At 36.0% G+C, this 66,496-nt stretch overlaps 1 long non-coding RNA gene across 6 annotated transcripts; it reads left to right on the top strand.

Annotated features, from left to right (window-relative positions):
* Positions 1–22,474: 22,474 nt before the first annotated feature.
* LOC132266888 (uncharacterized) lies at positions 22,475–54,588 on the top strand. 6 transcript variants are annotated; one of them, XR_009468758.1, is made up of 5 exons: positions 22,475–22,875; positions 23,016–23,148; positions 23,867–24,083; positions 24,717–24,906; positions 27,692–27,962. It is a non-coding gene; the product is annotated as an uncharacterized LOC132266888 (long non-coding RNA). The 6 variants fall into 6 exon arrangements; XR_009468756.1 differs by having other exon boundaries at positions 22,480–22,875; positions 23,870–24,083; positions 24,751–24,906; XR_009468757.1 differs by lacking the exon at positions 27,692–27,962 and adding an exon at positions 54,197–54,588 and having other exon boundaries at positions 22,481–22,875; positions 24,751–24,906.
* The last annotated feature ends 11,908 nt before the right edge of the window (positions 54,589–66,496 follow it).

The raw sequence follows: 66,496 nt of genomic DNA, 5'->3' as shown, positions 1-66,496 counted from the left end.
GGGGATGAGGATGCGAAAGATGAGGAGATTGAAGAGGATAGTGGAGATAATTGAAGCTGATAATTGTTTACTGACATAGTGATTGATAATGATGCTGACTTTTCTGTTTATTATACATCATAGCATCATACACGTTCTTATATAGTCATTTTGTTTTGGATATTCCTGGAATATGCTTTCAATGACTTGAATATGCTTTGTTTTGGAATTTGCTTTATATCTCTGTCCTACTATTTCTTGTATTTGTCTTTATGCTTTGTCAATTTGTTACAAAAGGGGGAGACCAAATGTGATGTTAATGGGGAGATAAAATAGTAAAAATCTTGGATATTTACTTAAGGGGGAGTTTATAAATTTTTATTTATCACACTTCACTGGTAATTGTTGCTTGATAGTGTGTAGGAAATAGGCCAAACTTTGCATTCAAGAAGAATAGTGTTCCTATTCCGTATTTTTGTCTTTTAACAATGAATGTAATTTACTTTTCTGCTTTGGGTAAATTGCGAAAAATTGTTTCTAGGATTTTGTCACAAAATTGCCAAAGGGGGAGATTGTGAGATATTAATTATTTTTGCCAATTGTCGTAGACATAACAAGTCCATGTCGAGTTGAAATTTAAGTTACTTGTAATGCAAGTTATCAAGATTGACGGAGACTATGGATTTGGAAGGTTGTCCAAAGATGCTATAATTGTGATCATCATAGAAAAGGAAGAACACCATGTTAGGAAGAAATCCAAAAAGGTTAGGACACATTCTATATTTGGTAATTTCAAGTCTGGTAGATTTGAACCTGTTCATGATTCTTGGAACAGGTTCAAGCCAGTAGAATTTCGTGTAGAAATCATTCTGCCATTCTTGAACCTGTTCCCAATTCTTTAAACAGGTTCAAGTTTTCAACATTGGCCTCGAAATATATTCTGCCATTTTTGAACCGGTTCCCAATTATTTGAACAAGTTCAAGAGTCCTGATAGCTTATGGAAAGTTTAGTTTCCTTTTTTAGATTTCTCTCCTAGTTGGTTTAGAATTGTACCAAATCCTATGCACGAATTTTATCTTATTTTCAGAGAGATTTGGTCATTCAAAACTCTATATAAACCATGTCATATACATTGGTTGAAAGAACGGCTTTTCCATTATTATTCAGATATTATTCAAAGCCTTAGGAAGATTATTTTTGCAAAAAATCAGAGTTGATTTTTCTGATATCTTTTTAGAACACATACACATAAACACTTAGTTTAGAGTTGTGGTATTCAAATCCTGATCATGATTATACAGTCGTATTTACATCGATCAGACGAAGGAGATCTTTTTTTACATTATTCAGACGATTGAAAAGCAGAAGTAAACGCAGTCACACTTTGAAAGGGTTGGAGCATTCGTGGAGTGTTGTCTGATCTACCTACTACTCTTCTACAAATATCAAGTGTAAGCTTGAGATCAAGTTGCTGTTGGACGGGGAGTCGCAAAGCCAGAGGATCGTCAACGGTTGGTGTGGTGTAGAACGATAGGGTGTGAGCCAGAGTTAAAGTTCGGTATACGTTGTTTCAAGCATAGTGGATTGGTTTACTTTGGACTGCACAAGTCCACGAGGTTTTTCCCATAACAGTTGACGTATTTTATCAACTAGGGTTTCCTCGCTAAAATCCTGGTGTCATCTCAACCTTTATACTTTGCTTTATTTTATCTGCATGTGATTAACTATTTAAATTGCTAAAATAAGTAAAGTTGGTAACGACACAGATCTGTTTTATAAAACAAATAAAAACTTTCCTTTGTACATTCCGCTATGTACGACTCACAAAACCCAACAAGAGGCTTCCACTTCAAATGGTCTTCTATAACTAGCTTCTGAGATTTATGAACTGCCTATCAACAATAGGAATTTGTAGGAATTCCATGCCTCTCTCACTGCAAATCCACTTGAACATTCATTGCAAGCTGAAAATACCAAAACTTCTCAATTGGACATAACCACCCAAAGGTTTTCTTCTGAATCACTGGAGTAGTTTGATAAACAACAGGTCTCAATGGTTAATGTGGAACCATTACTTCAGGCTGATTGCCCAATGGGTTTAAATTTGGTCGTAGACTTATCAAGCCATAAAATGACTGATTCACGTGGAGCTATGCAGGCACCATCCACTGTTCCAACCTCAAATTCCTTTGCAGCATTGGCTAAGGCTCTAAACTCTGAGGATAAAGCAGTGAACCAGAAGAAGATAATTTAACTAGTACCAATCAGGATCCATCATACTCACCTATTATGAACAAGGCCCTCAAGCCTAGAAAGCCATCACAGGGCAAACATTCCAAAATAAGTAGAAAGACAAAGGTGATCAAGCCATATTTGGCTAATGTTGCTACCATGAAGGGTTTAGAGGGTTGTATGTAATACCCCTAATTTTAAAAGGATAGTCTCGGCATTTTAATTATTGTCTTATTGCATTTTTATTGGATTATTTGCTTAATTGTTTTTATTTAATTTTCTTTACGTATTTGTTTAATTGTTGTTTTTATTTAATTGCGTTATTCCTTAATTGTTTTAAATTGCTTTTATTTAATTAAATTATTTGTTTTTTGCTGTTTAATAAGTTAATTGGTTTATTTGATTAATTAGTTTTATTAATTATTAAGATAGTATTAGGGTTAGGTTTTCATGGACTTGTGGGTTAGCCGACTTAGTTATAAGATTATTTTTATAATGGTTTTCCATCTCTTAATATAATTTGACTTAGGTTTAAGTGTAGCCTATAAATATAACATTATATGTCGGGCAAGGGAAAGGAAATGCTATTCACGTATAAAGAAGTCTGGGAGAAAACAGAGAGAGAAAACAGAAAGATCGCCGAAAACCTCAGGAAGACGACGCTGAGATTTTGAACCGAAATCTCACAGGCAAGTTTTATATCTATCTCCCTCCCTTTGACCTGTGTTCTTTACATGTATAACAGAATTCCAGGTGTAAATAAATATTAAATTAAATCTGGTGTGCATGTCATATTCGATTAAAATAGTATGTGTTTTCATGATGTGGTATTTTGCTTGATTTTAAAATTTTCTTGCATAATTCTTGTTTTGATTGAAGTTGATTAATGAACAATGAATTTAAATAATTCTGGAACACACTGGGGCTTAGTATTAACTAGTACGAACCTTGGATTGGAGTAACAGAGTAGCCGGACACCGTCGGAGTTGAAGTAGACGACGGAATAGAGGGAAAATCGGCTCCTTTTTGAAGAGAGCAGGCTCCCCTAAGCAAAGAGGCGGTTCCCCTTTGTGGGGAGCCGGCTGTGACATCCCTCTGATATGAGACATGGGTTGATCAGGCCCAAGCCCAAACTTGAGGGAAATATCAAACAATTAATATTTAAAACAAACAAGGATTACAAAATGAATTAAGAAATAAATATTAAAAGCTAAAAGATCTCTAAATATAAAATTCTCAAATATGAAAGATTAATAAACTCCAAATCCTTCCAAAACCTCCAACAGTTTAAACAACTCGGGAATCCATCTTTAGTGGACCCCTAATAAAAATCCAAACTGAAATGTAAATAACTGAAAGAACATCCAAAGCTAAACCACAGAGAGAAGTCATACGTCGTCAGAAGAGTGAGTAATAGTCTCTGCTCAGCACGATCAAGCCTAAGACTAGAACTGTCAAAAACCTAAAAAATAGAAGTGGGTCAAGCCTACGAACATGTTCTAACCTACTATAATCCAAACAGAGACTCGATACGCATGTACATCCTAAACAACTCAACAATAACTAGGTAGTCCTTACATATATATATATATATCCACATTACAGGACTCTCACTGAACTACGAAGAGGGTCTCAACCTAAATAGAAGGCAACATACAAAACGCACCTGAATGGGCATGAGTACCTAAGCCTAACAGGGTATACCTCAACCAACATAGCCAACTACGCATCTTACTGTATAAACGCTCCCTAACCGTCGACTCTGAGACTCAAGCTCATATCGCGGTACCATAAACATATATATAAAAGTCCTATCCTATCTATCCATAAGAAATCCGGTAAGTCATTCAGCTTGTGCAACTTCTTTGACTTAGCATAAATAACAAGTAATCTAGTTAGTCATTCAGCTTGTGCAGCTTTGTTGACTTAAATATAAGTAGGATTTATTTTATAATCCATTCCCTTATTCTATATAGGTAGGATTTAGTATTTTGAAACTAATCAGTCCCTAGTATGCCATCGTCCCATACCGGTGCATACAATCCATCCATTCAGTAGTTGATAATACAGATAACGAAAGTAAATATGAACTAATGCATATATCCAACAATTGATAATTAAAATATTAAATACAAACATCAATTGTTCCATACTAAGCGTGATCAAATTTTTGTAATTTAACAGGCTTATTTGATACTACTCCACAAAGTCCAATAATTGATAATACAGATCATACATGTAAACATCAATTAATTCTAAGTAAGCATAATAGAATATATAAATCCACATGCTTACCTTATAACACTGAAACATGATTTAACTATAAAAACCATACATGGAAAATTGTTAAAATAATATTGAACAATTTTAATCCCCCGCATCTAAAAACAGTATACCAATTTGTGTAAGAATTTTATACTGTTCAAGTTATAATACAAGGTGGTTTACTATGCATTAACAAGGCCCTTGGGAGTTTTAAATAAGCTTAGGACACCTCTAAGATCCTCCAGTATAGCTTCCAATTAAACTGGAACATCAAAATCCAAGTACAGAAGCAAAATCCATCGCTAAAATTAAAAACAAATTGAAAATCCATGAAGGTGCAGGCTCCAAAAAGATGTAGAGCAGGCTCCAATTTAAGGAGAGGAGGCTCCAATTTAAGGTAGAGGAGGCTCCAATTTAAGGTAGATGAGTCTCCACTCCCCTTGGAGCTGCCTCTACATCATGTCTATTTACTCCCGGAGTTGTGTTAGGCATGTAAAGAACACGAGTCAAAGAGAGAGAGTTAGGAATAGAATTTGCCTGCGAGATTTTAAATTAAAATCTCTACGCCATCTTCCTAAGTTTTTCAGCGATTCCTACTGTTCCCGACTCCTCTATTGCCCTTGGTTCCAACCACGAACAACACTCTTTCTGTTTCACCCTAATCCGACCTTTAATCCACAGCCAAAGCATTAGCCAGTTCTCTCTGTTTTTTCTCAAGTCCCTCTTTGTTTTCCTCACAATTCTCATTGCTATGTCTCTCTGCCTATACGTGAGTACGGTTTTTGATTTCTAAACCCTAAGCCAACATCTAATGATATATTTATATAGGCTTAAGGAAACCTAGTTCCAATCTTAAGAGGAGACTAAGTTGGCTAACGGTGAAGAAGAAAAATAAAACCCTAAAGTTATCCATTATACCGTTTAACCTAAATACACAATATATGAAAAATTACAATAAAATCATAAAATAAACTACTGAGACTATCCTTTTAAAATTACAATAAAACCCTAAAATAAACTATTGAAACTATCCTTTTAAAATTAGGGGTATTACATTCTTCCCCCCTAACAAATGGAATTTCGTCCTCGGAATTCGCTCTTACCTTATTCCAATATTTTAGGAAACTGCGAGCGAATGACATCCTTCCATTCCCAAGTATACTCAGCCACATTGTGATGACTCCACTGAACACGTACCAAAGGGATAACCTTATTATAAAGGATTTGATCTCGACGGTCGACAATACGACACGGTGGCTCCAAATACGTTACATCCGGCTGCAACTCAATTTCCCCAACATCGATATGCTGATATCGATCCTCATCTTGTAGAAATTTTCGCAACATGGAAACATGGAACACATTATGTACGCGATCCAAATTATCCGAAAATGCCAACTGATAAGCTATAGAGCCAATTAGATTCGTAGTCATGAATGGACTGACAAACCGCGGTGACAACTTCCCTTTCTTCCCAAAGTGCATTATTCCTTTCATATGAGATACCTTGAGTTAAAATAATCTAAAACTCCAAAGCACGAGTGCAACGATCCGCATAACTCTTCTGCCGACTCCGGGCAGTGCGTATGCAATCCCTAATAAGAGCAATCTTCTCAGAGGTATCCTTAATGAACTCAGGACCCAAAAATCTGTTCTCGCCAACCTTCATCCAACAAACAGGCGATCGACACGATTGGCTGTATAATGCCTCAAACGGTGCCATCCCAATAGTTTTCTGGAAATTATTATTATAGGCAAACTCCACAAGTGGCAAATAATCCTCCTAGTGACCCTTAAAATCAAGAACACAAGAACGACGCATGTCCTCCATTATCTGATTAACCCTCTTGGTTTGTCCATCTGTTTGAGGATGATAAGTAGTGCTAAGATGCAACTTTGTACCCAAAGCCTGCTGAAAACTCTTCCAAAATCCTGACACAAAGCTCGAATCCCTGTCCGATATAATTGACAATGCCATGCAACTTCACAATCTCTGTAATGTAAAGTCTCGCTAACTGCTCTGATGTGAAGTCAGTGCGAATGGGCAAGAAATGAGCTGATTTTGCTAATCTATCCACAATGACCTAAATAGAATTGTGATCCTTGAAAGAATTAGGCAATCCCTCCATAAAATCTATAGAAATGCTCTCCCATTTCCACTCCGGTATCGGTAGTGGCTGTAGAGCACTTGACGGCCTCTGATGATCAATCTTAACCATCTGACAAGTACTATATCAAGAGACAAAAATAGCAATGTCCCTTTTCATACCTGCCCACCAAAACTGCCACTCTATATCCTGATACAACTTATCTCCTCCTGGATGAACAGAAAACTCAGAATGATGAGTCTCAGTCATCACATCCTTCCTCAAATCGTCAGCAGAAGGTACCACTAACAGTCCCTTGTACCTCAAACCTCTATCCGCCCCAACATAGTAAAATGGGACTTCCCAAGAAGTTATCTCTACAATTTTGTCAATGCATTACTGATCCATGAGTTGTGCCTGTAAAATCTTGTGAATGATAGATGGTGTAACTACCATGTAAGCCATAAAAAATCTAACAACTCATCCACCGTCTTCAATGCATTCCATTCAGTGGTGAATAGAGTAGAAAGACTAGCAATAGGTCGGCGACTGAGTGCATCTGCCACCACATTCGCTTTCCCTGGATGATACTGGATAGAAACAAACTCTAACCATCGACGTTGTCTCATATTCAGCTCCCGCTGAGTGAACAAATACTACAAACTTTTGTGGTCACTAAATAATCTGAAGGACTCACCCAATAGATAATGCTTCCAAATACGTAAGGCAAAGGCCACTGCTGCTAACTCCAAATCATGTGTTGGATGATTAAGCTCATGAGGCTTAAGCTTACGAGATCCATATGAAATCGGTTATTCCTCCTACATCAAAACATATCCAAGACCTTACAAAGAAGCATCTGTGTAGACAAGATACTCTATCTCGTTCTATGGTGCGGATAAAACCGGTGTAGAAGTTAACTTAGTCTTTAGCTTATCAAAAACTCGCTGACAGTGTTCATCCCGCACGAACCGTACACCCTTTTTAGTCAGATGAGTGGGTGGTCCCACTATCTTAGAGAACCCCTAAATGAACCTACGATAATATCCTGCTAATCTGAGGAAACTCCGAATCTTAGTAGGCGAAGTAGGCTGTCCCCACTCAACCACTGCTGAAACCTTGGCTGGATCTACCGCTATTCCCCTTTCTGACACCATATGACCCAGAAACCTCACTTCCCGCTGCCAAAATTCACACTTCTCGAACTTGGCATATAATTGGTGCTCACGAAGCATCTGTAACATTATATGAAGATGTCTTGCATGATCGTCCTCTAACTTAGAATAAATCAGAATATCATCAATGAAGACAATGACAAACTGATCTAAATAAGCCCTGAAGACCCTGTTCATCAAATCCATGAAGACTGCTAGTGCATTCGTCAATCCAAACGGCATGACACGAAACTCATAAGAACCATATCTCGTGAGAAACGCTGTCCTAGGAACATCCTGCTCCCTAACCCAGAATTGATGATATCCAGAACGTAGATCAATCTTAGAGAAATATGTAGCTCCCTTCAACTGATCAAAAAGATCATCAATCCTAGGCAAATGGTATTTGTTACGAATAGTAACCTTGTTTAACTCCCTGTAATCTATACAAAGGCAAAGTGAACCATCCTTCTTCTTTACAAACAAGACTGGTGCTCCCCAACGTGAAGTACTCCTACGAATGAAACCCTGGCTGAGTAATTGCTGAATCTAATCCATCAGCTCTCTCATCTCCACTGGTGCCATTCTGTATGGTGCCCTAACAATAGGCGTAATGCCTGGAGCTAAGTCAATCACAAAGTCTATCTCCCGACTAGGTGGCAACCCTGGAATCTCCTGGAAAACATCCGAAAAGTGCTGTACAATTGGTATATGATCCAATGACATAGTAACATCCTCCTCCATATGAAACAAATAAGTGCTACTACCCCCATTAATACGTGGTATAGCGACGACGTACATATCCTGACCAGGTATGGTGAACACAATAGACCTATCAAAACAATTAACTTAGGCATGGTAGTGAGATAACCAATCCATCCCAAGTATCACATCATAAGTGTGCATATCCAGGACCAATAGATTGGCTAGAAATCTGAGTCTACCAATATCTAGTGTCACAGGCCCATCACTCTCATGTAAAATGGATGTATTGCCCAAAGGTGTAGAAATACCCTGAGGTTTATCACATACCCGCGTCATCATCCCAGATAAAGCAATAAAATATCTAGCCACAAATGAATGTGTAGCTCCCATAACAAATCAAACACGTCCCAATGAATAATGAATAGGAAACTTACCCTCAACAGCCTATGGTGCCTAAACATCCTGTGGCATGGGATTGTACATCCTACCATAATGTAGCTGCTGCGGTGCTTGTCCTTGAGGCTGTGGCGGTGATAGTAAAGCCAGATACACCTGTCCCTGAATCCGTGGAACCTGTGGAGCGGGTAAAGGTACTGGCGCCCTTTGTCCCTGCTGCACATGTTGTCCCTGTCCCTGTCCTACTTTAGGACACTGCCTGGAAGTATGACTATACTCTCTATAAGTATAACAACTACTCTTATAAGTGCTAAACTTCCCCTCTACAATCCATCTTACCAAATTGATTCCCATAAGTTGCTTTTATAACTCGTTGGTAATCGTCCCATCTCAACACAATGAACCTCTAAGCAAAGCTTTGTTTGCTTGCTCAAATACAAATAAGGTATACTTCAACCAACATAGCCAGCTACGCATCCTACTGCATATACGCTCCCTAACCGTCGACTCTGAGACTTAAGCTCATATCGCGGTTCCATAAACATATATATAAAACTCCTATCCTATTCATCCATAAGAAATCCAGTAAATCATTTAGCTTGTGCAGCTTCTTTAACTTAGCATAAATAACAAGTAATCCAGTTAGTCATTCAGCTTGTGCAGCTTTTTTAACTTAAATATAAGTAGGATTTATTTTATAATCCATTCCCTTATTCCGTATAGGTAGGATTTAGTATTTTGAAACTAATTCGTCCCTAATATGCCACTTTCCCATACCGGTGCATATAATCCATCCATCCAGTAGTTGATAATACAGATAACGAAAGTAAATATGAACTAATCCATACATCCAACAATTGATAATTAAAATATTAAATACAAACATCAATTGTTCCATACTAAGCATGATCAAAATTTTGTAATATAAAAGGCTTATTTGATACTATTCCGCAAAGTCCAATAATTGATAATACAAATCATACATGTAAACATCAATTAATTCCAAGTAAGCATAACAGAATATATAACTCCACATGCTTACCTTATAACACTGAAGCATGATTTAACTATAAAAACCATTGATGGAAAATTGTTAAAATAATATTGAACAATTTTAATCCTTCGCATCTAAAAACAGTATACCAATTTGTGTAAGAATTTTATACTGTTCAAGCTATAATATAAGGTGGTTTACTATACATTAACAAGGCCCTTAGGAGTTTTAAATAAGCTTAGGACACCTCTGAGATCCTCCAGTATAGCTTCTAATTAAACTGGAACATCAAAATCCAAGTACAGAAGCAAAATCCATCGCTGAAATTAAAAACAAATTGAAAATCCACAAAGGAGCAGGCTCCAAAAAGATGTAGAGCAGGCTCCAATTTAAGGTAGAGGAGGCTCCAATTTAAGGTAGAAGAGGCTCCAATTTAAGGTAGAGGAGTCTCCACTCCCTTTGGAGCCGCTTCTATATCATGTGGAGCCGGCTCCACTTCAATAGAGCCGCCTCCATTGAAGGGTGAAACCGTCTCCACTCTTCCCAACCTCCGTCTTCCCCAACTCCGGCTGTTTTCTGACTTTTTGATTGTCCTTGCTAAGGTTCCTAACCCTTTGGTCTAGGTTCCAGATAGTTCTAACAATTTATTAAATTCATTATGCATCAATTAACATCAATTAAAACATAAATTATGCAAGGAAATTTACGAACAAGCAAGCACCAATTCATGTAAAGGCATACTGTTATAATTGAAATTAACATGCGAATCAGATTAATCTTTAATGTCTATTTACTCCTGGAGTTGTGTTAGGCATGTAAAGAATACGAGTTAAAGAGAGAGAGAGAGTTAGGAATAGAAATTGCCTGTGCGATTTTGAATTAAAATCTCTACGCCATCTTCCTGAGTTTTCCGGCGATTCCTGCTGTTCCTGGCTCCTCTGTTGCCCTTGGTTCCAACCACGAACAACACTCCTTCCATCTCACCCTGGTCTGACCTTTAATCCACAGCTGAAGCACTAACCAGTTCTCTCTGTTTTCTCTCAAGTCCCTCTCTGTTTTCCTCATAATTCTTACTGTTTCGTCTCTCTGCCTATACATGAGTAAGGTTTTTGATTTCTAAACCCTAAGTCGACGTCTAATGATATATTTATATAGGCTTAAGGAAATCTAATTCCAATCTTAAGAGGAGACTAAGTCGGCTAACCGTGAAAAAGAAAAATAAAACCCTAAAGTTATCCATTATACCGTTTAACCTAAATACACAATATATGAAAAACAATAATTCCATGTAAGCATACACGCATTCAATTACAACAAATTAATCATTTTAAAATTAAAACAAACAAAGAAAATATAAAACAAATAATTAAACATTTACCAATTAACAAATAGCCAAATAGAACAAAAACCAAACAAACACATTAAGAATGCAAAAATTACAATAAAACCCTAAAATAAACTATCGAGACTATCCTTTTAAAATTACAATAAAACCCTAAAATAAACTACCGAGACTATCCTTTTAAAATTAGGGGTATTACATCGGCTCTAAGGGGCCTGGAGGCAGCTCCCTCTTTGAGAGAGCCGGCTCCTTCGTCATTTTTCCATTTTTTTTGGTTTTCTGCGAGAATTGGCTACTGTGCTTGGATTTTTAAGTCTCCAGGTTGAAGAAGGAGCTGTTCTGGGGGTTTTCAGTGATGTTTAAAATCTTATTAAAACATCAAAGGGGATGGTAGTCCATAATAAACCATAAGAAGTTAATATATGGAACAATATGGAACTCTTAAGAAAGTTTGCATGTTGGTTTTGATGCGGATGATTCAAGTTGCTTATTTTTAAATTAGCAATTGACTTAGGGATTTTATGGTTTAAATCATGTTGTAGTGGTATAAAAATAAACATGTCAATTTATATAATTTCTGTTGATGCTTAATAGGAAATTAGTTGATATTTACAAATTATTGTCTATTATCAACTTACTGGATATTGTTGTGTAGTTTCAAGAAAGCATGTTAATTATGATATTATTATTATTATGCTTATCATGGATTAAAGGATGGCTACACCTATTCTCTGCGTTTTAAATTGTTGGAGAATCATGTATCGGTAGTATAGGACAAGCATGTTATTTACATATTCTTGTTATACTTGTTATGGATTAGTTGATATTGATATTTATATTGTCATCCGTGTTATCAACTACTGGATTGATGGATTATATGCACCGGTATGGGACGGTGGCATACTAGGGGGATTAGCTCAAAAACGCTAAGTCTTACCTACTCTGGAATTAAGGAATGGATTAACTATAAAGTTAAGTTCTATTGATTTATCGTGTCAAGGCAACGAATAGTTGAGCGGCACTACTATGGTTTCTGGATGGACTTTAAATATGTATAATTATGGTACGTCGATATGAGCGTGAGTCTTAGGATCGACGGTTAGGGAGCGTATATGCATTGGGATGCATAGCTGGCTATGATGGTTGGAGGTGTACCCTGTTAGGTCTAGGTACTCATGCCCACTTCAAGTGCGTTTTGCATGTTGCCTACTAGTCAGGTTGAGATCGGCCTGTAGTCCAATGAGAGTCCTTTAGTGTGAATATATATGTATACGGACTATATAGTTATTGTTGAATTGTTTAAGATATACATGCGTAGCGGGTCTTTGCTTGGATTGTAGTAATATAGAATTTGTGCGTGGGCCTGACCCACTCTTATTTTTTAGGTATCAGGCGGTTCTAGTCTTAGAGCATGATCAAGATAAGCAGTGATAGTCATTCATTCTTCCGATTATGTAGGACTGCTTCTTTTATTTCAGTTTTGCTTTTGGATTTTATTTTAGTAGTTTGCATTTCAGTTTGGGTTTTTATTAGGGGTCCACTAGAGATGGATTCCCGAGTTGTTTAGTTATTGGAGGATCTTTATGGAGGTTTTGGATTATTGGATTTTATATCATTTAATTTTAAGGATTTTATTTTAGTTATCTTTTTAGCCTTTATTATTTATTTATTATTTCGTTTTGTATTCTGTACTCAATTACGTATTAATTGTCTGGTATCCCTCAGATCTATGCTCTGACTTGATCACCCGTGACTCTAGAATCGAGGGGTATCACATTGTGTAAGCTCACTAGTTTTTCTGAATGACCTGGGGAGCATGGAATACCATAGGCCTAAACTCCCCCCTCAAATAAGTGGAGGTAAATAAATTAATTGTTGATAATGAGTTGTGTCTTTTGGCTTTGCTTGAAACTAAGGTTAATTGTGATAATGTGGATAGTACACGTATAGCCATTGCACCAAATTGGCATATTCAATGTAATTACAATTTCTCTGTGCTGGGTAGAGTGTGGATCTTGTGGAATCCATTGAAGATATCACTCCGTGCAATGTCACAAAACAGTTAAGTGGTTAATTGTACTGTCATACTCTTGGAATCTAATATCAAATGCTTGGCTTCATTTATATATGCTGCTAATACGGCCATAGAAAAGGAGCCACTTTGGAGAAGTCTTACAAGACATAATGATCCTGGAGTACCATGTATACTTATGGGAGATTTTAATGTCCTTTTGCATGTGAATGAAACATTTGGTAGAGCTCCAAGGTGGACTTAAGGAATGAAAGATTTCAAGAATTGTTTACATCACAATGAGTTTTTCAGGAATTTTCTTCACATAGAACAATAGCAGTTTGGGGTGTGCCAATATTTTAAGAAAACTAGATAGGGTTTTGATAAATCAAGCATGGATGAATGTTTTCCTTAATGCAGCCTGTGAATTTTTGACTCATGGAGTCTCTGACCACTCACCAATGGTGGCCAAATTCGGATTACAAAGGCAAAAGAGGAACCTCCATTTAGATTATTCAACTTTTGGACTGCTAACTTTAAGTTTCCAGACATTGTTCAACAAGGATAACATACACATGTACAAGGTACAAAAATGTTCTCAGTTACATAGAGATTGAGAGCCGTGAAATAACCATTTAAGCTGCTAAACAAGAATGAATATGGGGATATTTCATCAAGAGTTGCTGCTTGTAGAGATGACTTAATTCAATGCCAAACAAGCCTTGATCTTAATCCAGCTGATGATCTTTTGAGGCTAAACGAGAAAGATATTGCAAGGAGATTTAATGAACTTTGCTTGGCTGAGGAGATGTTTTATAAGCAAAAAGCTCAGAATCATTGGCTTAAGGTTGGGGATCAAAACACAGTCTTCTTCATGAAATCCTTTTCATCCAAAGCAAATAAGAGAACGATTGTCTCAATTGAGGACTCTAATGGCAATGTTGTACAAGGGTTAGAGCCGCAGAGGGAATTTATCAGACATTTTCAAAGCTTACCTGGCCAGAGCTATAACCATTACACAGGTATGTCCTTATTTTCTTCCTTTATCTCCAAGTCTGTCCTATCTAACCCATTACCACAACTCAATGAAATTTCAACAGACTTAGAGATTCATAGCTGCATTCTTTCCTTCACCCTTATAAATGCCTTGGACCTGATGGCTTTAATTCTTGTTTCTTCAAACATGCTTAGCCAATCATTGGTCAAGACATCACTGCTACAATAAGGGATTTCTTTATCTCTGGAAGAATTCTCTTTGATATTAACTATTCATACATTACTCTAGTTCATAAGGTACCAAACTCCACCATAGTTAGTGACTTTAGACCAATCTCTTGTTGTAATCTTTTATACAAATACATATCCAAGCTCATTACAACCAAGCTAAGCATTGTGTTACGCACTCTCATTAATCCTGCATAAAATGCTTTTATGAAGAATAGACAAATCACTGATAATATCCTACTTGCACATGAGCTTTTGAATGGTTACCATAGGGCTTCACACTCACCTTGTTGTGCACTCAAAATTGATCTTAAAAAAGCTTTGGACTTCTTGCACTAGAAATTCATTTTAGACACACTATTCTTGTTTGGTTTTCCTGATCAATTTATTAAATGGATGGAGCAATGTATCACCATACCTTCTTACTCCATCTCTTTGAATGGAGAGCTATTTGGATTCTTTAAGGGTAAGAGGGGAATTAGGCAAGGGGATCCATTATGTGATACCCCTCGATTCTAGAGCCACGGGTGATCAAGTCCGAGCACAGATCCGAGGGATATCAAACAATTAATATATAACAAGCAGGAATAAAAACTGAATTAAGAATAAAATAATAATGCGCTAAAAGATATCTAAAATAAAAATCCTCAAACTTTAAATAATAAATTGATATTATTTAAATCCTTCAAATTCGTACAACTCGGGAATCCATCCAGTGGACCCCTAATAATTCCAACTGATAAATAAATTTACAGAATAAATATCCAAAACTAAAATAAGAAAAGAAACCCTATGTAGTCGAAAGAGTGAGTAACTGTATCTGCATCACCACGATCAAGCCTTAAGCCTGGTACTCACGAACACCTGAAAAATAAAGGTGGGTCAGGCCCACATACAAGTTCCATCCTACTACAATCCGTACATAAACCCGATATGCAGATACATCCTAGATAGCTCGGCAATATCTAAAATAGTCCATATATATATACACATACTATAGGATACTCACTAGCCTATAACATAGTTCAGCCTGGGTAGAAGGTGACATAACAACACGCTTTTTAGCGGCCAAGTACCTAGACCTACCAGGGACCATCAGCTATATCTAACTACCCAACCTTTGCGATATACATACCCTAACCATGATCAGGAGACTCAAGCTCATATTACGGTACCATAAGTATACATATATAAATTCTTTCCTAATGTAGAAAGATAAAACAAACATCCGTTATGTCGGTCAACTGTTTTAGTTGACATGACATGCATCTATGTAGGATTTAACTATTTTAGTTAATCCATTCCGTATGAATGAAGGGGTAGGACTTAGCTTTTTGGTCTAATCCATCCCTGATATGTCACCGTCCCATACCGGTACATATAATGCAAATGATCCACAAGTGATGCACATTCATTAGAATATCAAATATATCCAGAAACCAACATAATAGAAAACAAATATTATTAAGATCCCATCATACATCCAGTATATGATTATAATCATAAATCTTCCAAATAAATTGTTAAAATAATGACAAACAATTTATATAATCCACATCCATACAATTGATACAACAGAAATCAAACAGTTAATCAATTAACATCCATAGCATAGTATACTGATTACCAGAATTATAAACTGAGTACATTATGCTAGTAATCCCAAACCATCCTCTCATACTAGCTCATTTAAATTATTACATCAGAGACTAGTAATGAAATCTTCCTCAATCCCTGACGGCATGAAAGTTAACGTTTATATCACATGACGTCTTTTTAATCCTCCATCTTAACACCTGTGCCGGCTATCATATGACACTGAGAAGTCTCACTGCACATTGTATAAAAACCCCAACAGTACTTTATACTCACTCCTGTAAACTAGTTAAAACAAACCAACAAATAAAATCTCCTCCACTCCTGTCAGCACACAGCCATGTATTTAAATTACAAGCCGTCCACAACCACAACCTAACCAACCCTCTTGGGACTTATATATATCCTAGAAATTGTTAATATAAAGTCCCAGAAATATCCGTTATATCAGTTTATTGAATTTTGCTAAAACAACTAGCCTGTCAGTATCCCTTCCTTTCTTCCGGATTACATACACATTACTATTGTTTATGTTCATGAGGCCCTTTAGAATCAAACCCTAACATAAACCCACTGTTTAAAGGTTCTAATAGGTAAATTTTTAATTAATTAGAACCCCCTTTACTTTCCAGAAACTTCGTTTAAGGCCCTAAGGGCAGAAAAATGCCGAAAATACCCCCGAAGGGGTATCTGTTCAAGGGAGCCGGCTCCCCCCCATGGGAGCCTGCTCTTCATCATCCATAGCTGGCTCTCCCTCATGGAGAGCCGGCTCTACATTTATGGGGGACGGCTCCCTCTCCTAGAGAGCCGTCTCTCACATTCTAAGAGTCGTTTCTGCATCCAAGACTTCGTTCTGCTTCGTCTGGCTGTCATCTGTGTTTCCGGCGAGGTTCAACCTTCTGTCCCCTTTGTTTTAAAACTATTTAGGATTAAATTAAGCCCTCACATTCCTAACAAATCCTCAATTTCCATCTAACATTGCTTGACAAAAATTATAACCGATTCAAAGCAATTTATGTAAGAAAACACAGTTTCAGTTTTAAAAGCATCAACAGATTGCAACCTAATCTAATATGCATACAAGTCTGTTTTAAAAGTTAATTAGGTTCCTGGAGACTATTAAGAATGCACAGAACACAAGTTTACAGGAAGGAGAGAATGAAACTTGCCTCTAGGTTTCAGTTTGAAACCTTTCACCGTCTCTAAATTGTAGAATATCCAAGACTGTATTTTCCCCCTCTGATCACCGTTTCCTTCCTCTACTGTTTCATGATTTCATCCAGAAGCAACTCTTTAATAAATCTCTCAAGACCCTCACTGTGTATCTCTCTTTACATCCCAGAGCCTCTGTTTTCCTCACAGGTTAATATTACGTGAATAGGGTTTGTTTTGAACCCTAGGAGACCATACTATCTTATATATATATATAGGTTCCTTCTAAACCCAAATCTTAATTCCACGACTCAGTAACAGTCGGCTACCCTAATTATAAAATAAACCCTAAACTTAATTATACTAAACCAATGAGCATAATTGTAAATAGAATAGTAAAAAAAATACCATTAAAACAAACACATAAAGTCATGCCAATAATAATTACATTTAAAACAAATACAAATAAATAATATCAAACCAATACATAATTATAATTCAACAAATCATGCAAAATAAATAAATAATTAATTTACATAAAACCACAATTAAAAAATTAGCAACTACACACCTAAGTCCAATTCCCATTAGTAAAACAAAAAGCACATAAATTAAATTCAAATTCCCATTTTATCCGTTTTGAAAACTAGGGGTATTACACATTATCACCCTTATTGTTTGTTTTGGCAATGGAGGTCCTTTCACTGGCAATCACTAACTCTATTTCACATAATTCTAGCTTCAAATACCATTGGAGTTGTAAAAAGTTGGGAATTACACATTTGGCATTTGCAGATGATGTAATTTTGTTAAGTCATGGTAACCTTTCCTCTGTGACAGTCTTGCTTACAACCTTAAATAAGTTTTTAAATACATCAGGCCTCTCTGTCAGCCTCTCTAAGAGTCAAATTTTCTTTGCTGGGGTAGATCCACAAACAAAATCCAATCTCACTTCATTGTTACAATTTGATATTGGGGTTTTACCAATCAAATACCTAGGCCTTCCACTCTCTTCCTCGGCTATAAGCTCCACTGACTGTCAAACTTTGGTACAAAGAATCACAGTAAGAATAGTTATGTGGACCTTAAGGTTTTTGTCATACGCTGGAAGAGCAGTTCTAATCAAATCCATCATCTTTTCCATACAAGCCTATTGGACACAAGCCTTCATTCTTCTTATTGAAGTCAATGATCAGATTAATCAGATTATTAGAAAATTTTATTGGTCAAGGATTGAAACAAGAAAGGAAGGGGCTAAAGTGGTATGGTCAGCCATTTGTAGAACTAAACTAAGTGGTGGTCTTAGTTTTCCTTGCTTGGATTTGACAAATAGAATTTCAAGCCTTAAGCACATTTGGAAATTATGTATTAAAAAAGATAGTCTTTGGGTCGCTTGGATCTATGCATACATTATTAAGGCAAAGAGTGTCTGGACTGTCAAACCCTTTTCATTGAGCTCAGGGTTTTGGAGAAGAATACTCAAGCTAAGGGGCATGGCTAGGGGTCTTGTCAAACACAAGGTGGGGGAAGGAAGAAATACAAGTTTATGGTTGGACTATGGGTTACCTGATGGCCTTATATCATCACAGCTTGGTATGACTGACAGTGAAGTTTTACAATTGGACCCCCAGCTCAAAATTGAGTGTCTTATTAATAATACACAATAGACAGTCCCAAGTTTTCTACAGCAACATCTATTCTTCCAATCACAAACATTCATTACACAACTTCAATCCCTCTCTCCCCCATCTGCAGCACCTGATTTAATATAATGGTTTCCAAGTGCCCCTCTTGACTACTCTCATAAGCTTACAATGAAATACTATGCACCACCCTCTTTGTTATTTGCTTGGCAGCATCTCATCTGGTTCAAAAATCACATCCCAAAGCATGGACATATTATGTGGTTGGCAATTAAAGGGAGGCTGTATACTCTTGAGTCTACTGTAATGAGAAAAAAACATTACACCAATATCTTTGCCTTGCGGATTGGGAATCATTGGACCATCTTTTCTTCAAGTGCAGATACACTTGTGCAATTTGGGAGTTCATTCAGCATGTGGCAGGCTTCTACACCAAGCCTAACAGTTGGAGAGAGCTCATTGATTGGTGTTCTTATAATTGGTCTCATGGTAAATGGCTCACTCATAAACTTCTTCTCTCTGCAGCTATCTATTTCATTTGGCAAGAAATGAACACAAGGGCATTCAGAAATAGATCTTCCCCTACCTATCTCATCATAAGAATGATTAAGAATAGCATCAGAGCTAGACTTGCTTCAATTCAACTCAAGTGTGGAACTGATTTGAGGGGTATCAGTACAGTGACAGAATTGCAAGAATTATTCGCCAAAGGTTGTTTATTTGCTAATGGCCAAACCTTATTGCTGGATTAATGCTATGGAGCTTGTTGTGACTGGATTGATTGTTGTTTTGTCATGGCTGGCAGATTAAATTTGCAGACATGGAAAAGTTGGGCTGGTAGTTGGAAGACTATTTGTTTTGTCAGTGTATATATGTTTTGTGAGTGCAGATTTGTTTTGTTTTGCCTGTTGTCCCTTAGGAGACTGTTCCTAAGGTTCCTTTGTCCAGCTTTGGACTTGTAAATATTTTTTCTTTTATAAAAGCTTACCCATTCAACTACCAAAAAAAAAAGGCTTAGCAATGTAAGATTTTATTATAGTACACATCAGAACAAAGAATGCAGATTGGTCTTGACTATACATGCTAGTTCAATTACATGTGATGAACTTAAATGAGAAGATGAACATGAGGATGCTTTGAAAATTTTTAATGGATAAGTGTCAGCTTTATTGCAAACCTATGAAGAGCATACGATAATGTAAATAATTAGAAATATAAATACTAATCTATAAAAATGGACCCAACTTAGTTCCAAGATACCAAATCCTCTTTCTTTCTAGTCGAATCATGCTGAAAAATATTGTAATTGGTTGAATGTATATCATTGACAAGAATAATTTATAGATGTTAAAGAATTAAGAAACTTATCAGCAACCAAAGTCGGTATACTATGTTTCCAAATGGTTCAAGCGTCACAAATTTCCAAGCATGTGACAGGGTTGTTAGAACCATTAGACTCTGCACCATTATCTCAAACATATTAATATATCATGCAATTTGCTCTGATGTTGTTTGTGTGATAGGTTAGGTTAACAGAATGAAAATTGTTAGTATAATTCTCAAGCTATTGTTGCAGGAGAAAATTGTTTCTAGAAAAGTTTAAGGGGGGAAATTATTTTTTTACAAGTGCGAAGGAGGAAAATTATGAAGACAAATAAAGTAATTTTCCATTAAAATTTCATCATTATTAGTTGCAGCATTTCTGTAACTCAAATGATGATGAAACATACTATGAAATCCCACTATCTTGCCTAATGAGCAAACTGAGCAGAACATAGAATAGTATGGAAGAGAACAAAAGACAAAAGTGCAGTGTTCCTCTAGCCATTTTATACACAATTTTCCATGGCAACGTTCATGCAATATGTTATTTTTTAAAAATGAACTGCACATATATGAACATTTTGATGGAAAACAAAAACCCTTTTGAAAGATGCTAAACACAACTTTTCATTTCTTAGGTAAGCCACTACAATAGTTAGTAAAGTTTTATGTATTTCCTCCCAAAGTATTAGCTCTGAAAAAAAGAAAGCACAGAAAGATCAAGATATTCAAGGACTTTTGATTTTTTTATTGGACTAACGTATCTTAGAATTCTCCTGGAGTACTTACTTTTCTCTCTCTTTTCCCAACCTACAACATTATACCACATTCTTTGAAATCTTACAATGATTTCTAGCTGCAACACAATTCTTAATAAATGCTGACAGAAACTAAGAATTATGCATTGGTGCGTAATGCTTGAGATTAACAACCAATCCACAACAATTGTTTAAACTTAATAGTGAGATAAGCCAACTATGAGGGTACAAAAAAAAATTATAGATCCTCGAATGCTTATGATTTCAATCAAAGAGACAAGTGAACTTAAAATGATTCGGAAAGGAAAATTAAATTTAAAATTCCTTTAGGAGTAAAAACTTTCAATCAATTTCCTAATATGGGTGTGAAATAGAATCAATCTACAAAATCTTAGCTTCATAGAAAATTGAAATAACTGTAAAGTAAATCACCCTCCAATATAAATCATTGGTTTTGTGTACTCTCACATTTTTGAAGGCTTGGGGAAAATGTCAGGAGTAAATGTTTAAGGCGTCACTGTATCACAAAAACATCAAAACATAATTTAAGAACTTTATTCGGAAAGTATGAAAAACAAGAGATTTGGAAAAGACTAATATGAAAAGAGAACGAGACCTCATGAAAGCAACTGGGGTTCAACTTGCCAATGGAGACCTTAACAAATCTTCATACTTGAAAGAAAAGGTGGCATCAGGTTTTTAACCTTCATATATAACTAAAAGTCTCCAAAAAAATCAATAAAATAATTACACAAATAATCAAAGAATAGCATCAATTGACGCATTCTAGCTAAATTGCAAGAACGCATGGTAACAAGATATACATACATATATATATATATATATATATATATATATATAGCTGTAAAATGCACTGGACTGATGAGAGGGTTTAAGGCTTGTTTGATTATCTTAATTGATTCAGAATTGAGATAAAATTGAGAATGAAATAGAGTATAAATGATAAACCCTTACCTTTTCTCCGGAGTTTCATTTGGTCCATGAGGTCGTCTGACTGATAGGCGTGTATTTATTGATTTGTCGTTGTCAAATACACTCTACATAAAGATAAAATGCCTACAACCATTTCACTAAAAATGTTTAATGATAAGTAGGGTCGAACTACGCATTGAAGTATGTTTTTGTTTTCGGAGAAGAGATTTTCGAACATTGATTTTGGAGTTTGTTACTAACTAGAAATGAATAAGGGAAAACAAATATTTAAAGCAATATTAGAAAAAGAAAATTCATGTTTATAAATTGAGAGTAAGAAAATGATGAGTAATATGACAACAATGCATCAATTGAAGAAAATTACAATTAAAACAAGCAAGAAAAACTCTTTACGAGTCTATTCTATATACTACAAAAAGAAACAGTTTTTTATCACGCACTTTTTACTATAATTTTAAAAATATCGTGGTAAAAGACCCTTTTTACCATAATTTTAAAATAACTGTAATGAAAAGTATATTTCTTACGGCCATTATTTTAAACTGTGGTAGAAAATTCTTTCTACCACGATTAATGGATAATCGTGGTAAGAAATGATCTCTCTACCATGGTTGTTGAGGAACCGTGATAAAAAACTAGCCCTTTCCCACTTATATTTTCAATGCTTGCCCTGTCCAAAAAAAATAAAAATAAAAAATATATTCACCAAATTATCATTTTTCCACACAAAGAAATCCACCATGACTACCACTGATCCACATCTATTTCAATTCTAAGTCAGCAAACTCTCCGAGCAATGACCGCCACTGGACATCTACAGAGCAAATGATCCACCCACAGAGACAAATCCACACACCCACACAAAAAAACCACACACACACACTGTCGGTCGGATCAAAGCCCTAACCTGTGAAAAACGTTTTTCCCTCTTTCCATCAAGCCTCTTTCAGTTGGCCATTGGAGCAAACCCTAACCCCTAAAGAAGAAACCCTAAGTCTGGATCCTCCATTAGAGACACGAAGGTGTGTTCGGCGATTTGCAGACGACCGCTGCTGTTAGGTTTGTTTCCAATCTATTTCTCTCTGTATTTATACACGTATATATATATGTGTGTGTTTGTTAGCAAAACTTACTCGGTCGATTAAAATTGATACATAAATTTTGATTCTTATTCTTCTCACTCCCTGACCCTCTTGAAGCAAGCCCTAAGCCCAGACAACTTAGAGTTCAACTCAGAGTCTCGAATCCTCCACTGGAGCAGAATAGAAGTGGTAGAAATCACTGTGTTCTAATGCATTATCATTCTTCGCAGGCTGATTCCCCTCACAAAAGGTAACCCTAATAATTTAGGTATCCTAGTTGTATATTAAACTATTGATAGAAATGAAATTAATTTCACTTGTATTAACACTTCCATTGTGTCCCATGAGATTGTTTATTTTCTAGTGTGTGTTGTTTTATATTTCCTTATGTGACGTTGGTTGCTTTGGAAAGCAAGATTTGGGGTTGTGAACCTTTAAAACACTTCATTCTTGTTTGTTAATTGAAGTGTTGGATTGTTATGTCTTAAATTAATTCCTGAGTTAGAGATGGTCTATATTTAATTGTCTCCATTTTATATCCTCTCAGTGAGAATTGGGATTGTGAACCTTTAAGACATTTCATTTTTTTTTTTTTCACCATTGTGATACCATAAAACATGCTACATTTTAAAGCACAATTTCCAATATATTTCTCATTCAATTGGTTTTGTGTACATCAATCACACTACACTCCAAAAGCACATTTCTATGCACATTTCTATCATATCTGGTTACTCTAATGAAACCACTTTTTTCGACCTATCTCTCTAAGTCTGGTTGCTGTTTATCTTCTTCTTTTTTGTATTTTATTTTATTTTTAGAATTTTAGTCACTAAAACTTAATTTTCTCCTTTAAGCCTGGTTGCTATTAATGTGCCTCTCTTTCCAAGTTTTAGTACATATTTAAAATAGGGTAATTCATTCATTACAATGACTACATTGTATAATGCTTTTCCCTATCTCTTCAGCAGCCCGAGTTTGGTATTTATGAACTACAAAGAGAAGGAAGAAAAGAAGATAAAAATGAATGCACAACCATGAGCTTATTCATTCATTTTCTTCGGTCATTAGGGAGACATTACAGTTCATTTCAGCTTGAACTTAGTTTATATCTCAATTTACTTGATATACGTGAGATATATGTGGCAGTTTCTCTATAGTCCGGGCATGCATGGTTTTGTCCAGGTAATCTCTATTACCTTTCTTTTTTGTTTACTTGATTAAGGGATAATGTAAGGCCATGAAATGTGAAATGACATTCATTAAGAATTATTTGGAAGCAATGATTGATTGATTGCATCAATTTTTTTGTTTATGATTGATTGGTTGCAGCAAATGATATTGATGTTGTGTGTGTTTTGAGTGAAACAAATATAACAATTGCATAAGTGCATATAGTTTTTTTTATTTTTTTTATTTTTTAATTTAATTTAATTTATTTATATTTTTTTTTTACAAGTCAAAGTTCATTTAGTTTTTAAACATCAATGAGTTTGCATGAAAAATGTGCAACTTAAACTGTGACTTGTATACCTTGCTGAAATGAGCAATTCATTTGTTTTATTAGGAATGATTTAGAATGAGTGATATGCAAAAAAAATTGGACACACTTCTAAGGAAAATCTCTGGACATGATAATATTGTTAATTTCCTGTAGCCTTTTGATCTTTTCTGATGACAAGTTTGTTATATATATCTGCAAGCTAGTCTTCTTTGTTTTAACAAGTAATTAATCTTAATTAAGATATATATGTGTTATATAGCTAGTCTAACAATTTTTATTATGTTAATGCTAATGTCAACTAATATGTTTTGAAGATTATGCTTTGAATTTGGGTCTCAATGCTAACAGGTATGTAAGATCGATCTTCCCTTTCTCGTACATAGGGCCCAGAGGCCCCAGATTTGATATTTTTTTGTTGCTTCTCCCAAATCTTTGAAAGTGCTCTGAACTACCATTTCTCTTCTTCTACTTTCTTCAATCATAGAGGTCAGATCTCTAACCCAGGTACTGTTTCTCAAATTCCTCATTCATCTCTATGTTCCTTTAGCTTTTGTGTAGCCTTTCTCTATATAAATGCATATATAGATATATTTGTGCATTTACCTTTTTTCCGCTTATATTTTATGTCCTGATGAGTGCATCCCAATACAAAGTATGTATTGACAAAAGAAGAAAAGATTGCATTCTCCACACTATCAACAATCATTAAAAGAAAGAGGGATTACTGCTTAATTTTACAATCCAACAGCAAACCCCCCTACTCAGTTTCATTTTTCTAGGTTTGGTTATGGATTACTAATTTTTATTGCCTTATTTTTTTGTTCATATTGGCATGAAATTAGTTGAAGAATTGTTAGAATTTAAATAAAGAGTTGTGTTGGAAAATGAAACCAAACATGCTGATTTTAGAGCTGAAATCTCTATACTTAGAACTGTTATCTTTTAAATTAAATTTTGGATATGAAAGTACAATTGTTAATGAGTTTACAAGCTATTGTTTGGCTCAAATTGATTGAATTTTGAAATTACTATGGAATTTCGAAGTTGATGTTAACATGCTGTCAAAACTGTTTTGTGAGCGGAATTTTTCCTGTCTTTTCCTTCAAACCTGATTTAATCAGTAAGAAAATTTATTGATTTAAGCTTCCAATGGACTTTGGTTTCATGCAAATTGGTTGATAATTTATTTTTTTATGAATTTTCAAAGAAAAGTACGTTTTGCTGGGAAAAACTGTTTCAAACAGATTTTTGGGCTTCCTTCTAATTTTTGGTGCTTGAAATAGTCCAATCAATTAAAAAAGTGAAAAAGAGCAATAATAAAAAGGAGCAATAATCTTGATTCACTAGTGTTATCCTTTTTTTTTTTTTTTTTTATGTTTAGAATCTTGCTTTTGGTTACTAGTGTTATCCCATACATATATATATATATATATATATTTTAAACTTGTGTTATCCCATTTCAGCTGATAACATGATAAATTGATGTAATCTCAGTGCCCAATTAAAAAGTGGTATGCTCATATAGTGGTCTGTTCATATATTTTTAAGCAAAAAAAAAAAAATATATATATATATATATATATATCTTTCTTGATGGAGGGCCACCCCTTTCCCTTCACTCCATTGCACTTCTGTGATAAGATAGGTACTGTAGAGAGTGTACACTATTGTTATCAACATTTAGAGTTGCTGTAAATAGGTGTTAGTGGAAGAATGGTAAGTTTGATAATAATAAACCCAATAAAAACCAATAGGAGAATAATAATTGTTGGAAGAATAATAAGAAGAAATCTAAAGAGAAATAAGTTACCAAAAAATAACCAAGATATTTCACTGAAAATAAAATTGATTTGGTTAAGTAGTAATGACTTGAAAATGTGTTTTATATATATTAATTTTTTTCTTTTTTTTTTTTTTTTTTTGAGTTCTAATCTGTTCCTTGTTGCATGTGTACAATAAAACATAAGCTTAAAAGTTCTGGTGCAGTAGAATAGAACTTACGTATATATATAAACACAACACAATTTTTTTACAGACTTTATATATATAGACACAATTACTTCAATTGGGGCGGGGGTGTTAAATCAGTAAGTATAATAGAACAATATCAAATAATAAAAAGAGGAAAGTATACACCCTTGTAGAAACAAATAAAGAAAAAATCAAAATTGAGAACCAGACCAAAAACAAAACCCTCCTAACCAAAACTATACAACTTCACTTAATTCCAAAACTTACCTCAAATCACAAATCCAATTAGCCCTAAAGTTATTTCTTGAAATTTGATGCCATCAAAAGGATAGTAATTTTTTATTTTTTATAAAGAAGTGTAGAGTTAGTGACCAATGGTTCATGAGGCATGATCTGGTTTTACACCGTAGTGTCGGCAAAGCTTGAACAACAGTGCTACGGATTGAATCATTTTTATTTTCCTGATACCCATTTCATTCTTAATATGACAAATAATTAAGTCCAAAGTTATAGAGACCATATGAAGTGGTTTGCCTGACAAGGAATATGGGTGAATATATAGATATTCAGGTTCATTAGGTTGTGTTGATTTATCTAGTCTCAATTCATAATTTAGTTGTTGCTTAGAAAGCAGTCTTCCAATTTGTGATTGTTTCTGTCGTTTGCCAAGAGAACTAGAGTTAGAACAGAAATAAGAATTTGTTTACACTCAGACATCCACACTTGACTATTTAGAATTGTCCAAAGAAATCACTATTTGTGACTATTAATTAACATGAACAACTAAAGCTGCTTCATTTGTAAAAGTTCATATTATTAAGTATTTGAGTTTAATTTAAACACTTTTAGCTAATGTCAAAAGTTGGATCTTCAACTCTCACAACACTCAGATCATAAATATTACCTGGTTGTAATTAACCATAACAATGCAATGCTTGTAAGAAACTTGGGTAATAATTATCTTAATATTCTACCATTAAAAAAAAAAACTCATATATTCTACAATTTGGATTAGAATGGTAAGAGTTGTTCCTTCGATTTTCAAGATAGGAATGAATGGAGGTTATATGACCTCTATGGCTTTATCTATGACAAAAAACATAAATAATTTTAACAATCAGCAGCATCAACTAGTTTAGGCTTCATTGTCAGACATACTATAGCTCTTACTGATTTCAGAAGAGTAGAATGCATGTACCCAAGACAACTTATCAGTACGGAAAATTACATAGTTTCTTTAGGGGTAAGGGGCTGACTACTAATTTCATTTAAGAACTGTTCTATTTATTCTCTTACTTTAACTATCACATCTTTGTAGGTCAAAACTAGGATTGCGGTTGCCATTACTTTTTTTGTATGGCTCATGAAGAAGTTGCATATATGGAAAGAGAGAGACTAAAACAGAGCAAAAAGATATGAAGAATTTTTGTTTTATTTTAGTTAAGTAAAGATATAAGGTGAGGATCATGCATGTACTTCTTTGAAATTTGTATATGGTTAATTTTTGTATAAAATCATGATTTGGAATTGGTTATATATATATATATATAATGTTATTTGCCAGTTGTAAATTATTTTTTTTATGATTCTATTTTATTTATTTATTTAGGGTTTGCTTCTAGGGTCCTTGCAAGGTAAGTGGTAGGAAAAAAAAAAAAAAAAAAAAAAGGAGCTACACTACTTTTTTTTTAAAAAAAAAATTATATAACATTTTCTACCATGGTTCTACATCGTGGTAGAAAGTCTCTACTTACTACCACGACTGTTTCCACCACGGTTCAAAACCATGGTAGAAAGCATTTTCCACCGTGGTAAAAAGTCATTTTTCTTGTAGTATTTATCTCAATCTCTACACACTCTGTTTTGTGCAAAAGGGTCGCCTATTTATAGCTGGATGAAAAACACAAGTGGTGTGTGGAACCACTTGCCTATTCCAACTTTTTCTATCAGAGGCCATTTATTTTCATAGCCTAATCTGACATGTTGCTTCCTTACACGCCACCACTCCTTACTCTCACCACTTCTATATCAACCAATTCTTCATCTTTTTTTCCTACCTTCTGACCACTTCTTCACCTTTGCTGACTTTTCTTTTTCTTCTTTTTTCTCTTTTTTTCTTTTCTTTTCTTTTCTTCTTTCTCTCTCCTCCTTTCTCTTCTCACATGCACATCATTTCTCGACTTTTGTTTTTATTTTCTTCTTTTATTTTCTTCTTTCTCTCTCCTCATTTCTCTTTACTTCTTCTTCAATGATGATATGGCAGGTGATGACGTGGCAAGTGATTGACCATGTAGCAAAAATATAACACCATTTTGTTGCACCTTGGATTTGGAATTGAAACCTCTTGAATGACAATTTGCACAACACACCAACTTTCCTACCATGCTCCTTGTGTATATTTTTTTGTTATAAAAAATATAATCCTTCTTTTGTAGCCAATTATTCACTTATTTTTCATTTTTTGTTTCTTTTCTTCTCATCCATGCATTAACACCTACAAAACACAAGACAAGCATATAAGAATATTTAAATAATATAAAAGCTTAATTAAAAGTTTATTTTGGTGCATGAAATAATAGATTTTGTGTGCTTATCAAATTACCCCCAAACAAGCTTTTGCTAGTCTTTTAGTAAAGAATGACAAAAATAGATAAGTTTACAAAAAATATTACTTTTATTATCAAAAAAATGTGCCATTTTCGCAAGCTACTTTCGATTGCATTTACCATATGCAATAAGGCCTGCCTCATGAGGGTTTCTAGTGAAGGTACCCACAAACTTCCAAAGAATTTTCCTGCATATCTACAAAATGAAAAGTTTCAGAGATGAAAATATCAAGTTCTCTATATATAACGAGCTTCTAAGGTGTTATAAAAACAAATATTTCAAGAAAGTTCACCCATAAACAACCTAGAAGTAAAAAGTGTGTGTGTGCGAAGTCGACAAAAATTCATTTTCCAATCCATGTGATGAAATTCCCAAGTCTCTAGAAAACTATGTTTTTACTTCAAATCTCACATGTAAATATATCTTTAAAAGAACATATCTCGAAGTTTGGCTAACTGTATCTCTCAAATATATGTGAGTGGGAACTCTGTTTCCAAAGTAAAATCAAGCTCACACACTAATTATCTGAAGGACCGATACATATAATAGAAGAGTTTCATGACAAGAATGTTGATCACTTTTGAGAGAATGTCGAGTCACCCACCATAAGGCCTTCTCATTTACTATGCACTATTACACCTTTTCTAAAAATATTATTGAGCTCAATTTGTACATAAATGCTTTTGAGAATGAGGGGTTCTCAAAATACTTGAAAGGGACACTTTACTCTTCTTCTTCTTGTTTTTTCTTCTTCTTCTTCTTCTTCTTCTTCTTTTTTTTTTTTTTTTTTAATTTTTTTATTTTTATTTTTATTTATTTTTTGAAGAGGATATGAATGATTTCTTGATCCCTTTTTCTTTTACACACAGTCATTCCTAACATTTCTCAAAAAAATAACAAGATTATAAAAGGTAATGAAAGTATGATAGTACATAGTAAATTAAAAGACATATGTTTCTCTTAACTCGATGTGATTTCATTCTCAATGATCTACCAAGATGACGAATTATGAGACTAACAACAAATTTTTATCGCGCTATCCAAGAAATTTGAGCCATCTTGTAACTCAGAGTTAGCGTAAAGCTCTCTAAAAAGATGAAAAATACGAAAGCTCACATGGTTTTAAGTCTCTAGTAATATATTTCTAAATTCTTGGGAGATTATTCACTTCTTTCTTTCAAGTTACGACTTTGTGCAAAAATATTTCTACTTCTAAATTTTCATGGTGCAATGTCTATAGTTATATCATCTTAGTAACAAGCTCAATCTCAATCTAGAATAATGACATCTTTTAACTTTCACAAAGTAGAAAAGCAGGATTTTTTTTTTTTTTTTTTTTTTTTTTTTTTTTTTTTTTTTTTTTTTTGTGAAAAGATTTTCAAAAGAGGTACATGTATTAATAAATCTAACTTACCCCCAAACAAAAAAAACATTGTCCCTAGTGTTTGAAAAACAGAAAACTAAAAAGTGGTGAATGAAATGGACAATGTACCGCTAGAAAAAAAAAGAAAAAGAAAATTAGAACGAATTACCTCAATTGATTTGGTGCTTCTGAAGTACAATCCCTGCAGATAGTCATTGCAAAAGAGAGACCAAATGTTCTGAAATTATGACAGATTGTACCCCCAAACAAAATATAAGTATAGCTAAAGAAATAGAAACAAGGAACTGGGTTGCCTCCCAGGAGAGCTAAGTTTAATGTCTTCAGCCAGACGCAAGGGGGATAGGACCCCCGGAGAGATCAGTCCAAATAGACAAGATCGACGAAGAGAAGTTCCTCAATTTCACGAGACTCGAGCTCAAGGAAAGGCTTTAGGCGATGAGCATTAACTTTAAACAATTCCCCAATCATGGGGTCTTATACCTCAATTGCACAATGACTTGCCATATGTTTGACATAGTATGGGCCGGACCAATGTGACGGTAACTTCCCGGGAAACAATTAAAGACGGAAGTTATACAAAATAACCTTTTGCTCAGGGGAGAAGTCCTTTCGAAGAATGTGTTTGTCATGTTCCAACTTTGTTTTGGCTTTATATATTTTGGAACTCTCATAGGCATCATTTCGAATTTCTTCTAACTCATCAAGTTGGAGTTTCCTATGTTCACTGGCTTTATCAGAGTCGAAATTCATGGCCTTAATGGCCCAATAAACACAGTGTTCCAGCTCTAAAAACAAATGACAGGCTTTGCCATAAACCAAACGGTATGGGGATATTCCTATTGGGGTCTTGTAAGCAGTCTGGTATGCCCACATAGCATCCTGAAGCCGGAGGGTCCGGTCTTTTCGTGTAAGATTAACTATTTTTTCCAGTATTTGCTTGATTTCTCTATTGGATACCTCAGCCTGGCCATTGGTTTGTGGGTGATATGACAGGGCCACTTTGTGAGTGAAACCATATTTGGACAATAAATTTCCAAAGACTTTATTGCAAAAATGTGAACCATTATCACTTATAATGGCTTGAGGTGTACCAAACCCAGGCAAAATTAAGTCTTTGAAGAAACGCACCATAACTCGATAGTCATTTGTCTTGGTGGCTAAGGCTTCTACCCATTTGGATGCATAATCAACAACCAGAAGGATGTAAAGACATCCATATGAGGAAGAAAAGAGTCTCATAAAATCAATACCCCAAACATAAAAAATTTCAACAACTAAAATGGGTTGTTGGGACTATTTATTATGCTTGGTAATCTTACCTAACAATTGGCATATAGGACAAGCCAAACAATAGGTATGGGTATCCTTGAAAAGGGTGGGCCAATAAAATCCTGATTGCAAGATTTTTGCAGCGGTTCTTTTAGAGCTAAAGTGGCCACCACAGGCTTGATCATAACGGAAGGAAATGACAGATTCTTGGTCTACCTTAGGGACACACCTACGGATGATTTGATCTGGACAATATTTGAACAAGTAAGGGTCGTCCTAAAAATATTCCTTAACCTTAGTTAGGAATTTATCTATCTCTTGTTTGGACCAAGTTAAAGGAATTTGACCCGTCACAATGTAATTGACAATATCAGCATACAATGGCGCATGAGTTATTGCAAATAATTGATCATCCGGAAAAGCATTCAAGATTGGAATGGATTTAGTAATAGACTCAACAACAAGACGGGACAAATGATCGGCCACTACATTATCAGAGCCTTTCTTATCACGAATCTTAAGGTCAAACTCTTTAAGAAGTAGGATCCAACGGATCAATCGAGGTTTGGTATCTACTTTGGAGAGAAGATGTCTTAATCCAGTATGATCGGTATAAATGATAATTTTAGAATCGATCAAATAGGAGAGAAATTTGTTAAAGGAAAACACGACTGCTAACAATTTTTTCTCCATGGTGAAGTAGTGGATTTAGGCATCATTCGGGGTTTTGCTAGCATAATAGATGACATGTCTTGCTTTCTCAACCTTTTGACCTAAGACAATTCCTATTACATAATCCGACGTATCACACATGATTTCAAAGTGTAATTTCCAATCTGGCGAACGGATGATGGGTGCAGTGGTGAGAGATGACTTTAATTGTTCAAAAGCAGAGTGACAGGCATCGTTAAACTCAAAGGGTATATCCTTCCCTAACGGATGGGTGAGAGGTCGTGCTATCGTGCTGAAATCTTTAATGAAATGATGATAAAAACCAGCATGACCTAAGAAAGCTCTAATATCCTGAATAGTTTTGGGAATGGGTAAACTCGAGATAAGGTCAACTTTAGATTGATCTACCTCAATTCCTGTAGTGGAGATATTATGACCGAGGACAATTCTTTTTTTAACCATGAAATGACACTTTTTTCAGTTAAGAACCAAGTTAGTGTCATGACAACGCTGAAGAACAAGAGTAAGATGGTGAAGGCATTGCTTAAATGATGAACCAAAGATAGAAAAGTTATTCATGAAGATTTCAAGAAACTTTTCAACCATGTCACTGAAAATACTTATCATACACCACTGAAATGTAGTAGGTGCATTGCATAAACCAAAAGGTATGCGACGATAAGCAAATGTGCCAAATGGATAGGTGAAAGTGGTTTTATCTTGGTCATCAACATGGATAGGGTTTTGATTATACCCAGAGTAACCATCTAAGAAGCAATAGAAGGATTGACTAGCTAATCTTTCTAACATTTGATCAATGAAAGGCAGAGGGAAATGATCCTTTCGAGTGATAGTATTGAGCTTTCGATAATCAATGCAAACTCGCCATCCAGTTTGGACACGAGTAGGAACCAATTCATTATGGCTATTGGATACGACAGTGTTGCTTGATTTTTTAAGGACAACATGAATGAGGCTTACCCACTGACTATCAGAAATAGGATAGATGATACCGGCATCAAGAAATTTGATAATTTCAACACAAACAACTTCTTTTAAATTAGGGTTAAGTCTCCTTTGGGGGTACCTATAGGTTTTTGCATCATTATCTAAATGAATACGATGTTGAACCACTACAGGGCTAATGCCGTGAATATCGTCAATGGACCACCCTATGACTGCATGATTTTCCCTAAGAACCTTAAAAAGTTGGGTTTCCTGATTGGTAGTCAAGTCCGAAGCAATTACCACGGGAAAAGTGTCAGACTTACCTAGATAAGAGTACTTTAAAGTCTCAGGTAGAGGCTTTAGTGTCGCGCTCGGGTTTTTCCCCACCTTTATAAGGGTTAAATTAAACACTTATGGGTCAAAAAAGGGGTTTAATGCGACGGAGTGACTATGGTCAAATTATTATTTATTTAGTAGTAGGGCCAGTTTGTTAATTATCGGAGTTGCCACCTAGCATAGGATTATGGTGTGCTAGGTCACCTATAGTGTCTAAGGACTTTGGAAAAAAAGATGGACACATGAAAGGTCTAATTTGGGCCCTAATGTATTTGATATCCACTTAGTCTACGAAAACCAGATTAAAGGGTCCGGGGGTTTGATTATGCATGGGGAAGGTGTTAGGCACCCCATGACACCCGTGAAACACGGTTACCTTATTTTTATACTGCATTCCTAAAGATGAATATGTATAGTTTTAACGTTTATTGCTTTATTCAATAATGGTTTATAAGCTTCATCCTTATTATAGGAAAATAAGGTTAATGTTTTAATAACTTGTATAATATATATTTAAACATATGAGTTTTATAAAAGAATATATATTTTAGATATTGATGTGACCGAACCTAAGAGTGACTTAGGTTGCCTACATACCCCATCACATAAAAGGTGAGGATCAGGTCAAATGTTGTTCAATCTAAAATATATATTCTTTTATAAAACTCATATGTTTAGATATATATTTCACAAGTTATTAAAATATTGATGAGCGTTGAAAAGTGCGTATTTAAACCCCTTAAGCTTAGGCATTCTAGTACATTTATCTATCTTACTTTACCGTTTTAGATTGATTTCGTATTATTTCCATTTTCAGGCACTTATCCCGAAAATAACCTAACTCAGCCAAATAAGAGCTTAATTGAAGCAATTCTGGGATTAAACAAAGAAATGAGCAAAGTGGATAAAGAAGGAAGCAAATGAAGCCAAAGGTGGGAAGCAGCAAAATTCGATCGATCCAAGTTCAAGGTTCGATCGATCGAATAATGATCGATCTCAGCACTTCAAGATAGATCTAAGCCTTGACCCAAAAGCATGAAGTCCAAAAAGTTCGATCGATCCAACACCACCCTTCGATCAATCGAACACTTTTGTCCTTATTTATAAGATTGATCCTATCCACAGCTGTATGACCCACTAACCACTTTTGTCTTTTTCCCAAAAATATCTCCAAAAATATCTTGAATTTGTCTTTTCCCAAAAAGCTCAACCAGTTGGATCGATCCAGCCTAAGTTTGATGGATCTCAGCCAGTTCGATCGATCCAAGTCCAAGGTTTGATCGATCGAACTTCCTTTAGTGCGAAAAAGTTAAATTTCCATCCATTGAAAGTTGTCCTTTATCCAATCATTAGAGAAGATTGTGTGCACGACCACAGCTCATTTTGGGTGTCATTTTGACCTACCTATATAAGGATAAGGATTGCTTTTAACAAAAGGAGGAGCCAATATCATTTTCATATTATCTCTTGGAGAGGAAGCTTAGAAGGGAGGAGGCTAGAGACACCATTGGAGGTTCTTCATCAACGAGGAGCAGATTTCAACCATGGAGTTAGCCCTTGAGGGTTGGAGCAACATCACCATGAGTGGCTAAACATCCTCTTGGGGCTAGAGTTAGCCCCAAGCATGCTTTCTATATCTTAATCTTGTATATTATTGAGAGATTACTGTTATAATTAATGTTTTGACACATTTATACATATAGATCTTGTTTATTCAATGATTTATGTGGTTTTATATTTCCAATCAATCATTTCATTATATCTATATGTCTATGTATGCTAGAATAGATGTTCATGTGTTTGTTTCTATTTCTTGTGTAATTGATGCATGTCTATGTGTATCAATGCTAGGGATTTAGGCATTGTCAAAACATTGTGCTTAAAAGAATGGCTTTGTGATTTTCTAGATGGTCCATGCTCATTTCTTGGTGGATTATGCCTCTCATTTAGCTTAATTAGTTTAATTTCATGTCATTAGCTTAATTGTAGTGTAGTGGTAGCATAGTTATTAGATGAGAGGACAATCCATGCTAGTCATTTGATGTTCCATACTTTTGAATGTAAGAAGCATATGTCTCTAACCTTATGGTGTATTTGGCTTGTGAGCTTAATGAAAGGATTAATGACTTGGTAGATATGTTCTGCTTTTCACATGCTATTTAGACAATATATACTTAATTGCTAGATATATTGTACTTTTCAGATGTTGATTAGACAATGTATGCTTAATTGGTCACCCTTGCTAATTGAATCAACCAAACACACACACACACACCAATATTGCAACACACATTACCCTCATTAGTCACTAGTTAGAGGTGTAGAAAAGCATTGCTTGGTGGTGACCTCTAAACCCCAAGTTCTCTCTCTCTCTTACTTACTCTTTGTTACATTCAATTATTTAGTTTAATTTGCTCTCTAGTTTAATCAACCAATCAACCATTTGTTTGATCACTCGACCTACTAACCCTAATTGCGATTCCACAACCAAGTACAACTCCAATCCCTTGGGACGATCCCTGCTCACTCTTGCTACTTTAGTAGCAGTGTTAGTAGTGGTTTCTATAAATTTAAACTTGACCCATAAGGCTTTTCTTGAACCGCACATTCACTACATCAATTTTGACGTGTATCAAGCGGCTTTAAACATCCGTCAAATTTTGGCACTATTGCAGGAGATTAGGCAACGTCGTATTTGTGGAATCAATTAAGAATTAGTACTCTTTTGATCATGTCTTTACTTCATTTTTATTTTTCTTTATATTATTTATTGTGTTTGTTCATCTTTGACAAGGAACATTGAGCTAGGATCCAAGCAAAAGAGCCCTCAAGTAAAGGTGCTAAGCAAGCAAGGAAAAATGCTAAAAATAATTTTTTTTTTTGCTAAGCTAAGCTTTAAATTTGGAGTTGAAGTGCTAAAGGACCTTTGTGAGACTTTCTTATTCAATCCCTTAGTTAAATCTTCAACCCGCGTGGAGGATTATTTTTAAATTTTTAAATAAATCGTGAGCCCGCGTGGAGGCAATTTACTTTTCTTTACATTGTTATCAAAGCATGGGAGTATAGGAGCATTGTATGTGGAGGAAGTTTGTTGATTATTGATTTGTTGTGAAGGAGGAGTGTTTGCTTGTTTTGCGGTGATTTGTGTGTCATTTGTAGTCTTGTATAGACCTTGTCATACCATTCATTCTAAGCTTTCACATGGAAAATCTAGAGGGTAATCTTGGCTACTTAGACCCACGTTTCATGCATAACCTACCTCTTAATCAACATGACCCCAGAGTTCAAGCTCCAATTCCTCCAATGGTCCTTCGTGATCATTATAATCTTCATGCATACCATGCACCTACTTGCATTGTGTTGCCTAATTTTGAGGCTAATCAATATGAAATCAAGCCCGAGACCATTCAAATGTGTCCACTTTTTTATGGCTTGGATGAAGAGGAACCATATAGGCATTTTAATGAATTTCTTGAACTATGTTCCACCGTGAGGTAACATGGATGTCCCGGAGGAAGTCCTTTAATTACTCCTCTTCCCTTTCACACTTAAAAATAAAGCAAAACATTGGTTCAATACTCTAGGGATGAATTCAATAACATCTTGGGCACAAAAGCAAAATGAGTTTTTTAAAAAATTTTACCCCGTAAGTTTGACCAATGTAATGTGTGCTTCAATTAGAGAATTTTCTCAAAGGGAAGGAGAGTTGTTACATGACGCGGAACCGAACGTGTGCACAAAATAATGCACAACACTTTGAGTTTGGAAATTAGTGTCAAGTGGGCATCATACTTAAATTTATAAACCGCTTAACACCTATACTATGTAGTATGAGTGAGAAGGGGTCGTCCTAAGGGATTATAAGGATCGAGTAATGTCGTGGAATCACAATTAGGGCTAGTAGGTCGAGTGATCAAACAATAGGTTGGTTGATTGATTAAAGAACAACTAAATTAAACTAATTGATAGCAAAAAATGCAATTAAGAGTAAATAAGAGAAAGAAAGGTCTTGGGGTTTAGAGATCACCACCAAGCAATGCATTTCTATATCATTGACAAGTGATTAATGAGGGCAAATGGTGTGTTGCAATATTGGTGTGTGTGTGTTTTGTTGATTCAACAAGTAAGGATGACTAGTTAAACATGTATTGTCTAAACATCATGTGAAAGACACAATATATCTAAGTAATGAAGCATATATTGTCTAAACAACATATGAAAGGCACAATAAATCAAAACAAGTCATTAATCCTTTCATTAAGCTCACAATCTAAATACAACACAAGGATAGAGACATATGCTAATTGCATTCAAAAGCTTTGATCATCAAACAACAAGCATAGATTGTCCTCCCATTTAACACTACACTACAACTACACTATATCTACACTACTAGCATGAAAATGAACTAGGGGAGAGGCACAATCCATCAAGAGATAAGCATGAACCATCAAGAGAATCACAAAAGCATTCCTTTAAGTACTATGCTTTGACAATTTCCAAATCTATAGCATCAATACACATAGACATGCATCAATAACACAAAATCTAGAGACAAACACAAAAACATCTATTCTAGCATACATAGACATAAGGATAGAATGAAATGATCAATTGGAAGCATTAAACCACATAAATCATTGAATAAACAAGATCTATATGTATCAAAGTGTTAAAACATCAATTACAACACTAATCCCTCAATGATACACAAGATTGAGATATAGAAAGCATGCTTGGGGCTAACTTTAGCCCCAAGAGGATGTCTAGCCACTCATGGTGATGATGCTTCAACCCTCAAGAGCTAATTCCATGGTTGAAATCTGTTCCTTGTTGATGAAGAACTCCAATGGTGTCTCTAGCCTCCTCCTCCTCTAAGCTTGCTCTCCAATAGATGATATGAAAATAATGTTGGCTCCCCTCTGTAAAAAGCAATCCTTATCCTTATATAGGTAGGTCAAAATGACACCCAAAATGAGCTGGGGTCGTGCACACAATATTCCCTAATGATTGGATAAATGACAACTTTCAATGAGATGGAATTTTAACTTTTTCGCACTAGAGGAAGTTCGATTGATCGAACCTTGAACTTGGATCAATCGAACTGGCTGAGATCTAATGAACTTAGGCTGGATCGATCCAACTAGTTAAGCTTTTTGGAAAAAGACAAATCCGAGATATTTTTGGGAGATATTTATGGGAAAAGGACAAAAGTGGTTAGTGGGTGGTACAGTTGTGGATAGGATCAATCATTTGAATAAGGACAAAACTGTTCGATCGATCGAAGGATGGTATTGGATCGATCGAACTTTTGGGACTTTATGCTTTTGGGCCAAGGCTTGGATCTATCTTGAAGTGCTGAGATCGATTATTATTCGATCGATCGAACCTTGAACTTGGATCGATCGACCTTTGCTGCTTGTCACCTTTGGCTTCATTTGCTTTCTTCTTTCTCCACTTTGCTCCTTTCTTTGTTTAATCCCATAATTACTTCAATTAAGCTCTTATTTGGTGAGTTAGTTTATTTTCGGGATAAGTGTCTAAAAATGGAAATAATACAAAATCAATCTAAAACGGTAAAGTAAGATAGATAAAGGTACTAGAATGCCTAAGCTTAAGGGGTTTAAATACGCACTTTTCAGTGCTCATCATACCCCCAAACTTAAATATTGCTAGTCCCTAATAACGAACTAGAAAGTAAAGGAATGAAATGAACAACTATACACCTATGAACTAGAAAATAATAAATGGATAACGCTACTTTCATAGGGAATACGATTGCACTTAGCATATGCAACAAGCCTTTTAAACCCCTAGGTTACCCCTAATGGACGAGTGAAGTCTCGTGAGGGTTTCCAGAAATGATAACCACAAATATTAAGCTCATTCTTTCAAAAGAGGCACCAATATTGCAAACAAGCATTGGGAGAAAACTACCTCAAGTATGCAATTTTTCAAACATTTCTAAGCAATCTCCCAAAATCTTAACATCAAGCAAACAAGTATTGTCCTCCACACATCAAGAAAATGATCATGCAAATCAAAACAACTCTCGGATCCTTTTGAGTGGACTGGCATCAAATGTGTTGCTATCTTAGCCAACTGAAGAATTAAACACATCATTACCCTCAAACTAGCACACAAATCTAGTACCAATCATCAAGACAAAAAGTGGATCTTTTATTAAAACTTTATTGTTCTAGGTGTGTTTATTCTTTTCACTCGATTTTTTTTTTTTTTTAGGATCAAAGATGGAAGTATAGTGCAATGTGTTAATCTATTAAGCTTTCTAGCGATTCATGAGGTCGAGCGTTAGGCAATGACTCTCAAACCAGACGGCTTTAGGGCATTAGGCATTCAAATACCCCTACGGAATTACAAGCTCAAATCAACTAAGCTACAAATCAAGACAACAACCATCTAATCATTTCCCATTTCTCACCTTTTGGGAGAAGTCCCCACTTTTTTTTTTTTTTTTTTTGCTTTTGCAACATTTTTATTTTTATTATTTTTATTTTTTTTAACATTGAATAAACAATTGTTAACCTAGAGTTTGGGCTCCACCTTTCGGCGCGAGAAGTTCAGTGCTAGATGAGACTAGAATCCCGGCTACTTAGTGAAAAGGGGTTGTTATCCACCTTTATCAAGAATGAAAACTTTTAATGCACTACTAACTCAATTGGGATATAACCAATTCAATAATCAACAAAGCATGTACCCCACAAATGAATGCTAGTGTGCGCTGGTGCTAGTGTAGAAGACTAGAGTAAATCTCAAAACAATCACAAAATCAAGATGATGTGGACCACATGTGCAAGCATGATATCAATTTTTCAAAAAATTTACTCCTAAATGGCATTCATAAAGCATACAAGGAGTATTGGACTCTCAAGTCAAGCAATTTTTAAATTTTAAGCAATATAGTCCTCAAAAGATCAAAATCATAGCTAGATATGGACCAATCATAGAAATATCCCTCAAATACACAAGTCATGCTCAAAATTTGAATTTAAAACTAACACTGTAAAGCACCAGTCCCCCCAAACTTAAATGGCACAATGTCCTCAATGTGCAAAGAAAACAAAAGAAAGAGTATACCAGTGCAACTAAGCAAGAATGATCGGGACTGAAGTATCCGAAGTGGGTGGCATTGCCCCCCCAAACTTGGGATGAACTGTAGTCCTGAAGATTGACACTTGGATAAACTTATCAGATAACAAAATGGGATAATCAGTGCACAGTGGACATGCAAGTATAAATGGGATAAACAGATAAAGAAATGAGAGAGGTATAAGGGTGGTCCTAGAAATTGGATAGCACTCTATCACTGAAGTCACTGTGATGCACCTGATGGAGTCAAACATACAGATATGAGAATACAATCATATGACATCCATAGCAAAAATAGATATATATAAAACAGATAAAGTGCAAGTACAACAAAAATATCAAAGCCGACAGACCGGCTGTAAAAATAATAATGTACAGTGACAATAGTAAAGTATCAAAAGGAGAGAGGGATCATAAAATAGAAAAGCATCCTCAAGCGTCTGCAGATGTACTCCAAAGCCGGGGGTCATATCTGGAGTCTTAGGCATAGATGAATCAGAAGAAAGCTCCTGAGTCTGCTCATGCTCATGAATGGACGACCTGGTTGGAGAGTCCTGCTCTACATCGTCTGCAGGGTGCTCTAAGTCTATGTCTAAGTGCTCGGTAGCCGGATCGACTGGTGCGTCGTCTGCTGCGGGATGTGCTACTGCTGCCTCTGCCGGTGCCTCTGCCTCTACCTGGGCCTGGGCCTGTGCCTCCTCCTCTAGCTCCAACTCCGTTGTGGCCAGTACCGCGTGGTCCTGCAGCGTGGTAATAATGGAGCGGTAGGTCTTGTTCCAGTCTTTCCTGAGGTAGTGACAGGAACTTTTCTCGGGGTGCTCCCGAGGATGGATGGGGTAGTGCTGGTCGATGAGGATCTTGGTGATGAGGTGGCTGAAAGGAAGAGACTTAGCCTGTCTAGGCGTCTCCTTGCTGATGTACTCATCATACAGCTTTCTCATCACGCTCCAGATGAGCGCGGGAATGAACACCCAGTGCCTGGTGTAGAAAGAGTAAAGGGCTGTCAGATAATCACCCCTCCTCTGAATCTTATGCCCCGCCATGTATATATTCCGATAGAGAACGGAATCAGTAAACCATAAGTCGTCGGGAAGGAATGTCCGGGTGGCGAAGGTCTCGCCACTAGCATGGTGACTTGTGAGAAAAACTGTCATGTCGGCATATGAAGGCCTGAATAGCCTCGGATATGTGTCTTGAAGCTCTGGAGGACATCTGTGTGGACAGCGGCAAGAGCGGGCTAAAGTGTCCACTGTAATGGTGATCGGATGGCCATCGATAGAAGTGACCATCTCGGCTATGGTACGTGGCGATGGTCGAAGGTTCTGGTAGAACAACTGAACCAGCCGTGGGTAGACCAGCTCTGTAACGGGGGCAAGAATAGCGGCTAGGCCCCTCTGAATAATATCCTGGTAGGCTGATCAGGTCAACACCGATCGAGAGAAAAAGGTCGTGTCAAACTCGGACTCATGGTCGAGCATCATGTGCGCATATCGAGGCGTGGGCCTATCACGCCCCAGATGAGCTGGCTGAGGTGGTATATGTGAATGCTCAACTCCAGTTTGCGGTGGAGATGGTGATGGAGTGAAAACAGGATGAGCTGCAGAAGTGGATGGTATGTGGTCATCCTCAGGCTCATGATATGGTGACTGAGGCGGGGTAGCCTGTGCTGGCTCCCGCTGTGCATAAAAGGGCTCTGCTGGCTCCTTTGTCCGTGGCCTAATATGTCGAATGGGCCTGTGTTGCCTGTTGGCAACAGTTTTCCTCTTTACCATGGCCTGCAAATAGAAAAAGAAAAACTTGCAAAGGGAGTTAGTGCCAGAATAAGAAATTTAAAAGCACGAAATAAAATCAAGTATATCAAGTAAAATAGACAAAACAAATATGACATGAATCTATGCAAGTGGTAGAATATGAAACATGTTAAACAATGTAAGTATGAAATGCATCCAATGTGGAATATCACAGGCATTGGGCATAGATATGATAGCATGAACATAAGATATGATGAATGAAATGTGTGTGTGAGATCTGTGAAGTTCGATCGATCATAAAAAGAAGTGAGATCGATCACAAAAGTTGGATCGATCGAAAGTAAGTGAGATTGATCTCACTACTTCGATCAATCGAAGACATAAGTTCGATCGATCTCTCAAGATCGATCGGAGATACTAGTTCAATCAACTGAACTGTACGACGTTGAAAACTCAAAGGTCACAGATCTGTGACCTTGGAAGCATAGGGCCCACACGAACGTGTTTGTGGGCCCAACAACACATCAAATCAATAAGTATCCATCACAAATCGAGGCCCAAACTCCCAAAGATAGATAAAAAAACACATATATATACATAGAAGCATACACATATATATACATATAAAAACTCAGGGCTTCGAAGCTTTAAAAATGAAGATTCAACCATCTAAGCAACCTAAATCGAGTATGTAAATCATTGAATCATCAAATCGAAGATCAAATCTCAAAGTGGATCTCAGTTCTTACCTTGAACGAGTGAGAAAAGTGGATGCGTAAAGGGAAAGATGGAATCCGAGATGAGAGAGAGATGTGAAGCTTAGAAACTCGCCGGAAAGCGTCGCCGGAGATGGTGAAGTGATTGGACAGTGACAGTGACGAAGAGAGGTTAGGTTTTGAGGATAAGGGTGAGTTAGATCGATCTTTGTAATCAATCTTGTAAACCCTCGATTCTATTTTTAAAAACATTCCCGACAGAGTTCGATCGATCGAACTCAACTGTGATCGATCGAACTTTGATGAACTCTCTTCAAAGTTTTCTTTTTATTTTTTTGAAATTTTTGAAAATTGCAAAATGAAAATTAATAATTGGGATTAAAATTAAAAATTGAAAAATAAAATAAAATATTTTTGGTTATTATTATTATTATTATTATTATTAATTAGATTTAATTGAATAAACACTAATAATTAAAAATTAATTAAAATATTTTGAGATTCTTGAAAACTTTTTGAAAAATAAAATAAAATATAATAAAATGAATATTCAAATGCAAATATTTTTGGATTTTTTGGAAATTTGAAAAGTCAAAACAAAGTCAAAATAATGAAATGAAAACTGAGATTGATCAAAATAAGAGTTCGATCGATCAGACAGAGAACAAAAATATACAGGTTTTTGGCTCAGAAAATTGGCTAAGTGTTGGAACATGAGATCGATCGAACTTGGAAGTTGGATCGATCGAAGAACTTTCAGATCGATCTTGGAATGTTTCGAACGATCAGACAGAGAGCTGAAATATGTAGGTTGATGTAGGCTCAAAATTTTTCTAAGTATTGAATCATGAGATCGATCGAACTTGGAAGTTGGATCGATCGAAGGTCTCTTGATCGATTTGAGAGTTGGTTCGAACGATGGGATAGAGAGGTGATTTGGATGTTGGTTTCTGCAGGTCGAAAATTTTTCTAAGTGTTGGATGCAGAATGGAGTTCGATCGATCGAACTATGCAGAATGCTCAATAATGACATGAAAGCTTATGCAATCCTCACCAAAGTTCTTTGAAGTGCATATAAACCAAAAACAAGTATCTAGACTTCGCAAGAAATGAAATGAAAGATAGAAATGCAATTAGAATTCTTCCATAAACACTTAATTCATACTCCCATGCTTTAACAACAATGATACAAGACAATTAAAAATAAGCCTCCACGGGGGCTGACGATTTAACTAAGGGATTGAGTACAGAAAGTCTCACAAAGGTCCTTTAGCACTTCAATTCCAAATTTAAAGCATAGCTTAGCAAATTTTTAGAATTTTTAGCTTTTACTTTCTTTGCTTGCTTGAATGCTTGATGGCTCCTTTGCTTGCTTCCTCTCCAACAATGCACCTAGTTAAGTAATCAACACAATAAGTAACCAACAAGAAAAATAGAAATAAAGTAAAGACACGATCAAAAGAGTACTAATCCTGATCAATTCCACAAATCCGACGTTGCCTAATCTAATCAATCAATCCTCGACAACGGCGCCAAAAATTATGATGCGGAACCGAATGTGTGCACAAAATAATGCACAACACTTTGAGTTTGGAAATTAATGTCAAGTGGGCATCATACTTAAATTTATAAACCGCTTAACACCTATACTATGTAATATGAGTGAGAAAGTGTCGTCCCAAGGGATTATGAGGATCGAGCAATGTCGTGGAATCACAATTAGGGCTAGTAGGTCGAGTGATCAAACAATGGGTTGGTTGATTGATTAAAGAGCAACTAAATTAAACTAATTGATAGCAAAAAATGCAATTAAGAGTAAGTAAGTGAAAGAGAGCTCTTGGGGTTTAGAGATCACCACTAAGCAATGCATTTCTATATCATTGACAAGTGATTAATGAGGGCAAATGGTGTGTTGCAATATTGGTGTGTGTGTGTGTGTTTGGTTGATTCAACAAGTAAGGATGACTAGTTAAGCATGTATTGTCTAAACATCATATAAAATGCACAATATATCTAAGCAATGAAGCATATATTGTCTAAACAACATGTGAAAGGCACAATAAATCAAAACAAGTCATTAATCCTTTCATTAAGCTCACAATCCAAATACAACATAAGGATAGAGACATATGCTAATTGCATTCAAAAGCTTTGATCATCAAACAACAAGCGTAGATTGTCCTTCCATTTAACATTACACTACAACTACACTACATCTACACTACTAGCATGAAAATGAACTAGGGGAGAGGCACAATCCATCAAGAGATAAGCATGAACCATTAAGAGAATCACGAAAGCATTCCTTCAAGCACTATTCTTTGATAATCTCCAAATCTATAGCATTAATACACATAGACATGCATCAATAACACAAAATCTAAAGACAAGCATATGAACATCTATTCTAACATACATAGACATATATGATAGAAGGAAATGATCAATTGGAAGCATTAAACCACATAAATCATTGAATAGACAAGATCTATATGTATTAAAGTGTCAAAACATCAATTACAACACTAATCCCTCAATGATACAGAAGATTGAGTTATAGAAAGCATGCTTGGGGCTAACTCTAGCCCCAAGAGGATGTCTAGCCACTTATGGTGATGATGCTCTAACCCTCAGGAGCTAATTCCATGGTTGAAATCTGCTTCTTGTTGATGAAGAACTCCAATGGTGTCTCTAGCCTCCTCCTCCTCTAAGCTTGCTCTCCAAGAGATGATATGAAAATAATGTTGGCTCCCCCTTGTAAAAAGCAATCCTTGTCCTTATATAGGTAGGTCAAAATGACACCTAAAATGAGATGGGGTCGTGCATACAATATTCCCTAATGATTGGATAAAGGACAACTTTCAATGAGATGGAATTCTAACTTTTTCGCACTGGAGTAAGTTCGATCGATCGAACCTTGAACTTAGATCGATTGAATTGGCTGAGATCTATCGAATTTAGAAAAAGACAAATCCGATATATTTTTGGGAGATATTTATGGGAAAAGGACAAAAGTGATTAGTGGGTGGTACAGCTGTGGATATGATCAATCATTTGAATAAGGACAAAAGTGTTCGATCGATCGAAGAATGGTGTTAGATCGATCGAACTTTTGGGACTTTATGCTTTTGGGCCAAGGCTTGGATTTATCTTAAAGTGCTAAGATCGATCATTGTTCGATCGATCGAACCTTGAACTTGGATCAATCGAACTTTGCTGCTTGTCACCTTTGGCTTCATTTGCTTCCTTCTTTCTCCACTTTGCTCCTTTCTTTGTTTAATCCCAGAATTGCTTCAATTAAGCTCTTATTTGGCTGAGTTAGCTTATTTCGAGATAAGTGCCTGAAAATGGAAATAATACAAAATCAATCTAAAACGGTAAAGTAAGATAGATAAAGGTGCTAGAATGCCTAAGCTTAAAGGGTTTAAATACGCACTTTTCAGCGCTCATCACACCCCCAAACTTAAATATTGCTAGTCCCTAGTAACAAACTAGAAAGTAAAGGAATGAAATGAACAACTATACAATTATGAACTAGAAAATAATAAATGGATAACGCCACTTTCGTAGGGAACACGATTGCACTTAGCATATGCAACAAGCCTTTTAAACCCCTAGGTTACCCCTAGTGGACGAGTGAAGTCTCGTGAGGGTTTCCAGAAATGATACCCACAAACATTAAGCTCATTCTTTCAAAAGAGGCACCAATATTGCAAACAAGCATTATAAGAAAACTATCTCAAGTATGCAATTTTTCAAACATTTCTAAGTAATCTCCCAAAATCTCAACATCAACCAAACAAGTATGGTTCTCCACACATCAAGAAAATGATCATGCAAATCAAAACAACTCTAGAATCCTTTTGAGTGGACCGGCATCAAATGTGTTGTTATCTTAGCCAACTGAAGAATTAATCACATCTTTACCCTCAAACTAGCACACAAATCTAGTACCGATCATCAAGACAAAAAATGTACTTTTTATTAAAGCTTTATTGTTCTAGGTGCGCTTATTCTTTTCACTCGATTTTTTTTTTATTTTTTAGGATCAAAGATAGAAGTATAGTGCAATGTGTTGATCTATTAAGCTTTTTAGCGATTCATGAGGTCGAGCGTTAGGCCAATGACTCTCAAACCAGACGGCTTTAGGGCATTAGGCATTCAAATACCCCTACGGACTTACAAGCTCAAATCAACTAAGTTACAAATCAAGACAATAACCATCTAATCATTTCCCACTTCTCACCTTTTGGGAGAAGTCCTCACTTTTTTTATTGCTTTTGCAACATTTTTTATTTTTATTATTATTTTTTTTTGCATTGAATAAACAATTGTTAACCTAGAGTTTGGGCCCTCTACCTTTCGGTGCAAGAAGTTCAGTGCTTGATGAGGCTAGAATCCTAGTTACTTAGTGAAAAGGGGTTGTTATCCACCTTTATCAAGAATGAAAACTTTCAATGCACTACTAGCTCAATTGGGATATAACCAATTCAATAATCAACAAAGCATGTACCCCACAAATGAATGCTAGTGTGCGCCGATGCTAGTGTAAAAGACTAGAGTGAATCTTAAAACAATCACAAAATTAAGATGATGTGGACCACAAATGCAAGCATGATATCAATTTTTTGAAAAATTTACTCCTAAATGGCATTCATAAGGCATACAACGAGTATTCGACTCTCAAGTCAAGTAATTTTTAAATTTTAAGCAATATAGTCCTCAAAAGATCAAAATCATAGCTAGATATGGACCAATCATAGAAATATCCCTCAAATACACAAGTCATGCTCAAAATTTGAATTTAAAACTAACACTGTAAAGCACCAGTCCCCCCAAACTTAAATGGCACAATGTCCTCAATGTGCAAAGAGAACAAAGGAAAGACCGGCTGTAAAAATATAAAAAATATCAAAGCCGACAGACCGGCTGTAAAAATAATAATGTACAGTGACAATAGTAAAGTATTAAAAGGAAAGAGGGATCATAAGATAGAAAAGATTGGGACCATAGCTAATGCATTGAATGCAAGAGAGATTGGGATATTACCTAGTCAACCTGAGAGGAATCCAAAGGCCCAATTTTGTGTGGAAGCAAACCCTACCTTAGGGTATTCTTCTCAAGCTCAAGCGCAAGCCATCACCACCTTGAGAAGTGGTAAGCAAGTGGACAATAGGGTTGAACTTCCAAAGGAAGATAGTGAATCGGTGCAACTTAAAGTTGTCAACCATCCAATTCCCAATTCCACTCCTACTCCTTTGAATGAAAATGTTCCTAACCAGAATTCTCAATCTTCTCTATCATCCTCTTAAATTACAAAGTCTTATAAGCCAAAAGCTCCATTCCCTTGTGCTTTAAAAGAAACTTCGCCTTACGGGAGGCAAGAAGGAAAAACACATGACATGATGGAAATTTTTAAGCAAGTCAATATCAATCTTCCTCTTTTAGATGCTATTAAGCAAATTCCGCCTTATGTAAAATTCTTGAAAGATCTTTACACACAAAAGAGGAAGTGCAAGGGGCCAAGCCCTAAAAAAGTGTTCCTCATGGAGCAAGTGAGCTCCATTCTTCAACAAAACACCCCACTTAAGTTCAAAGATCCCGGTGCTCCGACTATTTCTTGTGTAATTGGAACTCATGAAATTCGTAGAGCTTTTCATGATTTAGGTGCAAGTGTCAACTTGATTCTTTACTCCGTATATGTCCAATTAGGGTTGAATGAATTGAAGCCAACCTCGATGGTGCTTCAAATGGTCGATAGATCCGTCAAAACATCTAGGGGCATGGTTGAGGACATTCTTGTCAAGGTGGATAAATTCTACTTTCCGGTTGATTTCGTAGTTTTCGATACCGAATCGGTTGCTAATCCCTCTAACCACATCCTAATCATCTTGGGAAGACCATTCCTTGCCACCGCAAATGCAACAATTAATTGTAGGTCCGGGATTATGGACCTCTCTTTTGGCAATATGATGATCAAACTTAATGTTTTCCATACAAGTCGACATCCCATGGATGAAGATGAGTGTTGCCTTGTAGATGTGTTGGATGAGGTTGTTGAGGAATCGATTCCAACGATGCTAATGAAATAACCAATTGAGGATAATCTTTCATCTCTTTTATCCGATGATCCTCTAGCTTCTTGTCTTCTTGAAATGTATGGAAGTTGTGGATTTGATGATGAAAATTCAATGAATGAAGTAAGCAATCTCATGGAATCTGTTGCAAGCTTAGATTTTCCATCTTGGAAAACCCCTATAAAACCTCTTCTTCCACTCTCTAGAACTCCACCGGTCTCATCTTTAGTTTCTCCACCAATTCTTGAGCTTAAAACTCTACCTTCTAATCTCAAGTATGTATTCTTAGGACCAAAAGAGACTCTTCCGGTTATCATTTCTTCAAATCTTGAAAAAGACCAAGAAGATGCTCTCTTAAGTGTGCTTAAAGAAAATAAGGAAGCCATAGGATGAAGTGTAGCGGACCTTAAGGGAATTGACCCTTCTATTTGTATGCATCACATACTTACGGAAGATGATGTAAAACCCATTAGGGATGCACAAAGGAGACTTAATCTAAACATGAAGGAGGTAGTTAAAAAAGAAGTTGTCAAACTCTTAGATGCCGGAATCATTTACCCAATCTCCGACAGCAAATGGGTGAGTCCAACTCAAGTAGTTCCCAAAAAATCGGGGATTACGGTGGTTGAGAATGCAAAGGGTGAGGAAATCTCTAAGCGTACCGCCAATTCATGGCGTGTATGCATTGATTACCGCAAATTAAATGCCGCCACTAGAAAGGATTACTTCCTTTTGCCATTCATTGATCAAATTCTAGAGAGATTGGCCGGGCAACAATACTATTGCTTCCTTGATGGCTATTCGGGGTACAATCAAGTAGCCCTCGACCCACTAAACCAAGAGAAAACCACCTTTACATGTCCATTTGGCACATTTGCTTATAGACAGATACCTTTTAGGTTGTGCAATGCACCCGCCACATTCCAAAGGTGTATGATGTCAATTTTCTCGGATATGGTGGAAGAGTATCTAAAGGTCTTCATGGATGATTTTTCTGTTTTTGGGTCCTCATTTAATGTATGCCTCAAAAACTTAGATCTAGTGCTTAAAAGATGTCGTGAAACCAACCTTGTACTTAGCTGGGAAAAGAGCCATTTCATGGTTCAAGAGGGTATTTTTTAGGTCACGTTATCTTAAGGAGAGGAATAGAGGTTGATAAAGCGAAGGTCGAGCTTATTTCTGAATTGCCTCCACCTTCAACGGTGAGAGAGGTTCGCTCCTTTCTAGGTCATGCTGGCTTTTACTGCCGTTTTATTAAAGACTTTAGCAAAATCACTCGACCCTTGTGCAATCTTCTTGCCAAGGAAACTCCTTTTGTCTTTGACTAAGCATGCTTAGACGCTTTTCATAAATTCCGTGAACTATTATCATCTGCTCCTATCATGCAACCTCCCAATTGGTCATTGCCATTTGAAATCATATGTGATGCTTCTGATTATGCCATGGGGGCAGTTTTGGGACAAAGAGTGGGTAAGCTCCCTTGTGCCATATACTATGCAAGTAAAACTTTCTCGGGAGCTCAATTAAATTACTCCACTACCGAGAAAGAATTACTTGCCGTAGTATATGCTCTTGATAAATTTCGTTCTTATCTCTTAGGGTCTAAAGTTATTGTTTATTCTGATCATGCCGCCTTAAGGCATCTATTGACAAAAAGGGAAACAAAACCTAGGCTAATTAGATGGATTTTGCTTCTTCAGGAATTCGATTTTGAAATCAAGGACAAGAAAGGCACCAAAAATGTGGTTGCCGATCATCTTTCTAGGTTATCGATAGAGCCTTTCCCTAGTCTACCAATTTATGACTCTTTTCCGGATGAACAACTCTTTCAAATTTCTAATAGAAGAATGCCTTGGTTTGCCGACATTGTGAATTATTTGGCAATAGGCAAGCTACCAACTTCTTGGTCGAAGAACAAAAAGAATCGTTTCTTTGCCATCATCTGGAATTACTATTGGGAAGCCCCTGTCTTATACCGATATTGTCCGGATCAAATTATGAGGAGATGCATTCCAGAGAGTGAAATTCCAAGTGTCCTAGTGTTTTGTCACACTCTTGCATGTGGTGGGCATTTTAGTGCAAAGAAGACAGCCTTGAAGGTTCTTCAAAGTGGGCTCTTTTGGCCCACTATTCATAGAGATGCCTATAATTTTTACAAATCATGTGAGAGATGTCAAAAGATGGGGACAATGTCTAGGAAAGATATAATGCCCTTGACCAATATACTTGTTATTGAGATCTTTGATATATGGGGCATTGATTTTATGGGTCTATTTCCTATGTCCTATGGTTTTCAATACATTCTTCTTGCCATTGATTATGTTTCCAAGTGGGTGGAAGCATGTGCTACCAAAACGAATGACCACTGCGTGGTCATTCAATTCATCAAATCCAATATCTTTGCTCGTTTTAGTATGCCAAGGGCTATAATAAGTGATGCAGGAAAACATTGTTGCAATCAATTATTGAGGCACTTATTTCTTAAGTACTCCTTCACACATAAGGTAACCATCCCCTACCATCCTCAAACAAGCGGGCAAGTCGAAGTGTCTAACCGGGAAATTAAGCATATTCTTGAGAAAACGGTTAACACCACCCATAAGGATTGGTCAAGAAAGCTAAATGATGCTTTGTGGGCTTATCGGACGGCATACAAGACTCCCATTGGCATGTCTCCTTATAGACTTATATATGGAAAGCCTTGCCATCTTCTGGTTGAACTACAGCATAAAGCCTTATGGGCAGTTAAAAAGCTTAATTTTGGCCTTGATAAAGCCGGAAAGAATAGGCTACTTCAATTGAATGAGTTAGAAGAGTTGAGACACAATGCTTATGATAATGCCAAAATCTACAAAGAACGAACCAAAGCCTTTCATAATAAGCATATTGTGAAAAAGTCTTTGGAGCCCGGTCAAAAAGCTTTGCTTTTCAACTCTAGACTGAAACTCTTTCCTGGGAAATTGAGAACCAAATGGGAAGGTCCTTATGAAATCATCTCTGTTGCACCTTATGGGGCGGTTGAAATCAAAAACTTGAAGAAGGGGAACATTTTCAAAGTTAATGGTCAAAGGTTAAAACCTTACATAGAGGGTCAAGTCTTTCAAAGACATTTGAAAGCTGCACATCTAGTTTACCCAGTGTATGAGCACATAGAAGATTGCATTGACAAGGAACCAAAAGCTCCCTTTGAGCTTAATCCAACAAATTCTTCAAAGAACCGTTTGTTGGGAAAATTTCAAAGCATTCATCACCCCAATAAGGAGGGGATGCATAACAAGATCTTTAATCCAGGCTAAAAGAGCCCAACGTCTTGCTAGAGACGTTAAAGACTAGCAAAGACATTTCGTAGGGTGTCAAAACCCTACTCTTCCCCCATTTCTATCTTTCATTTCATTTCTTGCGAAGTCTAGATACTTGTTTTTGGTTCTCATATGCATTGAAAGGAACTTTGGTGAGGATTGCATGAGCTTTCATGTCATTATTGAGCATTCTGCATAGTTAGATCGATCTCAAACCTGAGTTCAATCGATCTCAAACCTGAGTTCGATCGATCAAACTCCATTCTGCATCCAACACTTAGAAAAGATTTTGACCTGCAGAAACTTGCATCCAAATCACCTCTCTGTCCCATTGTTCAAACTAACTCTTGGATCGATCAGGAGACCTTTGATCGATCCAACTTCCAAGTTCGATCGATCTCATGATTCAACACTTAGAAAAATTTTGAGCCTGCATCAACCTGCATATTTCACCTCTCTGTCTCATCGATCGAAACATTCCAAGATCGATCTCAAAGCTCTTCGATCGATCCAACTTCAAAGTTCGATAGATCTCATGTTCCAACACTTAGCCACTTTTCTGAGCCAAAAACCTGCATATTTTTGCTCTCTGTCTGATCGATCGAACCCTTGTTTCGATCAATCTCAGTTCTCCATTTCATTATTTTGACTTTGTTTTTACTTTTTCAATTTTTGAAATCCAAAAATATTTTTATTCTCCTTTTATTTTATTTTATTTATTTTATCCAAAAAAAAAAAAAAAACTTTGTGGAGAGATCATTCAAAGTTCGATCGATCTGAGATTCTAGTTCGATCGATCGAACTTATGAGCGACAGTTTTTAAATAGAGGATAAGATCTCACTCTCCCTCATTTCCAAACCCTAGTTCCTACGCCGCCGTAAACTCACCCATTTCCTCCATCTCCGGTGAGCTCTCCAGAGTGAACCAGGTGTCAATCTCTCCCTCTTCTCGGATCTTCTTCCTCTTCACATTTCATCTCTCCTCTCTTTGCTTCAAGGTAAGATCCGAGACACCATTATTGATTTCACACCTTAATTTGTTAACAGTATGCTTTAAGTGTTTAATCCGTTCTAATATTCATGATGATTGCTGGCCATGGATGAAGTTTCAAGCTTTTCATGTCTATATGTCCATATTCGTCTTTATGCCATATCCATTGTAATGAGTTACTTTGATTTTTGGGAGTGTGAGCCATTCTAGGTGATTGGGATTGATGATTGTTGTGTGATGGACCCACGAACATGTTCGTGTGGGTCCCGTGCTCCTACAGTCACAGATCTGTGCCTTCTCATTTTTCACAGCATACAGTTTGATCGATCAAACTTATGTCTCAGATCGATCGAAGTTGTGTGATCGATCTCACTTATTTTCGATCGATCCAACTTTTGTGATCGATCTCACTTCTTTCTCTGATTGATCGAATTTCATAGATCTCACTCACACACTTTATTCTTCATATCTTTTGTTCATGCTATCTTATATATGCTCAATGCCTGTGATATCCCACATTGGATGCATTTTATACTTATATTGCATAGCATGCTTCACATCCTATAACTTGCATAGATTCATGTTATATATGTTTTGTCTATTTTACTTGACATACATGTTAAGAATGACAATAACTCCCATTACAAGATTTTCTTTTTGCAGACCATGACTAAGAATGACAGTTCTTCTACTTCAGCCACACCTGAGGCTCATGATCAGATATGTCGCTTAGAGGAGCACCTTCAGAGTTTGGAGGATATGCTAGTTGCCCTTAGAGCTGACATTGCTACCCTTCGTCTGAATATGATGGCTGCCATTCGAGCAGACATTGCTCGCCTCCGTACGGAGATCTTGACTACCATTGATGACTTAGCCAGGGAGATCCGTGGAGTTCCTTCTGCCTGAGACTCCCAGTCTCTTTATCTTTTTATGCTCTCTATCTATGATTATGTGTCTACTACACTTGTGATACTATTATTTTTACAGTCGGGTCTGTCGGCTTTGACACTGGATGTATTGCACCATATTGTTGTTTTTATCTATGATGGATGTCATATGCTTCTATTGATACATCTGTCCTTTTAACTCCATCAGGTGCATCACAGTGACTTCAATGAGAGAGTGCTACCCAATTTTCAGGACCACCCTTACACCTCTCTCATTTCTTTATCTGTTTATCCCATTTACACTTGCATGCCCACTGTGCACTAATTATCCCATTTTGTTATCTGATGAGTTTATCCAAGTGCCAATTTTCAGGACCACAGTTCATCACAAGTTTGAGGGGGGCCATGCCACCCACTTCAGGTACTTCAGTCCCGATCATTCTTACTTAGTTGCACTGGTATATTCTTTCCTTTGTTTTCTTGCACATTGAGGACATTGTGCTATTTAAGTTTGGGGGGAATGGTGCTTTATAGTGTTAGTTTTAAATTCAAAATTTTGAGCATGACCTGTGTATTCGAGGGATATTTCTATGATTGGTCCATATCTAGCTATGATTTTGATCTTTTGAGGACTATATTGCTTAAAATTTAAAAATTGCTTGACTTGAGAATCCAATACTCCTTGTATGCCTTATGAATGCCATTTATGAGTAAATTTTTCGAAAGATTGATATCTTGCTTGCCCTTGTGGTCCACATCATTTTGATTTTGTGATTATTTTGAGATTCACTCTAGGATTCTACACTAGCACAGGCGCACACTAGCTTTCATTTGTGGGGTACATGCTTTGTTGATTATTAAATTGGTTATATCCCAATTGAGCTAGTAGTGCATTGAACGCTTTCATTCTTGATAAAGGTGGATAACAACCCCTTTTCACTAAGTAGCCGAGATTCTAGCCTCATCAAGCACTGAACTTCCCGCGCTGAAAGGTGTAGGGCCCAAACTCTAGGTTAATAATTGAACTTGCTTAAAAAAAAAAAAAAAAAAAAAAAAAAAAAAAAAAAAAAAAAAGGTTGCAAAAGTAATAAAAAGTGAGGATTTCTCCTAAAATGTGAGAAGTGGGAAATGATTAGATGGTTATTGTCTTGATTTGTAACTTAGTTGATTTGAGCTTGTAAGTCCATAGGGGTATTTGAATGCCTAATGCCCTAAAGCCGTCTGGTTTGGGAGTCATTGACCTAACGCTCGACTTCATGAATCGCTAGAAAGCTTAACAGATCAACACATTTCACGATGCTTCCATCTTTGACCCTAAAAAAAAATAAAAATAAAAAATAAAAAATTCGAGTGAAAAGAATAAGCGCACATAGAACAATAAAACTTTAATAAAATGTCTACTTTTTGTCTTGATGATCGGTACTAGATTTGTGTACTAGTTTGAGAGTAAGGATGTGGTTAATTCTTTAGTTGGCTTAGATAGCAACACATTTGATGCCGGTCCATTCAAAAAGAATTCTAGAGTTGTTTTGATTTACATGATCATTTTCTTGATATGTGGAGGACCATACTTGCTTGCTTGATGTTGAGATTTTAGGAGATTACTTGGAAATGTTTGAAAAATTGTATACTTAAGGTAGTTTCCTCCCAATGCTTGTCTGCAATATTGGTGCCTCTTTTGAAAGAATGAGCTTAATGTTTGTAGGTACCATTTCTGGAAACCCTCACGAGACTTCACTCGTCTACTAGGGGGGGTAACATAGGGGTTTAAAAGGCTTGTTGCATATGCTAAATGCAATCGTGTTTCCTACGAAAGTGGCGTTATCCATTTATTGTTTTCTAGCTCATAGTTATATAGTTGTTCATTTCATTCCTTTACTTTCTAGTTCATTACTAGGGACTAGCAATATTTAAGTTTGGGGGTGTGATGAGCACTGAAAAGTGCGTATTTAAACCCCTTAAGCTTAGGCATTCTAGTTCCTTTATCTATCTTACTTTCCCGTTTTAGATTGATTTTGTATTATTTTCATTTTCAGGCACTTATCCCGAAAATAAGCTAACTCAGCCAAATAAGAGCTTAATTGAAGCAATTCTGGGATTAAACAAAGAAAGGAGCAAAGTAGAGAAAGAAGAAAGCAAATGAAGCCAAAGGTGGGAAGTAGCAAAATTCGATCGATCCAAGTTCAAGGTTCAATCGATCGAACAATGATCGATCTCGGCACTTTAAGATAGATCCAAGCCTTGACCCAAAAGTATGAAGTCCAAAAAGTTCGATCGATCCAACACCACCCTTCGATCGATCAAACACTTTTGTCCTTATTCATATGATTAATCATATCTACAGCTGTACCACCCACTAACCACTTTTATCCTTTTCCCAAAAATATATCCCAAAATATCTCGGATTTATCTTTTCCCAAAAAGCTCAACCAGTTGGATCGATCCAGCCTAAGTTCGATGGATCTCAGCTAGTTCGATTAATCCAAGTCCAAGGTTCGATCGATCGAATTTCCTCCAGTGCAAAAAAGTTAAATTTCCATCTCATTGAAAGTTGTCCTTTATCCAATCATTAGAGAAGATTGTGAGCACAACCCCAGCTCATTTTGGGTGTCATTTTGACCTACCTATATAAGGATAAGGATTGTTTTTTTACAAAGTGAGGAGCCAATATCATTTTCATATTATCTCTTGGAGAGGAAGCTTAGAAGGGAGGAGGCTAGAGAGACCATTGGAGGTTCTTCATCAACAAGGAGCAGATTTCAACCATGGAGTTAGCCCTTGAGGGTTGGAGTAACATCACCATGAGTGGCTAGACATCTTCTTGGGGCTAAAGTTAGCCCCAAGAATGCTTTCTATATCTTAATCTTGTGTATTATTGAGGGATTAGTGTTGTAATTAATGTTTTGACACTTTTATACATATAGATCTTGTTTATTCAATGATTTATGTGGTTTTATGTTTCCAATCAATCATTTCATTCTATCCATATGTCTATGTATGCTAGAATAGATGTTCATGTGTTTGTCTCTATTTCTTGTGTAATTGATGCACGTCTATGTGTATTAATGCTTGGGATTTAGGGATTGTCAAAACATTGTGCTTAAAAAAATGCCCTTGTGGTTTTCTAGATGGTCGATGCTCATTTGTTGGTGGATTATGCCTCTCATTTAGCTTAATTAGTTTAATTTCATGTCATTAGCTTAATTATAGTGTAATGATAGCATAGTTATTAGATGAGAGGACAATCCATACTAGTCATTTGATGTTCCATACTTTTGAATGCAAGTAGCATTTGTCTCTAACCTTGTAGTGTATTTGGCTTGTGAGCTTAATGAAATGATTAATGACTTGCTAGATATGTTGTGCTTTTCACATGCTATTTAGACAATATATACTTAATTGCTAGATATATTGTGTTTTTCACATGTTGATTAGACAATGTATGCTTAATTGGTCACCCTTGCTAATTGAATCAACCAAACACACATACACACCAATATTGCAACACACATTACCCTCATTAGTCACTAGTTAGAGGTGTAGAAAAGCGTTGCTTAGTGGTGACCTCTAAACCCCAAGATCTCTTTCTTTCTTACTTACTCTTTATTGCATTCAATTATTTAGTTTAATTTGTTCTCTAGTTTAATCAACCAACCAACCATTTGTTTGATCACTCGACCTACTAACCCTAATTGCGATTCCACAACCAAGTATGACTCTAATCCCTTGGGACGATCCCTGCTCACTCTTCCTACTTTAGTAGTAGTTTTTATAAATTTAAACTTAACCCATAAAGCTTTTCTTGAACCGCACATTCACTACATCAATTTTGGCGTGTATCAAGCGGCTTTAAACATCTGTCAAACATTAACCTTATTTTCCTATAATAAGGATGAAGTTTATAAACCATTATTGAATATAACAATAAACGTTAAAACTATACATATTCATCTTTAGGAATGCAGTATAAAAATAAGGTAACCGTGTTTCACGGGTGTCATGGGGTGCCTAACACCTTCCCCATGCATAATCAAACCCCCGGACCCATTAGTCTGGTTTTCATAGACTAAGTGGATGTCAAATACATTAGGACCCAAATTAAACCTTTCATGTGTCCATCTATTTTTCCAAAGTCCTTAGACACTATAGGTGACCTAGCATACCATAATCCTATGTTTGGTGGCGACTCCAATAATTAATAAACTGGCCGTACTCCAAAATAAATAATAATTTGACCATAGTCATTCCGTCGTATTAAACCCCTTTTTTGACCCATAAGTATTTAATATAACCCTTATAAGGGTGGGGAAAAACCCGAGCGCGACAGCTGGCAACTCCACTGGGAACAAGCATATGCTTAAGTGGGTTTAAGCCTAAAAATATTTCTATGTTGCATTCCTTTTATTGCAACATATTGCATCTTATTTAATGATAATATTCATTTTTACCCATTTAACATAATGTTTTGTTCATAATATCTCAAGAATATTATTTTTATTCAATATTAATGAATTATTATTTTTTATGAATATTGTTGAATTATTTTTATGCTTTAAATAATTATTATATTTTTATAAAAGCATGTTTGCCTTTCTTTTAACTACACACACTACACTCATGTTGCACTATATACCTTATATTACCTTGTAAGTTAGATAGAGGGGTTGTATGAGTGTCAGACCTGTCTGGACTATGGCGTTGCCAGTAGCAGACAGTCGGAGCGGAATCCACCTTGCTCAAATCACCAACCTTTGATGGACCCACTTTCACTTCCTCGGGAAGAAGGAAAGTGGTCGGAGGTTTGAAGATTCGGGGACCGAGCCTTATTAGGTTGCATTAGCCAACCATGAACGTCATGTTGCATATAGTATCAATGCTGCATTTAGGACACTAAAAGAGAGGGATATCTTGTTATTTAACTAACCTCTTATTTTATCTTTATTTTTCATACATATTTAAATTTCTATGTCTAAATAAACCATAGTAGAGACTTCAATATTTAGTCTCGGTTAAGAAAACCTACCCAATTAAGTCTAAGGGTTATTCACAACCCTAAGACATTATTCTATGCATTCATATATTGCAGGTATCCTATAAATTAAAAGGATGGGTGTTCAATAAGTAAGAAGATTTCAAGAGAAGAAAATGTCTAAAAAATCATAGTTGTATAGGACAGTTTATTTCCCTGTATTCCAATTTCAAGGTTGTAATCTAAGCCCCTAACTGGGGCAGTTTGTATGAATTTTATTTCTTGTAATATCAACAAGATACAAAAGTTTTCATCCAAGGAGAAGGTCCATCCCTCTAACTTCTACATTTTATATTTAGAGTTCCTTCATAAAGGAAAACTACCATTAAGACATGCATTGCATAAGGCAAATAATTTTCATTAATACTAATTCATTTTCTTTTTCCTTTTTCTTCTTAAAGTGGTTAATAAGCTAACAACAATGCTCCAAAGAAGCAGTTATAGTTTATTTTACAGTTGCAAGTATTCAATCTAACAAGACAAAACTGACCATGGGATCCATCAAGAAGCATTCAACAAACTATCAGAGGATCTTGCTAAATTGGCTAATATTGTCAAGGCACTTGTCAATACACACAACAGCCAAATCATCCCTCCTATGGTAGTTGAAAAACAAGCTTCTCTTGATCCTACTGGTAAAAGGAAGGCTCCCATAGTTCAAGAAGACATTTCTACTTCTAAGCAAGAAGATATCAGCCTCAAGATCTATAGTCTCAAAGAAACGGTCAAGTCCATTAAAGGCATTGGCTACCTAAACCTTTGGCTCGTCTCCAATGCAAACATCGTCCAATGGCATCCACATCATCAACAAAAGAAGAAATATCAGTAGAATTACATTCAAACTGAACTAAGGGACTTTCTAATATAAACCTCGTTGTTCATTTTAAGGCAGATGATCTCACAACTCATGTTTTTACTCCTTTGTAGATAAAACACAAGCTAAGCAAGTCCGAATCAGTATCCTTGCTCAAGTTCTAGAAGCTTTGGTAAAAGGAGAAAGCCTTGCAACTTTCTCCTAAGTATTTACTTTTAGCACAATGTTATATATATATATATATATATTCTTTATTTTCTTTATAATGAATAAGTTGCGTAAAACTTCAATTTTGTTAAAGGGATTTTATAAAGCTCCAGTTTTATATAGTAAAATAAATTGGATATTATATTAATTAATATCCTTCATTTAAAAAAAATTCAAACTCTATTTTTAGGGTTCCTAAGCATTTTCTTTTAGCATAAATTTATTTCTGCTTTAATAAGTTTCGTAAAAATTCAATTATGATAAAGGGCTTTGTAAAGCTTCAGTTTTATTTAGTAAAACAACTTAGATATTATATTATTAATATCCCTCAGTTTTCTAAAAATCTAAACTCAATTTTGAGGAACTATAAGCATTTTAGTATATTATGCATATGTTTCTGTTGTGATATGTTTCTTAAAACCTTTAAATGAAGCTTTGTAAAACTCTAACTTTATATTTTATATTATTAATATCCCTATTAAAACAATATATATATATATGTGTGTGTGTGTGTGTGTGTGTGTGTGTCTAAACTCTTTCTTTTTCATTGTCAGGATGCCATGTTTGGAATGCTGTGATCCTTGGGACGACATTGTCCTCACTCTCGACGAACATGAATCTTGATATAAAGATTGATTTCAAGCTAACGGGCCCTGAACAAGGAAGACTCAATTGACAGACCTTAAGAAATCATGGACATGAATAGTCGCCCAGCCCACCTCCCAAAACCTTGAAAGAGACAGACACCGTTAGTGGATAAATCAAAGAATTGATCCTAACGGAGATCAACATCGATCACATACCTGCTACCAAGCAGTAATAGAAGAAAATGATCAACGTTCCTACCATCTTATTTAAAGTCAAGACATACATGAAGAATTCAAGAAAAAGCTTATTACACTCGAACTACGGACTCTTATGATCAAGATTATCAATAATTAAAGCATTTCTCTCAAGCTGCGGACTCTCAAGATCAAGGCCATCATCAATGATCAAAGCATTTTTTTTCAAGCAGTAGACTCTCAAAATCGAGGTCATTTCAACAATAAAGTATTTTTTTTCTCAAGCTGCAGACTCTCAGGATCAAGGTTATCACTTAACTACACATGACCTGATTCTTGACATAATCAAGATACGTAGGTAGCTTTGGTCATTCCCTAAGCTCGGTCACCGCAGGAAAAAATATCTATTGAAGGTCAAGATATGTACCATTATGTCAAGCTAAAGATCACTAATAATCACGTAAATTTTGTTCATATTAAGACAGTGAGATGCTAATAAGCAAGAACTTCAATGCCTAGGTGATTATACCCAAAAGGACTGAAGGCCATCATTTCTGCTATCTTATACACTATTATCCATTGCTAGCCCCTCGTGCTATAATAAATTCCCATTCATAAAGCCCACCGATGATCACACCCCACACTGGGGCAAATTTTGAGGTAATATTTTATAATCTCATGTTAGGCTAGTTAGAAATTTTTATAATTAAGCAATCCGAATTAAAATGAAGAGAGGCCATCATTTCTATCTTCAATAGTTCATCGTAATTTCCTTTGACAAACCCATAGAGCTTTGTTACGTTCTTTCGTCATAACCTACCAAGGATCATTACAAGTATGTCATTCTTTCACAAGAAAGTGAAAACAAGAAGAATACAAATCAAGACAAGGTGCCCAAAAGAAAAATCAAGCAAAGGTGAACAAAAGAAGGATCAAGCAAAGGTACGAAAAAAAAGGATCAAGTGTCCAAAATAAAACAAAGATGCCTAAAAAGGCAAATTAAGTACATAGGCCAGAAGAAAAGTCAAGCAAAACTCCAAAGAATGGTCAAAGACCAAGACGAAGGACACAAAAGCACAAGTTGATGAAAAATGATCCTCGGTCAGTTTATCCCTAATTCATATTAATTTTAGGCCTTCATACATTCTTTTTATCACCTTAAACCTATGGCTATGCTACAACCTAAATAAAGTTCTCTCTGATTAAAGATGATTGTTTAGTTATTAAAAAATTTTGTCTAGATTAACATAAGAAAATATAGCCGAAGGTGGGCAATTCATTTTTATAGTGATCACAGTTTATAAACCTCATATGGAAAATAATATCTTTAAGCCTTAATATCTTTTCTTGGTTACCATATACCTAGCCTATGTTACGGTCCTAATTAAAGTCCTCTTCGATTGGTAAAGATCACCAGAAATTGAAAACTTTTGCTTATTAAAGTCTCACTAAATGAGCAACATTTGTCATCATCCCCCAAATTGGGGAAGTACATTTTTGAAGAAAGTTCAACAAGTTGCGATTCTATAATGAAGAATATTTTTGCAGATTTCCAAAGAATGGGTTCACATATGGATACTAGATCAAGTGGTGGAAGAACTGATGCTACTTGTAAGTTGTCAACCACCTCCTGGATAAAAAAGAAGCAGAACTCTGTGAAAACCCACTTAAGGGCGCTGAGGGTAAATAAGTGCAAAAGGCGGACTTGGTGAAAACCCAAGAATGGACGCCAAGGGTAAAAATGCAACCAATCTTGACGAAAATCTCTTTTGAGACGTTGAGGGCAAAAGTGGTAGACCAGATTTAGTGAAAACCTGAAAGGGCGCTAAGTGCAACAGTATGGTCCTAAAAAAAATAATAAATAAATAAATCTCACCCTACTGAGGGTCCTGGTCCTTAAATAAAACTACGTCTGACCCGATTTCCACCATACTACTTATAGTTGGCAACCGATATTACATTTGGGTTTGGTCATACCATTTTTTTGAAGTCATCATTTATCCTACCATTACCCTATCCTCGAACCAACCCTTTGAGTTTCAACATTTTTCAAGAGCGAATTATGAATAACCTAATACTTGACACTATCAAGATACATAGCCAAATTGGGATCCATCTTAAGTGAGGTTAATCCACTTTCCAAACTCCATCACTCTATGATTATTCTGGTGTACGTTGTCAAGCAACGAATCAAATGTCATGACCCGTGGAGGAGGAATCAAGTAATATGTCAAAAGTCATGTTTAAGAGAGTAATAGACAATCAACGGACAAGGAGAACAGTATCCTTTTTATGATGTTAAACAAATAAAGCTAATTATCATATTAATTACTTTACATTCATTACATTCAGAATAGTACATTCATATATGTTGTATGCTAAAGCACACACTCAGACATTCTTAAAATAGATCATAGAACCAAAGTCTCTATATTTACATATTACACCAATGGCATGCTCATTGTCCTAGCTCAGAAGATATATCATCTTGCTCATAGTCAAAGTGTCAAGTTGCGCCCATAGCACATCTATTTAAATATGTTTCTTTTTCCACTCATTTTTGGTCTTTAAGATCTTTCTTTACTAAAGGATTATGAGAAGAAATATTTCCAATCTTTTGCATATAATACAATTTGTCTCTATATAAACTGACAATGCACTCATACAGGTACATAAAGTCCTATAAGCTTCATTAATAATCTTTTTACAGTTTTCCATGTCAAGACGTTGTGTGATGTTCAAAAGGGATAATGAAAGTTCCATCCACTAATTGAAGCCAGCCACTAAGCAACTCAAGAAAATGACACATGCCACCTATGGTATGGAATAATGTCAAGTTCCAACCGAGTATGGGTAACCACATGGACAGTAGGGAAAAGATGTACAGAAGCCTACACCTAAAGAAAGACTACACTTAAGAGGGTGACATCTAGTCGACAAGTGTAAATCTAAAGCAAGCAACACTTATGATTGCCTTAATTTACTCTCCTTGCCATGACAAAGTGAGGATACAGGAAGCGCCATGGGCCGAATATGACCCACGAAAAGAGAATCGGGCCGAGAAACTGGATTCAGCCCACACAATGACGTTGCGGAATGGGCCGAATGCATGGGATCTTCCGAGAAGAGCTAGGCCTATAAGGAATGAAGCCTGAGGTCAAGGGACCCAACTTAGGGAATCACTTATAGCATTTGGCATCTTAACTCGGGCGGTGCACAAAACAATACACAACACTTTGAGTTTGGAGATTAGTGTCAAGTGGGCATCATAGTCAAATATATAAACCGCTTAACACCTATACTATGTAGTATGAGTAAGAAGGGATCATCCCAAGGGATTATGGGGATTGAGCAATGTCGTGGAATCACAATTAGGGTTAGTAGGTCAAGTGATCAAACAATTGATTGGTTGGTTGATTAGATTAGAGAACAACTAAATTAAACTAAGTAATTGAATGCAATGGACAGTAAGTAAGAGAGAGAAGAGTCTTGGGGTTTAGAGATCACCACCAAGCAATGCAGTCCTATATCATTGACAAGTGACTAATGAGGGAAATTAGGGTGTTGCAATATTGGTGTGTGTGTATTTGGTTGATTCAACAAGAAAGGATGACTAGTTAAGCATGTATTGTCTAAACATTATGTGAAAAGCACAATATATCTAAGCAATGAAGCATATATTGTCTAAACAACATGTGAAAGGCACAATAAATCAAAACAAGTCATTAATCCTTTCATTAGGCTCATAATCCAAATACAACACAAGATTAGAGACATATGTTACTTGTATTCAAAAGCTTGGAACATCAAACAACAAGCATGGATTGTCCTCCCATTTAACACTACACTACAACTACATTACATCTAAACTAGTAGCATGAAAGTAAACTAGGGAAGAGGCACAATCCATCAAGGAATAAGTATGAACCATCAAGAGAATCACAATAGCATTCCTTTAAGCACTATGTTTTGACAATCTCTAAATCCATGGCATCAATATACATAGACATGCATCAACAACACAAAATCTAGAGACAAGAACATGAACATCTATTCTAGCATACATAGACATATAAATAGAATGAAATGATCAATTGGAAGCATTAAACCACACAAATCATTGATTAAACAAGATCTATATATATCAAAGTGTCGAAACATTAATTACAACACTAATCCCTCAATAATACACAAGATTAAGATATAGAAAGCATGCTTGGGGCTAACTCTAGCCCCAAGAGGATGTCTAGCCACTCATGGTGAGGATGCTTCAACCCTCAAGGGCTAACTCCAAGGAAGAGGTTTGCTCCTTTTTTATGAAGATCTCCAATGGTGTCTCTAGCCTCTTCCTCTAAGCTTCCTTAGAGATGGTATATCTAAAAATATTCAAGTATTGGTCTCTATCTCCTATGTGTCCCCTCACTAAAAAGCAATCATTATCCTTATATAGGTAGGTTAAAATCACTCCCCAAATGAGCTAGGGTCGTGCACACAGTATTCTCCAATGATTGGATTAAGGATAACTTTTAATGAGCTGGAATTTTAACTTTTTGCACTTCGAGGAAGTTCGATCGATCGAACCTTGGACTTGGATCGATCGAACTGGCTAGATCGATCCAACTGGTTGAGCTTTTTGGGAAAAGACAAATCCGAGATTTTTTGGGAAAAGGATAAAGGTGGTTAGTGGGTGGACAGCTATGGATAAGATCAATCATTTGGATAAGGACAAAGGTGTTTAATCAATCGAAGAATGATGTTGGATCGATTGAACTTTTGGATTTAAGTGCTTTTGGGTCAAGGCTTGGATCTATCTTGAACTGCTGAGATCGATCAATATTCGATCAATTGAATCTTGGACTTGGATCGATCGAACTTGCTGTTTTGCTTCATTTTTCTTCTTTCTTCCTCCACTTTGCTCCTTTCTTTGTTTAATCTCAGAATTACTTTAATTAAGCTCTTATTTGGCTGAGTTAGCTTATTTTCGGGATAAGTTCCTGAAAATGGAAATAATACGAAATCAATCTAAAATGGCAAAGTAAGATAGATAAAGGTACTAGAATGCCTAAGCTTAAAGGGTTTAAATACGCAATTTTCAGTGCTCATCACACCCCCAAACTTAAATATTGCTAGTCCCTAGCAATGAACTAGAAAGTAAAGGAATGAAATGAACAACTATACAACTATAAACTAGAAAACAATAAATGGATAACGCCACTTTCGTAGGGAACACGATTATATTTAGCA

This window comes from Cornus florida, unplaced genomic scaffold (assembly GCF_030987335.1).
Source record: "Cornus florida cultivar Cherokee Brave unplaced genomic scaffold, ASM3098733v1 CherokeeBrave_3.0.0_Hap2_Chr07, whole genome shotgun sequence".
Taxonomy (NCBI): Eukaryota; Viridiplantae; Streptophyta; class Magnoliopsida; order Cornales; family Cornaceae; genus Cornus; species Cornus florida.
This window is presented reverse-complemented; position numbering and strand designations above follow the sequence as displayed.